The sequence below is a fragment of the Quercus suber genome, unplaced genomic scaffold (assembly GCF_002906115.3).
Source record: "Quercus suber isolate HL8 unplaced genomic scaffold, Cork oak 2.0 scaffold_272, whole genome shotgun sequence".
Taxonomy (NCBI): domain Eukaryota; kingdom Viridiplantae; phylum Streptophyta; class Magnoliopsida; order Fagales; family Fagaceae; genus Quercus; species Quercus suber.
The window spans coordinates 281,744-353,832 of NW_027069728.1; the positions used below are offsets into that span (position 1 = coordinate 281,744).

Genomic DNA, 72,089 nt, shown 5'->3' on the forward strand with positions numbered 1-72,089 from the left:
TGCGACCAACATTAAAATTGTCTTTTTCAATTCTATGGAAAAGTAATAGTTAATCATTCACACTTATTGAGACCCAAAAAAAATTATAAAATAATTTATGCCATAATTGCATCCACAACAGTCTTATAATTATTATAACTTTTGAGGAAGATCATGTTGGTATCTGAGTGTGACAAAGTCAAGGAGTTTGGTGATAGAATATAAGTATATAATCATATAGGCAGGGTCTGGAAAGTTGCGCACTGTCTTGTCATTACGCCTTTAAAAGCAAATTCATGCCGGCTTGTCTTTAATGTTTGAATGCGACTAGAATCGATCGGTTGCACGTGCTAGCAAGGTACGTGTGGAAAGAGACAATTTTTTTAGTACATTATAATAATAAAAATAAAGTAAAATACTTTATAATATGTTCCACAGAGAACACATGCATTTTTTAGGCTTAGCTTGTCCACAAACTTAATGATGGGTACCCCCACACATATTCTTTATTTCTTCTAACTTTTAAGAGCCAAATTATTTTAAAACATCGGACAAACAAAGGTTGAGTTTGGATATAAAGATTTAAAATCAAGTGATTTAAAAGAATAATTGATACTATACATTGGTTGATATAAATTTAACAACACAAGATTATTTATTAAGTTGATTCAAAATTTTGTTCAAACAAAAAAAAAAAACTTGTAAAGTTACAAATTTAACATTTTACTTTTATAATTATTTCAAATAAAATTTCATCAACAGAAAAAATTTTACCCTCGCATTTAAATTAAAAAGTGAAATTCAAACCCTTCCTTTTTAATACTCTATCCGTAAGAACCATATGAGATTTCACACATTAATCATTCAGAAATTATTCATTGTTCAACAATTTTTTTATAAATATTTTTTAAATGGGAAATGGGAGATTCAAAATAAAGGTATCTGTTGATAACACTAAGAAAATAAAATTGACCTAAAAATCATTGAAACTTCCTTGTTTAAAAATTAAAAGAATAAAACATAAAAAGGGCAATAGAATTAATCGTAACAAACTTTTTGAAACTTTATACCACGCACAATTTTAAAAAATGCATAGGAGCTATTAACCAAAATAACATTCCTCAAAATATGCGCTAAGCATATCAATTAGCTTAGCCAAACCTTGAATGATTTCTTTCTTTTGAATCATCCCACTAAAATCATCTTACTCATCATATAATTTTCCTTTCTAAGTCATCCAATTTGTAACTAAACATTACTTTTTTGTATTAATGTTACACCACTCAATAACTTCTATTGAATTAATTTTAAAAATTCTACGGTTGATTTACAAGTTCTCGTTCTTCTTAGCACACAACACCAAATTTCATATGAATCAAATTTCACTTACAATTTGAGCCATAAACTCATGTTTTGTGTATAGTGTTGAAATACAAAAAAAGGTGAAATTTAAATTAATCTCTAATTAACTTGAAAATTTGCAAGCATATAGAGTGAAAATGAAATCCACTAGTGGATATGTCAAAATATACATCCAATAGAAAATTATTGAATAGTGTAAACATTTCTAAAAGTTATATTAGGTATAACTTAAACCAATCCATATATATATATAGATGCACACACACGTATGGGTTTCTAAACAAACATTACTTTTTTTTTTTTTTTTGAAACTAAATATTCATTTCATTCAAAAATAGTCAATACAACCAATACAAAGCGAAGGAAAATATAGAAACCTACAAGGAAGAGTAACAAGACAAACCACAAACAAAACAGACCACAAACTAATTCCCTCAGCTGAAACTATCTATACCAAGAAGATTAGCTACAATCTCTAGTGTTGTACCAGTCTAGCTCTTTAATTCCCCAACCCTCTTGGCCTATTGAGCAAGTTCATGGGCTATCTTTTTGCCATTCCTATTTATGTGTCTAGCCTCTGCCATCCTGAATTTGGACATTCCATGGATTATTTCTTAAGGTATTAAGAAATAATGATTTTGTGTATTGATCGTTGTTGCTAGTTTGTTAGTACTATATGGATACCTATATGGATTTTTTTTTTCTTCTTATACTTCGGCTTCCTAGCTTGAAATCCTAAGTCCGCCCCTATTTTGGGTAGGTGAAAAGTGAAAACTCATGCCCCTGAGGGTGAGGGGATTTGAAATTTCAAACACGTCCATCATTTCATACTAACGAGTTACATGTGTGAAGGTGCCACTTCACCCAAAGTTCATTGGCATAATTTCTATTTGGTTAATGTAGTTGTAATAATTAATTAAAATTGATGTTGTCATGAAATTTAAGAGACAAATAGAAACCTATATGCTTGAAGTATTATAATTACTTAATTAGTAGTTTGTCCACACACAACAACAACAACAACAAAAACAAAAAAAAAAAAAAAACAAAAAAAAAAAAAAAAACTTAGTCAGTAAATAAATTTTAATTCAGAGACAAATGATGAATTAGGTTTTTTTGATGATGTTTGCAAGAAGAAAGAAAGTAAGTAAAACAAGTTTGAAACATCTCTTCAACATTTTTTTTTTTTTTTTTTTTGAGAATGAAACATTTCTTCAACATGGTTTAAGATCTTGTGAGTTCTGAAGATGTAGAAAATCAGTATGCTAGCTTCACATAATCATATAAGAGAAAAACATAATAGCAAATTAGTATCTTTTGATCACTATTTCTTCGTCTCTACTCATTTTGTATGCTTCGCATAATCATATAAGACATAATCAGAATTTTTTTTTTTTTTTTTTTGGGTAGATTTTATCATTTGTAGATTTTTTTTTTTTTTTACATTTTATCTTTCAAATTTTATTATTCGCGCAAATGGTGTCTAAGAATCAATGGCAGAGTGAAGAACTTGTCTGAAGAAACTAAATAAAAATTATGTAATTAATATTTAAAATCTTAAAAATTTTCACTTAAATTTATTGTTTTAGGCCTCAAATTATACTGACTCAACCATAACTACAATATGAATATGTAAATCTAGATATAATCTTGTAGGGACTGGGTTTGAACACTTCTACTGTTGAGTGAGTGGACTCAAGCCCAGCTAGCCCATTACAATGAATTTATAGAGAGCGGGTTTAAGAACTAGGCCCTAACAAGCGGACAACGTCCAACGCCATGTTTTCCACCATCTAACGCTGGTAAACTGAAATCATCCTCAAAAGCTTGTCCTCAACCCGGTCCGAGGAGCTTGGTAATAGCCCTTCTCCCATGGGAATGGTCCCCCCCTTCTTCATCTGTTTCTTCCCGTTATATAGTCCTTTTCTAACGATCCCTTCCCTCCACTTGTTGATAATCCATGCCCCTTCCTGACAACCCGTCTTATCAGCCACTTTACTAAACCTCATGTGAGTCACAGTAACCGAGGAAGCGCTGTTCAGGGGTCATTTCCTCATTAATGCAGCCAAAACGTTGGTTGTGTGCATTTAATGTGGAGGTGATGGTTCATCCTGGTCTTGCTCCTTGGCCTGGTCTCGGTTGGTTGAGAACAGGGTCGTCCTCGGCGTGGTTCTTGGGCAATTTGGGCTTCCACATTTCGTCCTCGGGTGTTTCTTCCTCCTCAGCATGGGCCTTGGGCTTGGTATGCAGTGAGCTAGGGTTACCCAATTTCCTGACCCCACAAATCTCATGTTAAATTAGTATAATGATTTGAAATAAGAAAAATTCCAAACTTTTATACCATTTTACAAACAAAAAGAAAATAAATTTTTATACTTTCCAAAGCTTTGAAGTGATTAAATTTTTCAATTTTTTTTTTTTTTTTATGGATATAAAATTTCAATCTTGTCTCAAACAAAGTTGGATCTGCAAGAAATCTGAGAAAGATGGATTTTCTTTTTCCTTTCAACACTAATAAATTTTGGCTCTTTAATCTTTAGAGAGACTCTCCAGTTTCAGCATGCTGCTGCTTTTTTCGTATTGAAAATAATAATAATAATAATATAAAGAAAAGACGCAATAGTGGACCTGTTACTCAGATTCTAGACAAATATTTTGTCCAAAATCACATCCAACTTTGTGGGCCACAAGACAATTGGGGAGGAAAAGTTGTATTTCCAAAAGTCAATAACTTTTCTCTCTAATGAATGAAAAATTGGAAGAATCTTTTAAAACTTTTGTTTTTAGTGAATGAAGTCACTTCAGGAGTGATTGAATTTGACACGTTTTTTTACTTTGTAAAGTAGAGGGCCATCTTAACTAATCTTTAATTTTTTATTTCAAATATTTGGATTTCATGGCCTCTGACCCATGTGGCTCTACCAATCCTTAAAATATTCTGATCCCATTGGGATAGTGGCATCCTTTTATTTTTTTTAATCAGATAGAAATCAACATAAAGATGTTTCCAAAAAAAAAAAAAAATCAACATAAAGACGCACTAAAAAAACCTACTCTAATTTCTTTCATGGTCTATAAACACTTAAGAAGAGATAAAAGAGATTAGGTGTGTAAATATATTTTATAACTAGTATCACTGAATGATAAAAAGTAATTATTATGAAGCGAATATTATAAGTTAAAATTTTGTCTTATTAATAAATAAAAAGGAATAAAAAAAACCTCACCATAGACAATTAGACAAATTTGGCATACCATCCAAGACAGCAAGATAAGAACATTCAAATGTCCTTTATAATAGTATATAATCCTCTTAATAGTCCAGATTGTCCAGTCAATCTTATCTAGTTATTTATGTGATAAAGAACTTTAGATAGTGACACTTTTTTTTAATAGGTCACGTACCATGATGGTTGGTAGCATATGTTATTGTCATTAAATGTCAAACTTTTTTCTTTTTGTTATTTGTTATTTTTTAATGATCTTAGAACACTCACAGTAAATGAGGTATAGTTATTTTGATGTTGGATGTTTTGTAAAGTAAGTTATTAAAAAAAGTAAAATTGCTTTTTAAGTGGCTAAAAGTTATAATTTTTAGCTCCCTCACTGAATACTCTTACAAGAAAAACCTTTATTTGTATGATTTTTTTATGGTAGCCTATGATCTTACAAGGAACACTTCTATTTGCTTGGGATGTAGGCATTCATGATGCCATGTTTGAATGTGACTCAAAAATTGTAGTTGATTTGGTCTTGGGTTCTCACAGCCCACCAGTGAATATTAATAAAGTTATAGAGGGGATTCATCTCAAACTGCAGGACTTTAGATCAGCTCAAATATCTCTTGTGAAGCGACAAAGTAACCGTTCAGCACATATCTTGGCACAATTTGTCAAAAGTATTAATAATTATGTAACTTGGATAGAGGAGAATCTTTATATTATTGAGTCTATTTTAGTTCAAAATGTATTGTTTTTATCTTCTTCTCAATGAAATTAAGTTGCTATCTTCTTATTAAAAATAAGTAAAAAAAAAAAAATACTAATGGAAAGCAATGACACAAAGAACACGATATTACAAGGAAGGACCATGTTTATTGTTGCAAATACACACTTGACACTGTCTAGAAACGTGACTTTAACTTACGATTTCCAACTTAAAATTGTGACTTAAATTCAAATTTTCAGTTGTTTTAAGTAGTTGTGTGAAACAAGTTTTCACAACAAAGAAAACCTCAGATAATTACTAGGATTTGAAATAGAGAGAACTCTACTTCTAGTCATTATATTTCGTTTTTTCTTTTTCTTTTTTTAAATAAAGCCATTATATTACCTGAAGGAATTGCTAAGAAGCAATAAAATTATTGTGTGCACAGTGAGCTTTGAGAGTGGGTTTGTGAGGGGTATTTCGGCAGAAAAAAGGAAAAAGAAAAAAAAAGCTTTGCTTTATTTAATTTTTTGCCCCGACTCCCCTTCTATTTATTCTATCTTATCTTTTCTTTCTTTCTTTTTTTTCTTTCTCTCCAAGTAAATAACTACCAGTCTTTGGTTTTATATTTTTTTTCTTTTGTTCTTTTCTTCTTTATCTCCAAGTAAATAACTACCGATCTTTTTCTTTCTCTTCACATTAGTAACTACCGGTCTTCTCAATTTAATAGATAAGAAGAAGAAATAATTTTTAATTACTTATCAATACTCAATAGCTTTTTATTGTATTTATGCACACTAATACAAGTGCATCACCATGATAAGTAGAAGATAAGGAGAATTAAATTAGAGCATGAGCAATTAGCCATCTTTTAATTTTAGTTATTTTCTATTGTCCCAATTTATTGTTACCTCCTATCAATATATATATTATATATATATATATATATAATGTTACCTAAACAATACAATGCCTACTCAAGTAACTTAAAAAATCATCACCCATTTTCCTTTTTGTTTTACTGTAAAATTTTGGAGAACATCAAAAAATTAAAATTTTTAATGAAATAGTATGATTGTCCAAGCTTTACACATGAACAATACTGACAAGTGTGACTAAATTATTAGGTATTTAAGAAGTAAAATGATATTGTACTCATTTCTTTCATTAAATGATAAATTCCTTCAATAAATTTAATTACAATGATCTATTATCACGTGAGAGAAGAGAGCACCACGTCATTATTATTGAGATGTAGTGAATGGAAGTTAGTGTACTTTATTTAATATGACTAATTTATTTAGTTTGGATACACATATAGATTGATAACTTTTAGAAAAAATTATTAGGTATTTTTAGATTTTAATGACATGGTATTCCATCATTTCACATGAATTATAGATTTCATTTTAGTTTAATTAGTAAGATCAAATACCATATGAAAGGATCCCCTCTAAAAGAAAATATCATATGAAAGGAGCGGGTATTATATTATTGTATTTTGATAGTAATAATTCAATTTTTATGATTGGATCTATCATTCAGACTAAATTAAGGGGAAAAAAAAGTACCATATCACTAGCTTTTGGGCGTACATAAATAGTAGTGTAACTTTTTAAACTAGAGATGATTCTTTTTCAAGATATACAGCGACTATGGAACCAAACATCCAATCTTTGTGGTTCAATTGGATCTAAAAAAGAAGCCTGCAGTAGGTGGGACTTGAACATAATGGATTAGAGGCGCACCAGAGATTGTAAAACGCTATAAAATAAGAGTAATGCTATCATAATAACATTTTAACTGCAAATTTTATATACATGATAACAGTGACGGAGCTATACTTGGACATGGGGGACAGTGCCCAATAAGATCTCCTCGTTTAGCTGTTTGATGCCATTTGCAACTCCTGTCATGAATATTTTTGCTTGAACATTTTGTAAAACAAGTATAAGGAAAGTGATATTCAGGGAGAAAAAAAAACTAAGAAAGTAAAAACGTAGTAGAAATTGCAAAGAAAATGGAAAGAAAGACTTAATAAGGAGAGAGACAAAGAGACATAAGAAATATTTAATGAGGGGAGAGAATGATGAGACTATTAATTTGGTAAGTATTAAATGTTATAATAGATAATGGTGCTTTGTTTTTATCTGTTGAATTTCTCATAAATCTACAGCTTAAAAAATGTGTAACTCTTGTAGATACCAGGTGTAACTTGAACCCATCTATATATATATATATATGTATGTATGTATGTATGTATGTTTAGCAATTTGTTTCAATAAATTTGCACTTTTCCCCTCTCATTCTCAAAAAATAAAAAATAAAAATATTATTGATTTTTTTTTAAAGGCTATACAAATTTTTATTGATTTAAAATCTGCAATGAATTTAACAAACTCAACAACAAAATTTACCAATACCAAACTTAAACCCAAACAACACCCCAAAACAAACCAACACAAGACATAAACAAAAAATAAAATAAAATAAAAAAAACTTCTAAGCCAATTCTAACTAGTCTAAGTGAACATCTACACACATCTGACAATACACACACACACACACACACACACACACAAAACTAACTAAATTTCTTAATAAGTGAACATCCACACACACACACACACACAAACTAACTAAATTTCTTAATAAATGCTTATTTGGAGTTTCAAAAAAATATTTTTGCCCTCCCTAACTCCAAGCCCAATTCCGTTTTTGTGTGATAAGTTGTTATTAATATTTTTGTCTAAGCCTAATAGCATTATTATTATTATTATTATTATTTTTTACTAATAATAATCAATTACTTAAAATTTGTTGTTTCTCAAAAAAAAAAAATTACTTAAAATTTGTTATAAAATTATTATAATGGTAGATAAAATAACTCTTTTGATTTTTCTGCTTTTCAGATTTCTTCGTCACATGGTCTCCATCATAGGTTCAATCAACCACGTTTAAGCGGCCATCCCTAATTTTAGGATTTATCTTTTTGGACCGGTAGCGTAGGTACCAGTTTAGACCCCAAAATGGCAATAAAGTCAGACTATTTTTTCTTTTCTTTTTTTGAGAAACAAGTCAGACTATCTTTTTTGGGGGAAAAACTTGAATAGTCCCGGAGCAGTGCTCCGGGCTCTCACAAAGTAGGTGGGCCCCATGGTGGGACACACGTGTGGGGCCCACCTACTTTGTGAGAGCCCGGAGCACTGCTCCGGGACTACCTAAGTATAACCCAATGGAAGAATAATAGTCAGTTTGACACTGACAACTACTTTTCTTTTAATAGTCATTAAAATACTTCACTTGAATCACTTCCATTCTTACTTTATTGATGAAGAGGTTTTAATCTCCATCATTAAAATTAAAATACTACAGTAGAAGTCTAGAACCACTACTTTGTCACCATCATTCTTTCAAAACTTTGCGTCATCTTTTACTTTTATCAGTGTCTAGTGTGAAACGAAGTTTGAATGTGTATGCATATGTGTTACATGATTCTCATTATAAATAAACCTGAGGCTCCCTCATAACTCTTCATCAACCATTACTTAAGCCTCTTTGATTCAATATGGCTACAGCTCTTTCTCCAAAAATGCTTCTCCTAGCCACAGTTACGCTTTTTCTTATTAACATGCCTGCTTCGTATGAAGCTAGGAGGATCCCCCAAGGAGAAGAGCCAAATCTGATGAAGAAAAACCAGTTGTTAGGGTCATCGTTGGTGCAAGGCCAAGTGCCTCCAATATCTGTGTTCATGTCCAGTCCTCCCACCACCACTGGCTACACCCCTCCTTCATGGATCAGCCATAAGGCCTTTGCCAATGATCATTTGCTACGCCGACAGCTTCGTAAGGGTCCTGTCATGCCATCGGTTCCAAATCCGGGCACCTATAACCCATCTTCAACAAGCACCTTGGAGAGTGACAACGCTGCACCAATGCTAGGCTCACTGCAGAAGCGCCCTCCTCCTCCCCTTATGCCCTACGAAGGCACCTCCATCCCCTAGTGCCCAGATGAATTTTATTGCGTATGGATTATGTATGTGTGTTTGGGTTTATCTTTGATTCTCTGAAGATGGATATATATGTACGTGCTTTTGAGACTCTTTATGCATGTATGTTTGAGTTTATCTTTGATAATGTGATGATGGATATATATATATATATATATATGTATGTATGTATGTATGTATGTATGTGCTTTGACACTATGTTGTATGTGTGTATGTATGGTTAGCTGCATATATAACCTATCACAATTACAGTGAAAGAAACACCAGCACACGAACGGTATTTTCTTAGGCAAACTTTCTTTGGTGGTCTTTAATTTTTACTTTCCAGGGGGTTCGAGAATCTTATGTCTCTAATGGCCAAGCTGATGAATAGCACATAGTACCAAAAATTCAACCCACCAAAACCCAACGGCCGAGCCTCACACTTAACATTAAATCCCAAACCATTCAAGCACCGTCCCACAGTAGAATAAACACTACAAAACTATCAAACCCATTACCACATTAAAGTTTCATGATAAAATCCATCTGCAAATCAAAATCCAATATCAACACCAACCAAAAAATACAATAATAAATAAATTTAATTAAGTACAACAAGTGCTTGGGTTTACAAAACTCCTATCATTCCTAAAGCTCAATATTAATATTTTTTTTTTTTACCTATAACTAACAATTTGCCACATTAATATTTGTTCAAAATAATTGTATTTTTCAATTCTATAAAAAAGTTTAGAACCATAAAATTTTTCACAACTTCTTATCACAATTGTGACGTAACATAGCATAATTGATAAATAAAAAAATAATAAAAAATAAATAAAAAATAAAAAATAAAAAAATCTATGTAAAGATAATGATTAATCATCATACACATTTGTTACAACCAAAAAGAGTTATGGTCTTACAAGTAGCCCTATTCTATCCGTCATAATTATTACTACTTTTGAGGAAGATCCGTGTTGGCATCTGTGTTGCCAAAGTCAAGGAATTTGGTGATAGAATATAAGTACATAACCTTATATGGCAGGGTCAGGAAAGTTACGCACGGCTTGTCATTATGCCTGTAAAAGCAAATTCTTGCCGGCTTGTCTTTAATGTTTGAATGCGACTAGAATTGATCGGTTGCACGTGCTAGCAAGGTACGTGTGGAAAGAGACAACTTCTTTTAATACATTAAAATATTTTATTTCCTTGCCTTTTGTTTTTGTTTTTTTTTTTTTTTTTCCTTTTTTCTTTTCTTGCCTAATGGGTGTTTATTAAAAATTAATTAAGCTAAAGATTGCAACTAAACTCATGTAGAATGATAAAGAAGAAAGTATGTATGACAAATTTTTTATTATGTATAGTTGAAGGTATTTAATGAAAAGTTTCAATTATAACATATAATATCATTTATTTCGAAAATTTAAATATTGTGACTCTAAAACTCAATTGATTATTATTAGAAGATGCTGATATTCATCATCATTCTTACAAATTTTTAATGAGTTGATATTGTCTTTAGCAAATAGATATCAAAATTCTTAAATAATTTCATACTTCTTCAAATAAAAATTCTATCTTAATTTTTTCACTCAAGAGATAGCATGCGCCAACCACACTAGTTATAATAAAATAAAGCAAAACACATTATAATATGTTCCATAGAGAACACATGCATCTTTTAGGCTTAGCATGTCCCACAAACACAAACTTGATGATGGGTACCCCACGCACATCCTTTATTTCTTCTAACTTAAACAACAAAATGATTTTAAAAACATCGGACAAACAAAAGTTGAGTTTTATAAGGATTTAAAATTAAGGGATTAAAATAATAATTGACAATATATGTTGGTTGATATGAATTTAACAACACAAAATAATTTAAGCTTTCAAAATTCTGTTCAAACAAAAACACTTGTAATGTTACAAATTTAACATTTTACAGTTATAATAATCATTTCAAATAAAATTTCACCCATAGAAAAAAATTTTACCCTCTTATTTAAATTAAAAAGTGAAATCCAAATCCCTCCGTTTTAGTACTCTATCCAAAAGGGTTATACTAGATTTCACATATTAACCATTCAGAAATTATTTATTGTTGACCGATTTATATATATATATATATATATTATGTGGGGAAGTGGAGATTTGAAATAAAAAGTACATTGAAAACACTTAAGAGCATTCACAAGTCACAACAAGTTTGCTTAAAAATATAGCTTTTAGCAACTTAAAACACTACTTTATCTATTTTAACACCTTATTTTATAATATACTCAATATCAAAAGTTTTATTTTAGCATTCAACAAATTAAAATAATATAAACAACACAATTAAAATAATATAAACAACATAATAAACAACAATCACAACCATCAATACATTAGGATAATATTTTTTATAACTTAGGAGCTACAGTAAAGTGTCAAACACTTTATTGTAGCTTTAGTTGCCAATATTTTTAACAATATCACTCTTGTTGTAGCATGTGTTTTTGGAATGAGTTGCTAAAAAATAACTTTTTTAGCTTTTAACATTCTTATTGTGAATGAGCATTTGGCACACCGAACGCTAAAAAAGCTCCCACATCACGTTTGAAATTTTAAAAATTTTAGCTTGGGTGAACAATACCATTTGGAACGGTAGTGTTCACAAATTATAAAGTTTTATAGTTTTTTTATTATACTCTCTCCTCTCCCTGACCTACTCACAAATAGTAAAATTTTTATTATTTTGTATTGGGATGAGTTTTTACTAAATATTATTTTAATATATGGAATTGAAGAATAGAACATGTGATGTATGTGTATTGTAAAATGATGTACTAAAATAATAAAGTAAACTTTTGATGTGTTAAAATGACATACTTTTGCAAGAGCTGATGTTGATGCTCTAAGAAATGCAAATTGATCCAAAATTCATTGACACTTCCTTGTTTAACAATTAAATGAATAAAGCATAAAAAGGGGCAATAGAATTAATCATAACAAAGTTTTTGAAACTTTATTCCACGCACAATTCTAAAAAATTCATAGGAGAATGAAAATTATAATCCATATTACAAGCATCATACAAACAAGTTTTAGAAATTGTGGAGAGAAGGTTTGCAGGATGGAAGAAGCTGTAAATGACCAAAAGAGCGAGGGTCACTTTGACAAGAAAATACTTTGTCTTCTACTCCTATTTATTTTATGTCATCGTTTATGATGCATACTCATGTAACCAAGAAACTGGAGATACTTCAAAAGCACTTTCTATGGGGAGGAATTGGGGACACCAAAAAATTACACTTGGTGGATTAGAGAGTGGTTTGCTCTCCACTGTAAAAGGGTGAATTGGGTGGTTGGAAGTTTAGGTTTTTTTCAATCAAGTCCACTTAGGGATGTGACTTTGGAGATCTTTCCCCTTCTCTAATAGTGAAAATCAAGTTTTGTGGAGACCAACAAAGAGTGGGGCATTTGAGGGTCGTTCATGTTAAAATGCCCTCAAGAGCTCTACAAGCCACATTTTCCCATGGAAAAAGCATATAGGGTGCTAGGACCCCACAAATAGTTACTTTTTTTGCATGGACAACAATGAGTTCATGTTAAAATGCCCTCAAGAGCTCTACAAGCCACATTTTCCCTTGGAAAAAGCATATAGGGTGCTAGGACCCCACAAATAGTTACTTTTTTTGCATGGACAACAATGAAAAAAAATACTGACAATTGATAATTTCTGTAAGAGAGATTCATTGATAGTTGATAAGTGTTGAATGTACAAGAGGATCAGAAAATTAAATGAAGTAGAATGACCAAATACGGTAGTAAAAGTACAAGTTTAGCTTTTCATTGAATCAAGTGACTCAACATAGGAGAAATTATATAAAATACCAACATTACCATAGTACTAACAAGTATTACAATATAATAAAATTTCTATTCCACAGTTTCGTTTCAATTGAAAAGTGAGAAAAATTATCACATAATTGGACTTCTTTTGTGAAAATTCACTGATTTTTTAATACTCTTTTTTTATTTTTTTATTATTGAATATGAAAACTTTATTTCACAGAAGAGGAACATAGTCCATCTCCATCCAAAACTCCAAATGCAGGGAGAGGAACGGAAGAGATGGGAGGTGTTCCTCTAACATTACAATCACATGCCCAGAAAGTAGGAACATTTGGAAGATCACTTACAAGTTCAGAGATATACTTAATTTGTACTAACGTCTCTGCTATAGAGGCAGTAACTGAAAAATTGGGAGTGTAAAACTGCAATGAACAGCGATACAGGAAAATAAATTTTAGGAGTACATAATATGCAAATTTAGTATGTAATAAGTAACTTTAAGAAAATTAAATGAAAGCTACAGTGAATCATTACCAACAAAGAAGAAAGTGATATCTCTCAAGAATCTTGAACAAAACACCAACCAACCCTACAGCAACAATGAAAATAATCAATAACAATAAGCAAAAACCAAAAAAAAAAAAGTGTTGTCCTTTTAGAAACATTTTCTAAGAAATGACATTTGTGAACCATTTGTTTCAGGGCAAGCATTTTCCATTGACAAAATCCCTGTGCAAAAGATACATATTTATATATTAAACAATGTTACTACCAGGATTACTGAAATAATTGGGTTGAGGAGAAACCAGTCCTACCATGTCTAGCATGCTTCATCCTGACGTTCTTGTCAGCAAGCTTCTAGCCATAGACTGATTCTCCACTACTTCCATAGCTACGGGGAAAAATACTTCCCTGGATCATGATGTAGGGAATAATCCTGTGGAATGTGCTACCATTGTAATGAAGAGGTTTTCCACTCTTTCCAACAACTTTCTTCCCTGGAACAATTAAAAAGAACCTATAAGATGAACTTCTAAGACCATTTGTTGTGATAAGGCCACGGTCAAGATATTATTCAATCCAGAAAAGTCAGCACATTCCTTAAAAGTCTACAATTCCTTTACAATTTGTTGAGGAAAGAAGGGTGGCAATGGGGCATATATAGATAGTTATATCTAGAGCATCTGTTAGGTACAAGAGGGTTATTGTTAAGATCAAACTTGTGGTTTAGGTGTTTCATTGTTTAGAGACTAGAGAAATAAACTTGATGAAAAAACTAGTAGGGTTTAGTTGTGAGATAATGGGAGAATGAGATAGAATAAGGAATTGTTGAAGAAGTGAAAGATAGAGATAGATAGAGAGATAATTGAATTGAGAGGAATTTAGGGAGAGAATTCTACAAGAGAAAGATCCAAGCAAATGCATCACAATTCACTAAAGAGATTATAGTTACAGATTGAGTATTTATAGAAGGACTTGCTCCAATCCTAGTGGTTGTTCATTTTCTAAATATGAAGATGTTATAAATGGCTATTTCCATATTTAACATGTGTTAAATGAGCTCTAAATTGAAGAAGCTAGACTAGGAAGTAATTGCTATTCAGACAATTTAACGTGTTAAATGGGCAGTAGTAAAAGCAGTGTGCCAAATTATTCTCATGCTTCAAGAGAGCAATTGCAATTCAGACTTCGTGCATATCATGGCTCCTTTATGAATCTTCTGTCTTTTCATCCCTACCTTGTGTTTGACTAATTTGGAAGCACTAGGTGTATGGATTGCTTCATCTTTCTTGCTAGTGTTAGTCAGCTCCATCTTGCTCTGGTCATGACTTGTCATAATTTTGTTGTAATTCTTAGTGCTCCTTTTGTCTTTCCTTCTACTGACTCTTCAGTGATTTTGCATTATTAGAGCGCTTAGCACTTTAAACTGCTCCTAAACCACCAACAATACCAGATGACAAGTGATGCTCATTTGAGCTAGGGATAAGGGCGTTGATTTTCTTCTCTCTCTTTCTTTTCCTTTGTTCTACTGAACCATTCTTCTCAGTTATAAAACCCATTGCTTTGTGTTTCCTCTTCTCCGGCCTAAAAACAATAAAGCAAAATAAGCAAGTCCATCGGTAATGAGATGGAGATCTAAAGAAAGGATAGAGCGAGATCTAAAGAAAGAACAGATCAGCATATAAAATTAAAATGTGATCAGTCGTACATGGATCCAGAAGCCTTTGTAAATGAATCTGCAAGCGTCATTTCTGTATCACCAGCACCAGATTCTTTGGACTTGTTTTCCCATGGTAGTTCTGCAGTAAGATATACAAAGACAGTATAATCTTCCATCATATATTTAATATGATTCTTCATCAAACACACTTCAAATGAACCCCTACCAAAAGAAAACCACCACAGGAGGGACATCAGTTTCCCATTTTTAAACTAATAATGCTCATTCATTAAGGGGGGAAAGAAAGTCATTATATGTCTTCAACTAGAGGACTTCATCTAATAAATGGGTGAGGACACACTATGAGACCAAATTGATAGTAGAGAACAGAGGAAAAGGGTAAAATAAAAGAAGAATGCAAGGATAACAATCAAATAACATAATAACAGCCTATCGCTGATCTATGTCAAATTTCAATAACAAAATCAAAATATCTTAACAACCCCCCTCCTCAACCCGCCCCCAAAAAAAATATTTTTCAGCATCAGGGATGAATTCTGGTTTATGACACTTCTTACAAAAACACAAGGAATTCCAGGCAACACAAGTGCAAGACCATACAAAGGCTCAAAGCCAGACTCCGAGCTTCGAACACTAGCTTGGGTTCAGTTCATGCACAATGTCTCTGGCATGATTTAACCTCCTCTAGACTTCTAATCCCCCTTAACTATCCCCCACCTCCATCTTCGTTGTCCACCTAGTCGAGTTCACAGGACGCACTTCTGCCATGTTAATTGTGCATGACACACACAACAAATCTTCTGAAGGCTATCTTAAGACATACTGCAACATTACATTGCTAATGTTTTTTCTCAAGATTATAAAATATTTGGAAAGTAGAATAAGCATGTGGGTTATTAATGCCATCTGTCAATAATTTACCATTTAAAATGCTGCCTCTATGGCAAGGAACCTATGATCTAGCTATATTTGCATCACCAACAATTTTCAGAAGAGATTACATAGTTCAAAAATATTTTATTCTGGTCAATAAATTTCAAACTTGGGAGCATAGAGAGAGCTCAAAGGAGTTCTCAACCAATTAATTGATCAAGTCCCTCTCTAAAATTAAAATAAATTATATTTAACAAAGAGCATAAACAGGAAATGAAAGAATCACCTCCAAAATGGAGTAACTGACTTGACTACTGCAGAACCTCACTTCCATATCAAAATCTCCATTATTACAACGACCTGTAAATAAAGATGTACTTGCATGTGATGAAAATTTCCAACACCAACACCAATACATTTTCATTATTATGTATATAAGGCAAATAAGTGCTTAATGTCAAATTTGCATGTGCCTTTGATCTAAAATGATGTCTGGGGACAATGACCATGGTAGAACTTCAGACACGACATCAGACAAAAGACCGTGCAGATATTTGTCTTGTAAGCATGACACTAGTACTTTCAAAAGGCCCAAAACAGTCATTAAATATGCAATCAACTAGCGTCAAAAGCAAAATTGTACCAACACTCTGAATCAAGAGCAATTAAGAGAACACTCACTTTTATCACCTCCACCACTTTGGTATGCAACAAAGACAAAAGTGAGGGGACAAGATCAGGCATTGACAGACAGATATCTACATCCTGATAAACCAATATTGACAAAGCAGACACTGTTCCACTCCTTAACTGAGGAGATGAGCCAGAAAGATAGCCCATTATTTGATTATTGTAAAATCATTAGATATTAATGATGAAAGGAAAGCGGCTGTGGAACTAGTGATACATCAAAGGATCAAGTAATTAAAGGTACCATTAGTATCAAATCAGATGTTGAAGTAAAATCATTTAAATACTTACCATGCTAAATCAGTTTGTGATAAGGTGCATCAGAAATAGCTGATGAATCTTTCAAGCTGGCACTTATCTTAAGAAGTATATCATAGGAAGCTTTCCTGAATTCTTCAATCCCCTACATATAAAAAAACACATTACTAATGCAGCAATCTCTCTTATCATGGAATTAGTACTTTTTTTGATAGGTAGATAGAGGGGGAGGAGGTGGGGCTCAAACCACAAAAATGGGTCACCACAAAGGATGCCATTAGCACTAGGTTATCACTTGAACCCTGATTTTTTTTTTTATAAGTAATAAAAATGTTATTCGAACATTAGAAAAGATAGTCACCCAAGTATACACGACATATACAATTGGGAACCAATACAATCAAGAACATAAATTACAAGCATTCAACAAATCATAAATCGAAGAGAGAATGGCTTTCTACAATAGACGTCCAATCTAATAGAGTTTTTTTTTTTTTTTTTTTTTTTTTTTTTTTTTTTTTTTTAAATTAGATTGATTACTGTCCTTTCAAAATCCTTAAAACACCGGTTGTTTCATTCTAGTTTAATATCAAATAAAAATTATAAAAAGCATGTGGTTACAATTTAACTTAAGTAATACTGACACAAGAAGCTTCAGATGACCCAAGTACTAAGCTTACTTCAAAAGGTTGACAACGGAAATGCAAAGTAATACATCAAGAAGAAAGACAGAGTTGGAACACAGCCCCCACCACAACATACACAAAAGAAAATCATGAAAGCATAAAAAGGGAGGAAATATTGGCATACATAAACTACCAAATCATATAATCTAGTTTCCCATGTTGCAAGATAGTAAAGCTCTTAAGGACCTCACAATATTTTCAGATGATTTGCTTACTATACATACTGTCATGTATCCTCATTATTTAGGGAAAATATTATTTGAGTGCATTGACTTCCTAACTGGGGATCATTATTGACTTCAGATGAATATTCAATTTAGAGGAAGAAGACTTCACGTGGATAGATAAATCTACTTCAAATGCTAGTTTAGTGGTAGCTGGTTTCCACTATCAGTATCAAGCCCTTTTGGGCCAAATCACAATCCACCAATAGTAGGGTAATGGCAGTGAACAGCCATTATCTGATTAAGAGTTTTAAGCTCCAACGTTTTAGGCAAAAAAAAAAAAAAAAAAAAAAAAAAAAATTAAAGGATAGAACTAAGTGACATGTATGGGATAAAGATCTCATTATTCACATTTACACAAGATCAGGCGTAAAATTCAGGCAGAGCTTCAAAGATGTACTCTTAATAAACTAATAGGTTTGAGAGAGAATCAACAGACCAAGCAAAAGTTGTATAGGACAGTTACAACATCATACTTCTACAAATAATAGCTCTTACTTCCTTTAATGTGAGTATTATTCTCATTGAGTTTGAGTATAAGAAAGGCCTTTGTATTCTCCTCCTCCAAGCCCATCTGCAAAAGCATAAAATGGTTTAACAAAAATTCAGCTAAAGAAATTTAACAGCCTTTTTAAATACTGTACAGAGAAGGCTGTCGCTTCACATATAGGGCTGAAAGCATAAATGTTTGTCGGGATCTAACTAACTACAATTAACATGCCAAATGAGCTGAAAGCAAGTACTTATGAATGTACCAGAAAAGCATAGGTCCATGAGATGTGTTTGCAATATCTACAATGTAAAATGCCAAAAGCAACCCATCCAAATATGTATTAACTATAAAGTATAAACCAAACTTCTCACCCAAAAGAATACCTATTCAAATGTGATAAGAAACAACTAATTGTGCCAGATAACCTCTGGCTGTAATTCAAGTAAGCAGATAATCTTCATTATGAAAAGAAGTGAAACAATGGAACCGTGAGAATGTAGTATGGCCTTATTCTGCATAAAACATTTGTGGAAGATCCTTTGAAACGAGAATACAAGCACAGGTGCCAAGCTCTGAATTGCAAGTTGAATAGCATGAAAAATGAAAAAATCTCACATAACACAGATGCAAAACAACGAGTTCAGGTGCCAATATTGATGAAGTGAAATATGCATGCACTACTTGTGACTAACTTTGACTAATTGACCTTGATACATGAATTAACCCAAATCTGAGTTTCCCATTTGAGTTATCCCAACAAGTGCATTTAATTATCAAGAAGCTGTTGTATGATGATGGAAGTAAGAGGAGAAGGCAGGATAAAATTGGCATTGAAAGCCTTAAAGTGCCATTCGGCAGTTGACCTTCCATACCAAAATGTCGAGTTCAAAACCTCCCAGTTTTGCCAAATTTTGAGTTCCTCTGTTTCTCAATGTGGCAACAATGTGGGTTCCGGTTGAAGTGTTTTTTCAGTTTCCCTCCCTATTGTGGCTTTTGAAAGTATGTCAAATGTTTAAATGACAAAAATGATTCATTGATCAGAAACAGCAGGGTATTCACTTCAATCTGGATCCAGTGAAGTGGTTACCTCGTGATGCAAGTTGTTTTAAGATAAATGTTGCTGGTTTGAGCTTCAAAGATGGGGCTGGAGGTGTGGGAGCGGTAATTCGTGATAGAGCAGGTGAGGTGTTTGCCGCATTGTTTGAGAGAGTTTGTGATTCATTGTTTATTAAAAGAACATGGATTACTCCTCTCTCACATATAGTGCAATGGAGTCATGTCACAGAATTAAGTAGAGTGATTGTGGAATGTGAAGATGCTGGGATGATAATGCACTTACAAATGTAGCATGCTATTTTGTTGAATAGGGACAATTGCTAAATGATATTAGGCCAAACACGTTATGCTTAGAATGTGTATCTTTCCAATTTGTGCAGTAACTACGCAACTCGAGAGAGCTAGCAAAGTTTTCTCACCCAAAGGAAGAGCCTCAGGTGTGGCTTGAGGATTGTCGTTTCTTCTTGCTCCCAATTGTACATAAAGATATTTCTAAATAATAATAATTATAGCTATAGCCTTTATTCAAGACAAATGAAAGGGTGTTTTGGATTAATTCAAGGAAACCCAGCCTCCTTAAACACTTCAATTTGTAATAAAAGTTTAATATCTTTATCAGATTTTTACAAATTAAAGAATATGAGCTAACACATACAATCAAACCCTCATTGAAACCTTATTTATACATTCAATAAGGATCTAACTTAACAATACTAAAGACAACCCTAAATTAAACAAGCATATACATTTACGTTATATGTTTTCTTATATCTTAATCTACCACCCAAAAAAAAAAACCAAAATATTATAAATTTTAGATTTTGATGCACAATCAAAAAAATATCATAGCAACCAACAAGAAATGCTTAAAATAAAATTAAATGGGCAATACATAGGGTTTGATAAAAAAAATCGCAAATATAAAACTACTTTTTGTCTCTTCTCAATTTTCTAGGCAACCAAACAGAAAGATAAGATGAAAGATTAAAATTACCTGAAACGTTTCTTAAGGTTATTCTGCAATCGAAGAAAAAGAACACAGAAGAGAGAGCTTTTTAGGGACTTCCAAATTCCAATTAGGGGTGAAATAAAAAAGATGGATAGGCGCAAGACTTAAGGGGCCCCCTACCCAAAAAAATTTCAGGTCCTCCGTTATATAAACAAAAGCTCCAAAATTTGTACAAAAAAGTGTCCTAAAAATTGTAGAGTGGTAATTGGATTTTTAAAAAGAGAAAAAATATATATATAGAATGGTTTTGTTTTTCATTCTTTCTCCCACCTCCAAGAAGCAAGAAGGCTCTCAAAAAATGAAAATATTGAGCAAATAGAAATCCAACTTTATTGAAATCCTAAATGTTAAAAAAAAAAAAAAAAAATTGTTATCAATGTGTCAAGTAAGAACCATTATATCACAAGAGAATTAAGTGGATTAATTCATTATTATTCATTCGTAAAAAAAATTAATTATTATTAACCGTAAAATATTCGGAATTAGACCTATTTAATTAATAATTTACTGTGAGGCCAGAAAATCAGGCAGCCTCGGCCCATCTCAAACCAGGCCCAGAGGCCCGCGCCGAGGATGCATGTGGGGTCCGAGAATGAAAGCGCGGTGTCCAGCCTCCAAGGAACATATCCGAGGACGATCTCGTCCTCGGACATCCGAGACCTCAGAAGTACACGAGCGCCGCTCCACCAAAGAGGGGTCTTCTTGAATATCCGAGGAGGAGAGGGGCTAGTGCCATGCGTCGGCGACGGGGGCACGGCGAAGGAGCAAGTCTTAGGCGAGCTGTCACCTCCACATTGAATGCCCTCAACTAACGTCCTGGCTGCATTAATGAGGATAGGACTCCTGAACAGTGCTGTCTTGGGTGCTGCAACCCACTGGGGGAATGGGGATGCGGCTGATGGGATAGACTCTCAAGTGGTGGCTTGGCTGATTAACAAATGGAGGGTTATGATCAATTTAGAGAGGTATATAACGTAAGGAGTCTCTCTTGAAAAGGGAACGGAAGATCTGCATTAAGAAGTATTGTAGCGACTTGTGTTCTCTCGACCTTTGTAATCAATCTTAAAAGAAATAATAAGAATGCCAAGCTTTGGAAGACAAGTCCGAGGAGCATCATTGTGCACCCCATTTCATGTTTAAGTTGATAAACCCACATGCAACCATGCAGGGCAGTTGCATCCCTTACTAGAGCCTAGTTCTTGAGCCCACTCTCTATAAATTCAATGAAGGGCAAGCTGGGTTTGGGCCCACTCTCTCAACTTGAAGAAGTGCCTAAATCTGGTCCCTGCATTTACATACCACCACACATTCTTAATTTATAGTCACTCCATAAGTATAAATGCTTAGAGGGGGTAAAGGTTGAGATTCAAATCTCTAAGGGTGAGCTTCACACACATATATACTTAGATTAGACTACAGTAGAATTTTATCTTGTATCAAAAAATAATTAATAATTTACATCACAAAAAAAGAAAAAAAAATAGTTCTTAAACAAACAAAAATATATAAAAGGCTAAATTTTCTATTGTCATGCTTAGGTGTAGGCTAATATCAACTAGGTTTAAAATATTTAAAATAAGTCAATTTGATCCATAAAACCAACTTAGTTTTTAGACACTATTAAGCCCATTAGTCTTTTTTTTTTTCGGTTGTCTTACTTAGGGGATAAAGTTAGTTTTAAGAACCAAATTGATCAATTTTGAATTGTCTTAAACTTAGTTAGCATTAGTCCAAAGCTCAGAATATATTAGTGAAATTTACTCGACAAAAAAAGTTAAATAAATAATATTTAAATAGTAATAAAAAAAATCTCTTAATTTCGTCTGTCTTAGACTTCATAATATATTGAATGGGACCATGGGGATAAAAGATACTCAATGCATTTGCATTTCAAGAGGTAGCCAAAACTTCCAGCCTTTGCCTTTTGGGCTCAACATTAGCCTCTCTACAGTCTACATGCAATTTGACAAATTTGGCATTCCATAGGAAACACTAAAATAGGAAAGTTCTACTATCATTGATAATTTTCTCTATAATCCAGTTAATCTGATATGATAAGAAAATTAGAGAGTGATTACTTTACCAATTTCTATGTACCAACGTACCAAGATGCCAGGATATTTTGGTGAGATATAGATTGAGGTAACGGGTGCAGTGCATTGTCCCTTTCAAGGAAGGAGAGTCTTTTGTCTCTCTTAAGTAACAAGTTTACTTTGGAGCTAGTGGTGTTTTTTTGGGGTTTTTGGGAAACACAATTAGTAATCCACTACAGCAGCTAAGACAATGGAGGATTTGGCTGAAAAATGGAATTCTCTGTCTCTCTCAGAGAAGGAGAAAACAAATTTCGTCTTACAAAGGGACCAACAAACCGTGGAATTCATGCTGGTTGTGCAGTTCTTGACTCCTCGTTTTCTTAACATGGAAATCATGGCTCGAACTTTCAAACAGTTGTGGAGATCTACCAATGGTTTTAAAATCTGTAATCAGAAGGATCATCGTGTTTTGTTTGTCTTTGACAATCTGGGAGATGTGGATCGGATTCTAAAGAACCAACCTTGGAGCTTCGACAAATATTTAGTTATGCTGCAAAGGTGTAACTCGGAGATTCCGGTGCGGGACCTTGTGTTCAAGACAACCTTATTTTGGGTTCAAGTTCATGACATACCGGTGCGTTTTATGAAAAGGTCTGTGGCTGAAGAAATATGCGACAAGATTGGGGAAGTCCAAAAGTCAATGGGGGCAGTTGATGAGGAAGGTGGAAACTTCATTAGGGTCCGAGTCCTTGTTGACATATCTTTACCATTGTGCAGAGGCAGACTTATTACATTGGTGGGTGGAAGGAAAATATGGATAAGTTTCAAGTATGAACGTTTGCCTAACTTTTGCTTCTGGTGTGGACGTCTTAACCATAGTGATAAAGAGTGCGAATTATGGATGGAGAGCAAGGGAACTCTTAAGCCGGAGTAACAACAGTTTAACTCATCTCTGAAGGCCGCTCCATACACTGCAGTAGGGAAGGAAGTTATCTATGTTTTTCCAGGATTTTATGAGCAAAGGTAGCCTAAAGCTCGTGCATCATCTCAGGTTCTGCATGCACAAGCAAGTCCATCGGAGAGGAGATCAGAAAGTGGAGTTCCGGTTGAGGAGCTGTCCTCAGAGAAGGGGGTAGAATTTAATGCAGAGGGGATTAATGACATTTATGGGGGTGAAACGTTGAACCCATTTAATGTGGAAGGAGTAGATGCGTTACTATCTGATCACGCTACCTAGCCAAATCCGAACTTAATCACAACCAAATCACCTCCAATAATTGCTCCTAATTATGTGGAGGTGAATACGGAATCCGGAAATTCAATACCAATTTTCGTTATTATGCTAGAATTAATTGATATCCGAGTCAGGGAGGTTAATGAGGCTTTAATGACTAACGGGCAGAATCCTAATGGGAGTGAGATACCTACGGCAACAGCTATTAGGGTTTTTAACTCGCCAACTCAGCATGCCACCTCAAGAAAAAATCAAAGCACACGTCAGGTAAGGATTAAGGCAACACAGGGAAAAAAAAAAACACAACCTATGGAAGGAGAAAACTGAATCGGGTTGGCAGGGAGAAGGCTGTAACCGAAGTGCAAGTGGAAGGAAAACTTGGTGGAAAGAGAAGGGGAGAAGCCCAACCAGAGTTACCAAGCAAATATAGGAGGGTTTCTGAGGATGAAGATGTATCCTATTTCTCAATGGTGGAGGCTGGTGCTCAGCCCCACCAATCACCATGAGTTGTTTAATCTGGAACTATCATGGGCTTGGGAACCCATGTACAGTGAACGAGCTTGAAGGATTGGTGTAGGCAAAAGATCCCTTTGTCATGTTCTTAGTCGAAACATAGGCAGATGAAGCTAGGTTAAAAAAGGTGATGAGGAAAATTCAGTATGAAAACTTGTTTGCTTATCCAATAATTTTGAGAGGAGGTGGATCAATGTTCTTTTGGAAATTGACGATTAATGTAACTATGGAGGTTTCAGGCACAAATTAAATCGATGCATTGTTTCAAGGAGACGATAGGGTTGGGATTAGATTGATCATTCGAGATTGCCAAGGAAGGGCTTGGCACAGGGTCGAAATCATCCATCTCCCCTTTTCTGTCGTGGAGGTTGAAACTTTGGCTACATCGATTGCTCTACAGTTAGTTGATGATTTGAATTTAATTGTGGCCATCCCAGAAGGATATTCTAACTCGTTCTCTTTGATTTCTTTTAGTTTATTAGTCTTAAGGTCATATGTTTTGCAAATTTATCTCATTGGTTTAGGTTTCCATATGTTCGTAAAGAAAGGAATAGTGTAGCTCACAAACTAGTTCGACATGCACAACATGTCACTGGTTTTCATGTGTGGATGGAAGATGTCCCATTGCACACCATTCCTAATTTTTTGGCAATTTCGCTTACTATTCAATAAAGTTCAAAGTTTTGATTCTCAAAAAAAAAAAAAAAAAGTCTACTAGTTAAAATTAAAAAGTTTAGATTTTTTTTTTCTCAATCATTGGATGGTATTGCGCATTTGAACCCAGTGTAGGATCTCAATTAAGTGGAATTTTGTTGTGTCATGAAGAAGGTTAAACATGATAGAGAGAGTTCATCCAAAAAAAAAAAACATGTGAGAGAGAGTGTCTTTTTTTTTTTTTTTTTTTAAATTTTGTGCATTCTTGGTTGAAGTTATTATTAATATGAGAGTGTCCTTAATAATATGCATTGACATTTTTCTCAAAATAATAATAATAATAATAATGAGAGTGAAAATTACACATTAATTTATGACCATTCAATCAATTCCTTGTTATTTTTGTTGTTACAAAAAAAAAAAAAAAAAAAAAAAAAAAAAAAAAAAAAAAAAACAACAACAACAACAACAACAACAACAACAACGATGAGCGCAGAAGGAGAGAGTGTGGTGTTTACTATAACTATGGGCTTTCCCACATGTGGCCCTGGGCCAGACATAATAGTATTTTAAACTTTGAATTTAGGCCTACCTGCCCCATTTATTAATGAGACTCCTCAAGCATTTATGATGAAGAATCCAAGCTCATACCACCCTACTATGGGCTTTCAATGGTTCGTTTAAAATTATCTGCACATGCAATTGTGAGGATCCTTTTATGTTGTGTTTGTAACCAATTCTAGCAAATTGCGTTCTAGTGCATAATACTCCAACAAAATTATTTTTTTTAGAATGCATAATGGTACAATTTAAGATATTACTTTATTAAAAATTAATTGGTGTCTTGGTCTGATAATAAGGAGCGACTACTGTATTTTAAAACTCTTATATATATATATATATAAGTTAAAGTACACACGGTTTTGATCATAAAACATATAATTTGATTGAGAAACAATTAGCTAAATGAATTATTATTGCACAATTTCAAAATCTCATCCAGTTTCATATTTCTACATTCTTAATTCTATATATTTGTAATTAAAAATATTGCTTTAATCCATAAGGAGCATTTTAAACTACATGAATACATGAAATGGAAATCTATTTTATGCACTTTCATACCCATGTAAATTCATATTCAAAAACCATTTTGAAATAGATAAACACAAAGCTCAAATAGTATTTCAAAATATAAAATATACAAACATGGATAAAGTTTAAACAATCAATTAGTATAAGGAACTAATTGAAAAAAAAAAACAATTAGTAAAGGAATCAATTACTAAAGGGATTATTTCTAGTGAGAGTCCAAATGAAAAAAAAAAAAAATCAAAACACTCACAAATTAAATACATAAAATAACCAAAATCCAAAATTAAATTACACAGAAAAGATTTCAAAATTTGAGAATTAAAAAAAAAAAAATCATAAACTTACCTAAAGTAGAACTAAGAACTTAAATGGGTGTCCTTGTTTTTCTTTTTTATAATAAATTTCCTTTGATGTAAGACCCACGCATGCAAATTCTTAAAAAAATAACAAAAAGTAAGATTAATTTATTAGATCAAAGCTATAATATACATATACATATTAGATCAAAAATATCATATACAAATATATATTCAGTTTTAATTACACAATTTCAAATTCTAATAATCATATTGTAGCTCCAAATTTATATATATTAAAAAATAATTAAAATAGAAAATAGAAAACGCCCCCACATACAAACCCGCGTGAAAAAGCCCTAGATTGAATATAATAAAAGCAATCCATAATACAATTTAAAACATAGTTAAGTAAAATCTTCAGGTGAAAATAATAAATAATTCAAATATCTTGACAATAAAAAAAATAATAATGTTTCTCAAAAAAAAAAAAAAATAATAATAAAAAAAAAAAGTTGTTGAGTTAAACAAAGCTAATATTAAAATTATTTTTCAGCATTAAATTCCATAATAACCTGAACAGTCCCTTTTTTTTTTCTTTTTTTTTTGAGAATCAGAACAGCCCCTTTTGAGGCAATGAACATGAACATAATGTAATTCTTGTTGTGATGAGCTAAGAAAGAGATTTGCTTCCTTGCCTACCACTGAAGGTGTGTAACAATTTTCAGTTGCTGAAAAATGCCTCTCAATATTATGATTAATCTGAGAACATCAAAAATATAAAAAAGAGCAGTTTGAGAACCATTCTAAAAAAGAGAGCATATGGAAAGAGGAAACATATTTTTTAATGGCTGCCGATAAAATTTATACATAATATTAATAATGAAAAGAATCTAAATCACAAAATAGGGAGAGAGCCATAGTATTAAAGAATGTGTATATAATGTTATGGTTAATCGTAGTTTTTAGGTGGAAGGATTAACATTGACAATCTATTGTGATAGAAATTGCCATGTAATAGATATCAATATATTAAAGGAAGCTAACATGATACCATCATATACTATATAATAAAAGTTTGGCTTAAATGGTATAGTTGCACCAATTGGCTTCATTATATTGCAGAAAATTTTTTTAAATTTAAAAAAAAAAATATATATATATATATATATAATTTTTCTTCACCTAATATATATATATATATATATATATAAATGTTTTAAAAAAAAATTTATTAAAAAAAAAAGTCTTATGCATTTTAAATTGCAGCAATGTAGTGTAATATAATTCTTTTTTTCTTTTTTTTTTTTAATTACTATACTACAGGTATTTTTCTACAAGATGTAATCATACAAATTTGCCCACTCACACCACGAAAACAATGCAAGAGTATCTGTGCACAAGAGGAATCATGGATAGACTCACAATTCTTTAAAAACATTAGGTGTGGAGAGTTGGAGGCCTTCTTTCAATCAAACTTCTATATGATGTATCTAATACCTATATAATATAGGTGTGGCCTTGGCCCTTGAATGATATAATAAACTTCAATCACGATGCTAGGTGAGTAATTAAAGCTTCAACAATGTTAACGGATGTGTGATTTTTTATTTTCTTTTCAAGTTAGATTTTTTTTTAAGTGCTTTTCATTTTATAATGAGACATATTTTTATATAAACTTTCTTCCTACTTTCAATCTGAACTTTGCTTCATTTTACATAGGGTATACAAATTATTTTTTTATTGATTTTACTCATTATACAAATTATTGTTCACAAGAATAGCCCAAGAAGGATGCACTTTCGGCATGCAAGACCTTGCCAAAGGTATTACTTCTCAATTCTCATCATATTTTAATGTTAATGGAGGTATTTTCAATTATCCTTAAAAACTTATTGCCAAAGTCATAACTCTTGATAACGTGGTTGCAGTTATGAGTGATTCAATTTTTGGCAATAATCTTCAAATTTTAGGTAACAAACATACTACAAATATTGCAACCCTTCTCTATTTTTTTTTTTCCTTATATGATTAGTGTTAGTTCTATATAGATATAGAAGTGGGGCACTATGATGCTTTGGGTTAGAATACTTGGTGCATTTATCAATGGTTTTGCTTAAAAGATTTGGATGCTTCTTTTTTGTAGTTTGCTTCTTCATTTTAGTATTGGATGTGCCAATTTAATCAATTAACCTTGATCTCCATCTTTAATTTTCATTATACAAAAATCACTTTGTTTTGGTTTCTAATATTTAGATTAATTTGCATGTCTAAGTGCATTGTCATTTTTTTTAGAAAATTAGAAAATTTAGGTAGATTTATGCCAAACATAAAGGTATGGTATTTCATAATAACTCCTAATAGAATTAAAATTCTAATCAATAACAACCAGAATTATTTATGATTCCCCCTCTTTTTATCCATGTGCCATGTTGATTAGGTTTTGTGCATATAATAGATTTCATGTAGTTCGAAATACTCTCTATGGCTTAACTTTAAAATTTGCAAAAAGGTTTTGCGCATATAATAGATTATATATATATATATATATATGATTTAGTTCCAGATCTTCTTTTTTTTTTTTTCTTTTTTTCTTTTTTTCATTTTGCTCGTCATTTATTTTATTGATACTTGTAAATATTTAATTTTGCAAAAAGATTCGTAAAGTGTTCTATGAAGCCAAACATATGTGGAGAAATTTGTCATTATGAAATCTCTTCACCACCAATTTAACTCCGAACAATCAGATCTAAAACTCGCCACACTCCACCATCCTCAATAGCCGGGTGTAGAACTTTGTTTGTTGGCTGGTTGGGAATCCATTTATCTGAATGAATCTTAATGGATTGACCATCTTCTACTCTCCAACAGCAACCTTTTTGTAGAATAGGCTTTGCAGCCATGATACTTCTCCACACATAGGAACTATTTGGTGACTCCACAGCATCTAGAAAATGGCATCGTGAAAAATATCTAGCTCTAAAGCATTGGAATAACAATGAGTCTCCATCCCGTATAAATCTCCACCCTTACTTAGCTAACATAGCTAGATTAAAGGTTCTTAAGTCCCGAAAGCCCATTCCTCCCTCTTTCTTTAGCCTCAAAAGTTTATTCCAGCTTTTCAGTGAATTTTTCTCTCATTCCTAATTTACCCCACCAAAATTTTGCACATATTGCATTGAGCTCATCACACAGCTTCATAGGCAGTTGGCTCCCATCGTATAACTTTGTTTGTTTGTTGTTTGGTTGGGAATCCATTTATCCGAATGAATCTTAATGGATTGACCATCTCCTACTCTCCAACAGCAACCTTTTTGTAGAATAGGCTTTGCAGCCATGATACTTCTCCACACATAGGAACTATTTGATGTCCACAGCATCTAGAAAATGACATCACGGAAAATATCTTGCTTTGAAGCATTGGGATAACAATGAGTCTTCATCTTATATAAATCTCCATGCTTGCTTAGACAACATGGCTAGATTAAAGGTTCTCAAGTCCTGAAAGCCCATTCCTCCCTCTTTCTTTCCTCCAGCTTTTCCAGTGAATTTTCCTCTCATTCCCAGTTTGCCCCCACCAAAATTTTGCACATATTACATTGAGCTCATCACACAGCTTCATAGGCAATTGGAATTCTCCCATCGTATAAGTTGGGATAGATTGAGCCACTGCCTTTATAAGCACTTCCTTCCCGGCCCTAGAAAGCAACAAGCCTTTGCACCCCCTACAACTTTTTCCAGACTCTATCCTTCAAGTATGAGAATGTGTGGTACTTTGCATGCCTAACCAAGGTAGGCAAAGCTAAGTATGATTCAAACCGAACCACCTCCTTTACTCCTAGAATCGATATGATCCCATCTTTTTCTCTACATGGGGTATTACTGCTGAAGTAGACTATGAGTTGATTAGTTTAAAGTATGTCTCATACTTTAACCTAATTTATATAAGAAATGGGAAAAGGTTGCAATCGGTGTTGGGGTTTCTTTAGTTGCAAATGTTCTTGAGCATTTGGAGTGGGCAACCACTAATAAAGAGGTTGAACATGACCCAAATACTCCAGGTGAGTGCCTAATTGTTCTTTCCATATTCTTGATATAATTTATAGACCAAAGGGATTCTGATAATTTTGTCAAAGTTTTGCCACCTTTAGTCCTTTACCTACCTTTTTTGAAAAAAAAAAAATTCTGTTAAGAAAAATGTACTCGCTTCTATGAAGTTCAAGCTCCAATTCTTCCAACTACTAATGACACTTGGAGAGCCTGAGCATTCAACGAAGAAAAAGAAAACTTATTAAGTGTAGTATGAGGTTGTAGCTGTAAAATAGCGTCCAATTCATAATGGTAAGTTTACTGATTTTCATCTGTTCATCTTTTCCCAGAAGACCTCTAATGGACAGTGTTACGGTAGCTTATTGGTTAGTGTTACAGTCTTACAGATTATATGAAATTCTAGGAAGACCTCTGGCGGACAGTGAGCATATGTGGAATAGGTGAGGCCCTATCACTGTTGGTGGGGCATCACACCATCACTATATATATATATATATATAAAGGGCATTTCGTAAATTTAGTTATAATTGTTTTAATACTTTGAACCAGATTCTCATATTGTAGTTGCTTTATGGTTAGAATTATTAGATACATATATTTTATCGTTAGATACTCCTCTTTTTTTTTTTTTTTGGTAAACAATTTCCACACCATGTTGTTGTTGATTAGTCATAAATTTAATTAAGCTATTTGTATCTTAGTGAGAAGAACATATATTTTCATGTTCTATGGTTCCATTGGACGCTTTGTACTTTGGATGATATATTTGCATATGAAAGAAAGCATTACTTCACAATTCTACCAAATTACTCTCATTCTAAGGGCTTTAATCATTCAATATAATGTTGTGAAATAGATGTCTTTATTCTTTAAATTTAAGGTAGTTGTGAATTTTCAATTCGTTCATCATGATAATATTCAATATCATTTTCATTGTCCTCTCAAGTAAACTTTATATCAATGATATGTTCTCCATGACCAAGTTTGGTTATATATATAGCTTTTCAATTAGCACATGCGTCGCACAAGTTAGTGACTAGTGTGTGTGTGTATATATACATATATTGACTATATTACAAACTATACACTTAAAGTTTGGGAGTGTTTAGATTTTATACCTTAACATTTTAGAATTTGAATTTTACCCCCTGAAATTTTATTTTGTTTGCATTAGCGGCCCCTCCATTTATATTTTCCGTTAGGTGCCACATAAACTTATCACACATATTTAGTTCATCCAATAAAATAATGTCATGTCATTTTTATTATATCATGCCATTTTTAATTAATATTTTTTTAGGCTATAAAAATGAGATGACATCATTTTATTAGATAAACTAAGTATGAATGGCAAGTTTATGTGGCGCTTAACAAAAAATATGAATGAATTGACTAATAAAGCAAATGGAATAGAACTTTAGGGAGTAACATCTAAAATCTAAAACTTCGGGGTGTATAATCCAAACAACCCCCAAACTTTAAAAGGTAAAATTCAAATTTTGAAATGTCAGGGTATAAAATCCAAACACCCACAAATTTTAAGGGATAAAATCCAAATTCTAAAACTTTAAGTTGTAAAATCAAAACACTCCAAAACTTAGTTTGCAATTTAACCTATATTTTTTTATACATGTATGTATATTTGTATTTATTTATTTATGTAAGTATGAATTTATTAAATTTTATGTTTATCACCATAAAATTTAAAATTCATATATTTTATAAGCCTAAATATTACTCTAAATATATTTACCTAATATATTAGCTTAAATAGCATGTTTTTTAACATATTTATTTCATTTTTTATTGTATCGGTTGAAACACCTAAAATATTTCCAATACAACCAATAGAATTCAGTATTTTATCCAATACATTTTAAATAAATATCAAATCCAGTTTAATAGCTTATACGATATATTTTATCGATACAACCAGTACTGATACAATATTTACCTCCCACTTGGTTGTGGTAGGTAAAAAGTATCTAATATGTTCTATTAAGTTAATTTTATAAACACTTCTTACTATAGATCTTTTGATTTATAAAATACTATTTGCATCTTTAGCTTTTTTTTTTTTTTTTTTCTTTTCTTTTTTTTGGGGGAAGAAATGCATCTAGCTATGTTCATAACTAAAGAGGTGGGTATCTTCAATTTTGTTCTATAAAATAAATAAAGAGGTGGGTATTGATCAATGATGATATATGGGATTAACGAGATAGGTAGTGGTTAAATCTTTCATTCGGAACATCAAAAGTTTAGATCTCATGATGAGAATGCACCGATGTACGCCCTCTTCTCTCTGCTTTTCTTTTTATTTTATTGAAAGTTCAGTGATGATGTATTCACTCCTCCGCGATGCTCGGTAGTCGCATCAGGCTTATAGGGAATAAGCCTGGACCCGTGCGGTAGTGAATGCTTTTACTAAATATTATCCCCACGCAATATCTGTACGAAAAATAGGAAACAATATTTTCAAGTTCAACAACGAGGGAACCCCAATGAAAAACAAAAAAGCAAAAGGTGAAAGAGAAAAGAAGAAGAAGACTGCCGCCAGGAAATGTCTTGCGATCCAATACTTAACCAATGCAACTTCCTTTTATCACCCTATCTGTGACCAACCAAAATTTACACTCACCATTAAATTTATTTATTTGCTGAATAAAAAATAAAAATAAAAAGATTCCGTGTGGACTCGATGAGTCCACGTCATGTGACGGTAATATGTGGCAAAGGGTATTGCTAAATGTATTACCGAGCCGTTGATATATGGGGTTATATATATATATATATATATATATATATATATATATATATATATATTATCATGAACATAATATATTTATTGAAATACCACTAGTGAAACCACTCAACCTTTGCAAATGATTATTTGAAACAATATGAGAACTCTTACCATCAAATTACACCCGTACTCATCATTCAATTAAGCAGGGCTGGCCCAAGGCCTAAGCAACTTAAGCCTAGGCCTAAGGCCCCTACCACAAAAAATATTTGCCATTTACAAAAAAGGCCCCCATCCCATTGTAAAAGGTCCAAAATTTTATAAAAAAATATGAATTTTTTCATACTGTTGTGCACTTTTTATTATTAGTGATGTTAGGGATATTATAATTTTTACTATAGATTTACAAACTGACATGCTACCAATAAAAAAAAAAGTATTTTAAATATTTATTAATTACATTATTGAAGTTCATCAATAATTGTTATTATCACATTATATTGTGAATATTTTGTAATACCTTAAACATTTTACTTTTTTATTTATAACAAGGCTTTAAAAAAATTTTGCAAATGTGTTAGATTATCAATGATGATTAATCTCTCCTAATAGTTTGAAACTTTTTTTTTTTTGGGAGAAACTAATAGTTTGAAACTTTAATATTTGTAAACTAATCTACTACAAAGCCACACATCAATTAATACCATAGATTATAAATGTAATTAATTATGTATCGTTATATATCCAAGATAACTTAATTTTCTTTAATATATATATATATATTTTTTTTTTTTTGTTAAATTAATTTTTCAACAATGATATTCAATTCTTTATATGAAATTAACCTTAGTTTTAGTTAGTATTATTCATTAAATTATGTATTTAATACATCAAATTAACCTCAATTTGATTAATATTAAATTATTTTATTTAATTAATATTTATATATAAAAGACCTCACATAAATCCTTCGCTTTAGGCTCCAAATTATGTTAGGCCGGCTCTGCAACTAAGTGCAGAGCACAGAGACCATCCATATGGAACACAGTAGACTTTAACGAGGCTCTAATCAAGTAATCACTAATTAATTTGTCCATAAGCACCGTGAGATGCTACGTGCAAGTGCATAAATGGAAGGAACCACCCTTTCTCTAGGGAGGCGGTCCTAATCCTTTATTACGATTTACGAGAGCAAAAAAAGATTACAGGGTGCCTTAGTGACACCAAAACAAAAACAATTAATCAGTGCATATTCCATATGCACTGTGAGACCAGCAAAAAGTCTACAGAGGACCTTAGTGACATACTGACCCATAGTTCATTGGTGTGATTGATATTTGGTTGTAGGTTCCAATTAGTTCAACTAGTAAAACTTCTAATAGTTGAATAAGAGATTTGAAGTTCAATTTCTGCCTACACCAAAATCAATTGGTGTCTTGATCTGATGATAAAGAGCTATTATTTGAAGCGGATACTATAGGTTGAAACTCTCTTAAAAAAATTGATATTTGGTTAATGTAGTTGTAATTAAATAAAATATTCTACTAATATATCCTAAGATTTGGGTTAATGCCAATCAGGTCTAAGACTTTTTAAACCAGCCAATTTGGTCTTAAAACCAAATTAGTCCCTAAATAGTATGGATATCATAAAAATTAAGAGATAAAAAATAATTAATTTTGGATAATGTAGTTGTATTAATTAATTAATGTGGACTTAGAATTATTCTTATATTTGTTGAATCAAAAGTTTTGTGGTTCTCAAATCAGAGTGTTCAATCTTTTTTTTTTTTTTAATGATGGTCAAAATATTTTAGTTTTTTATTATTTTTTCAAGTATTTATACTTTTTTTTTATATAAAATACTATTTTGTACCTTAAACCTTACCAAAAGTTTTTTTTTTTATTCCTAAATTATAAAAAGTTCATTTTTCATCCTTAAACGTTATAAAAAGATTTCTTAATAGTTTAGAGATAAAAAATAGAGATGAAAAAATAGATTTTCCGATAGTTTATGGATATTTTTTTAAGTTCAAGGACAGAAAGCAAAATTTTTTTTATAACATATAAACAAAAGACAAAATTTTCAATGGTTTAGGGAAAAAAACCACTGAAAATTAAAGCTTTGTTAGTTTATCTCCAAGGAAGAAATGAATGTAAAAGAAGATGTAACATCTTATTGTTTCCATGCTTTAATTTTGATCGTATGTCGAGAGAGTGGGAGCAGTGGGTCATGTCTCATGTGACAGCACCCAGTAAAAGAGAAAAAGAGAGATTTCGTTTCGCCTAAAGATCAGTCTCTAGCCGGATCCGAACGTTTTACTGGATTAAGATAGTGATGTGATTCGTGGAAATTTGAATACATAGTAATAGTACTGTCTCTAAAACAGATGCTAAAGTAGGAAAGTTAGGCAAAGAATGAATGAGAGAATCTGTCAAATCATCTAGTAGCATAAAGTGAATCAATCGATCAGATTAAAAAGTTAAAAATTAATTTTTAATATTTTTTTTAAGTCTCCATCATAAAAATTAATAATAATAATAATAATAATAATAATAATAATAATAAACTTTTCAAACTTTTATATCGCACAATACTTACAAGATGTAAATTTAATAAGATCATTCTCATCAGCTCTCTCATAAAAAATGTTATTTTGACACACTAAAAATTAACTTTATCATTTTAGCACGTTATTTTACAAAATATATGCGTGTGTATGCACCCTATTTGGTATATATATGTGTGTATGTTTTTTTTTTTCAAGGTTTAACTAACTTGCAAGATTTTCTCTCTTCCTCAATGGAATTAAAGAGGTGGGTATAGCACCATAGATATGAGTCAGAATATATATGTATATAGGTTGTAGTTCCGTGATCTATGTTCATTCCCTTCATTGTTTCTTTAAAAAAGAATGTTCAATCCCTCCGTGATACTTGCAGCTGAATTATAGGGCACTCATAAACTGTATCAATTATTAAATATCGGTGTGTAATCCCGTGTATATGCACGGATACATTTAAAAATAATCACAATTATATATATTTATGTGGGGTCAGAGAATTTGGCAACCCCGGCCCACTTTGTAATAAGCCCAAGGCCCACGCAGAGGAGGAAAGAATGTCCGAGGACAAAGGTAGAAAGCCCAAATTGCAATGGGGCATCGCCGAGGACAGTTCTGTTCTTGGCCAACCAAGACCATAGCAGGAAGGAGCAACACACCATCAAAGGCAACCTCCTAGAACATCCCAAGAGAAAGGACAAGTACAATGTATCAGCCATAGAAGCATGGTGGATGAGCAATTCCAGGATAAGCTATCACCTCCACATTAAATACCCACAACTAACATTCTAGCCGCATTAATGAAGAAATGATCCCTGAATAATGTTGCCTTGGTTGCTGCAACCCACAAAAATAATGGGATGGTGGCTGATGGGACAAGCACTTAAGTGGTGACCTACATAATCAACAAATGGAGGGTCAAGATCAACTACAAGGGGGTATATAATGTAAGAAGTCCTCTAGAAAAAGGATGGGCAATTAGAAACAGGAAACACCATAGCAACTCGTGTAGTCCTGTAAACCTTGGTAACCAAGCACTGAAAAAGTAATAAAAACTTCCAGCTCCTAAATTGAGGGTCAACGAAGAGAATTCCACACTTTGATCCACATTCTTGTTATTCAATTCACTCGCACCCATGACTAGTTGTTGTAATCCTCACTAATGCCTAGTTCTTAAACTCATTCTCTACAAATTCATTGTATTGGGCTAGTTGGGCCTGAGTTTCTTCATTCACCAAAAGAAGCGCTTAAACCCAGTCCCTACAATTGGCACCGTTTGTGGGGAGAACTTGTGTGTTAGTAAGGGCAACAATCAAGCATGGTAGGATCAGGCCCTCATCAAGCAGGCTCTCATCAGCCTGAACCGGCTAGATCCCAACAACGGGGTAACTTTCCCAACCCTGAACATGACCGAAACGAAGAGAATGGAAGGTTTTGAAAGGGAGGTGTGCACACCATACAAACCAACGAAAGCCACACTCATGGGAGCAGCCACGTGCTCTGATGCTCCGGAGACAAAATAACAGCCAGGCCATGCAATCAGAAGAAGTTAGGAGTTATGTCTCCCAGAGGCAGGATGATAAGCTGGCCATGCAGTGAGAGATAGACGACTTGAAGAGAAAGCTGCGCCATGCACAACAAAGGCGGTCTCATCCTAGCCCTGACATGCCCTCTGATGATGAAAGCGATGAGGACTATAGGCAAAGATCGAGAACTCCTCCAAATGAGACATTCTCTCATGAAGAAGAGTACTACCGGAGGCGTAGGTGTAAAAGCCCCTCTCCTAAGGGCTGGGAAGCAATGCCATGAGTAGGGCACTGGATCAACTCTCCAAGTCACCATTCACATGCCACATAGAAGAGGCTATACTTCCTTGGCGATTCCAGCAGCCAACCTTCACCATTTATAACGGCAAAACAGACCCTGTGGAGCATGTGAGCCAATTTAACCAAAGAATGACTGTCCATTCTAAAAACGAGGCGCTGATGTGCAAAGTTTTCCCTTCTAGCTTGGGACCAGTGGCGATGAGATGGTTCAATGGCTTAAAGATGAATTCCATAGGCTCATACAAGCAGCTAACCCAAGCCTTTGGCTCCCATTTTATTACGAACAGCAGAGCTCCTCGGCCCTTGAGCGCGTTGCTATCTTTATCTATGCATGATGGGGAAACTAACTACTTCAAGAAAAGTTTAAATGTTAGACAGAACCAAGGTCTTGCATGGTCCTTGGACTCAAACTTATGGGGAAACTAACTACTTCAAGAAAAATCTAAGTGTTAGATAGAACCAAGGTCTTGCATGGTCCTCGGACTCAAACCTATGGAGAAACTAACTATTTCAAGAAAAGTCTAAGTGTTAGACAAAACCAAGGTCTTGCATGGTCCTCAGACTCAAACCTATGGGAAAACTAACTACTTCAAAAAAAATCTAAGTGCTAGACAGAACCAAGGTCTTGCATGGTCCTCGAACTCAAACCTATGGGGAAACTAACTACTTCAAGAAAAGTCTAAGTGTTAGACAGAACCAAGGTCTTGCATGGTCCTCGGACTTAAACCTATGGGGAAACTAACTACTTCAAGAAAAGTCTAAGTGTTAGATAGAACCAAGGTCTTGCATGGTCCTCGGACTCAAACCTATAAGGAAACTAACTACTTCAAGAAAAATCTAAGTGTTAGACAGAACCAAGATCTTGCATGGTCCTCGGACTCAAACCTATGGGGAAACTAATTACCTCAAGAAAAATCTAAGTGTTAGATAGAACCAAGGTCTTATATGGTCCTCAGACTCAAGCCTATGGGGAAACTAACTACTTCCAACAAAGATGTGAACAAACACAAGCCCATGAGCATCACTTGAGGCATTCTAAGGTACATTGAATTTAACTCCCCAGCCTAATCAGCAGCTAACTGTTTTCTTAAGGCCAGTAAATTTTTAGAACATACCTATAAGTACCTTTGTGCATTGTGTTGTGGCATTTGATTTTAGGATTTAGAGGCTTATCTCCATGAATACCGCGTGTTAAGCATTTTTTACCATTTATGATAACCAATTCATTAAGTATAGGATTAATATCATAAAGTTATTCCCTTTGTATTCCATTCAGCAAAAGCAAGCCATACTAATAAGGTGGCTCAATTACTAATTAGAGTTTAAGTAGAAATCACCATTATGGACTTCACATTTTTTGGCTGCTATTTCAAAAATAGAAAACGAGTTGAACTATTGAGATCGTTTAGCTAATAATCAAAGTACAAATTGTATAAATGGCAGAGCCCATCATAACAACAACAAACAAATAATGTAAAAAAGAAATTTCATACGTTAATTCCAAAAGTCACGTTACAATGTTTAAAAAAATAAAAAAACATAAGGCAAAAGTACAATAGGAACTATCCTAGATGGCCTATTTCTTCAACTTCATTTTAATTCCTTCCTTAGGGAGCTGAGCAGAAACGGTCTCCGGATCCTTAGGGCCCTCACTTGGGGGAGCAATTTGGAGGGGATCAACCAGAAGAGGTGTCTCCTCAACATCAGGGGCCTGGGCATCTGCTGAGGACCTTGAGGCATCCTGGGGTACATCCTAGTTAGGGCCTTTATCTGTTTCATTCACCCCAGGATGCTCGGCTTCCTTGGCTGGCTCGTCAAGGGCAGTTGTAACCAGAGTAGCTTCTGGTTGGGCAGTCTCAGCCTCCTCAAGAACAGCCTCAGCCTCAAAGCCAGAGGGAGCAATTTCACGGATGGCAGGGGGCTAATACACCCTCTCAGCCCTCTTAAGTTTGGATGAAGCCTCAACCCCATCTTCGTTAAGGGCCTTAATACAAACTTGGGAGCAATAGAGTCTGCATACCCCAGGCACTTGAGCCTTGAAAGCAGCTTGGGTCTCAGCCACTCCCAAGGCAAAAGCTTCCTCCTCGGCTGCCTCTTTAGAAGTCTGAGCCTCTATCCTGCCAAACTCTGCCTCTTCCTTGGCCCTTAGGGCTTCATCTCTAGCCCATTTTGCGACCTTCTTGGTCCCCTCAGCCTCGGCCAACTTCTGCTTTAGATCAGCAATTTGCTCTTTGGCAACCTTCAGCTAACCCTCAGCTTCAAGCAAGTACCTCGTCTGGTCTTGGGCCTGTTTTTAAGCACTGGCCAAGCCTGCTTCGGTGCTATCTCTGGCCCTGGTCATCTCCTTAAGATCCTCCCTAGCCTTCACGAGGTCGGCTTTAGAGATCTTAAGGGTCCGAGCAGCGTTCAAGCTCTTGTCACGCTCAAGATCCAGGACCCTGCTCTAGTTGTTAGTCACTTCCTCCAACTTAAAAGTAGCCTGGACAGCCTGCCAATTGAAACAAATGCACGATAAGTAAGAAACCAAAGAACAAGAGGTCAAGGGAGTCACAAGTGTTAGGAGTCTTACCATGCCTAAGTATCGTTTGAGGTTGAGGAAGACCTCCTGCCTCCTCAAACTCTCCAGCTCGGCCATGTCTGTGGGGAGTAGCAGAGACCTCTCTAACGCATCAGCCACGTAAGTGCCTTCCCCTCCTTGAAAGTCCCTAAGGGAGGCGTTGTCCATCAGAGGCTCCCCGTGGAGCATTGGGACGGGGAGCCAGGCCTGGGGCTCGGACTGTATGGCAACTTTTTCCTCTCCTTCTAGTCTTCCTCCCTCGGCCTCTGCAGCTTGAGGGGACGAAGAAGGGCCTGCTGAAGGAATGCCTTCCAGGATAGGGGATCCTTCAAGAATCAAGAACTCGTGCTCTACTACGGTGATTTTGTGAAGCCGAGGGTCTTTGGCTCTGACCACGTATTTCGGAGCGAAGAACGATTTCTAAATTGGATCGTATCCAAGGATCTTGTAAGCAGCTCTAACCTGGTTTCGTTTCGTTCACAAAGACCTCCGCCCTAAGGATGGTCTACAAGTCTCCCTTGTTGACCAAATGAAAGTGTCGTTCAAAGGCGTGCGGATCTACAAAAAAGAAAGCACATTTGTACCAGCAACCAAGCACTGCAAACTTTGATATCACAAAAGGTCAACCCTCTTCTATCCTAAAGCACCCTACAATTATTATTATTATTATTATTAGGTAATATCTATATATAATAAATATGAAATTTTTTTTAACACTACCAAATATGAAGTTGTGTGCATAACAAGTAACAATTCTTTTTTCTTTTTTCTTTTTGATGAGAAATACAAGGGCTTTTAAAACGAATAAAGCATCCTGAAATACGAAAGATTCAATACATGGTAGAGTTTCCTCAATCCAAGTAACAAAATTATCAATTCCTTTGGCGTGATGTGCCAAAGTGTGTGCTGGCCTGTTTCCAAGTCGCTTAACATGCCATATCTGTGTCCTTCGAAAACCTTGCAAGCTATGATGAGTGCCTTGTATGGCGTTGTTGATGCTGGCTGGTGCTGTGGACATATCAATGAGAGCACCCAAGATAGTGGTTGAGTCTCTCTTGAAGATGACGTCTTGTAGTCCATTATCTTTGGCAAAGGAGACTGCTTCGTTCATGGCTTTGGCTTCAGCTTCTAGAGGTCCTAGGGACAGTGGCATGCACTTGCTCAGAGCTGGCAAAACCAAGCCCTCATGGTCACGTATCACAATGCCAATTCCCACGGACTTGGAGACGGTGAAAACAGCGACATCGGTGTTGATCTTGTACCACGGGTAGTCCAGCGAAATCCACCGTGTGTCAGCGGGTTCCTTATGTTGAGGTTTCCACAGGTGGGCAAGCTGGTAACTCTCAAGTATGCTTTGGGCTTTAAGGATTATCTCTTGGCTGGATTGTCGTATGGCCCTATGACGTGTTCTATTTCTTGTGTACCACATTCACCAAGCAATGGTGACAACGAGCTCAAGCAGTTCTTTTCCCACATGTTGTATGAAGATGAGATGCCAAATGAAGTCCATGAATTCTCTGCAGTGCATGCCATGAGTGTTTATTCGTAGTCCAGCTACAATCTAGGTCTCACGAGCTTTTGTGCAGTCCTAAAAGAGGTGTCCACCAGTCTCCTCGTCTAATCTGCAAGCTTCACAGAAGGCATTCTCTTGGACCCCACGATGACAGAGGTTCACCTTTGTGGGTAGTGCATTGCGGCTAGCTTTCCAAGCAAAATTTTTTTTATTTTGATTGGAATGTTAAGGGCCCAAATAGTGTGCCAGAAGTGGGTGTGATCAGGTCCATTGGATGTTGTACACGAGTTTGCATGGGGAGACAAGGATAAAGCCACCTTATATGCACTGTTAACTGTGAATATACCTCTTGGAGTGTAAGCCCAAATTATGCGGTCTCTGGTATGATTTCGGCTCCTTGGAATGCCTAGAATTGCATTGGCATCAACTGGCAAGAAATGTTGCCGAATCATGTCTGTTTTCCACTCACTAGTGTCATCATCTATGAGGGTGCAAACCTGTGAATCCGTAGATAGTATACCCGATGGAGAGGTGACTCAAAAAGTGGAATGTGTAGGTAACCACTTGTCAAGCCAAATCTGAATCGAGGAGCCATCACCCACTTGCCATCTATTGCTCGCTTTAACCACATCTTGTGCAGCCATGATGCTTTGCCAAGTAAAGGAAGGTTTTGAGCCCAACTCTGCATGTAAGAAGTCACTGTGTGGGAAGTAGCGAGCCTTGAGGACACGATGGACTAAGGAATGGGTGTTGGTTTGTAGTCTCCATCCTTGCTTGGCAAGAAGTGTCAAGTTAAAAGCTTTTAGATTTCAAAAACCCAAACTACCATCTTTTTTTGGAACACAGACTTTATCCCATGATAACCAAGCCATTTTATTTCTTCCATTTGTTTGACCCCACCAAAAGGAGCATGCCATGCTAGTCATCTCATCACAAAATGTGTCTGGGAGTTTGAAAACACTCATTGTATAGGCTGGGATTGCTTAGGCCATTGCTTTAATGAATATCTCCTTTCCTGTTTGTGAGAGCATCTTCTCTTTCCAGCCTGAGAGTTTATTGTATAATCTTTCCTTCAAAGCACGAAATGTGTTCTTTTTAGATCTACCCACAAGTGAAGGCAAGCCAAGGTATGTTTCATGCTATTGTATAACCTCAACACCAAAGTGTTGCTTGATCTCTTCCTGCAGGTCCTGTGTGGTGTTTCGACTAAAGAAGAGAGAGGTTTTCTCCTGATTTAGTTTTTGCCCTAATGCATACTCATATGTCTCAAGGATTTGTTCTAGGTGGCTACAATCTTCCCAAGTAGCTTGGCAGAAAATAATACTATCATTTGCAAAAAAGAGATGTGAAATCTTTGGGCCGAGTGGGCAAGTTGCTACCCCTTCAAGTGAACCAGTTGTTGTGGCCTGTTTGAGAAGAGATGAGAGTCCTTTTGCACAAAACAAGAAAAGGAAAGGAGAGATTGGGTCCCCTTGCCTTAAACTTCGAGAGGGGATGATGAGGCCACGAGGTTTACCATTTAACCTGATAGAATATGTAACTAGAGTAACACATTGCATCATAAGGTTTACCCATTTAGTATCAAAATCCATCTTATGCATGATATCACAAAGGCAACCCCATTCCACTCTATCAAAAGCTTTACTCATGTCAAGTTTTAAGACTATTTACCCTATTTTACCATTTCTTTTCTGGTTTAGGTAGTGCATCGTTTCAAAAGTGACCATGACATTATCAATAATAAGGTGATCAGCCATGAAAGCACTTTGGTGTTCACTTATTATTTTTGGTAGGAACCGCTAAGTCTGTTTGCAATAACTTTTGAGGCTAGCCTAAAGATGAAATTGTTCAAGCTTATGGGCCTATATTATGTTATTTTTGTAGGGTTCTTGACTTTTAGAATGAGAATAACATGAGTTTCATTAAACTTGGGGGGAATAATGCTCAAATTTAAATAGTCAAGTACAACTTTAGTAACACAATCACCATATAGGGACCAAAAGTGTTGGTAAAATAAAGGAGGTATACCATCAGGACTTAGTGACTTCTTTAGGTGCATCTGCTTTAATGCTCGGTGGACCTCATTTGCTTGGAAAGGTTGGCACAAGCAACAGTTCATGGAGTCAGTAACAACTGGTTTGATTGCTACAACAATTGCCGAGGTATCAGTGGGACCATTGGAGTGGAAAATATTAGAGAAATAGTCTAATATAATCCTTTCCATTGAGTGATCATCAGTTTGCCATATTCCATGTTCATCAGTCAAACCTTCAATGAAGTTTCTTTGCTTGCGGTTGGAGGCTTTTTGGTGGAAAAAAGATGTGCTTCGATCGCCATCTATGATCCACATTTGTTTGGCCCGTTGGTGCCACATGGTATTTTCTACGTCCAACTAACAATCAAGAGCTTTACGAACCTCCTGAATTCAGTCAGGGTGTTTTTGTGGGTGGTGATCAAGCGCTTGGCAACTTCCAGTTCCAACCGTGCTATTTGGCGGCTGACATGGCCAAATTCCAGTTTGTTCCATGATGTTAAGCAGGCTTGGCAACTATTAAGGCAGTTTGTGATTGGTGTACCCTCTGTTTTATATAGCCCTTCCATCCATGCTTCTTGGACGACTTCAGCACAGTGAGGGTCCCTTAACCACATTGCTTCAAAGCGGAATGGGTGTTGTGGTTTAGGTTGTCGACGCCGTATTGAAGGAAGATTGACGATAAGCATTGAGTGATCCGAGGCGAATGTGGGCACATGTTGTACGACGGTGTTTTGGAAGAGTGATTTCCATGTCATTGTGGCAAGTACTCGGTCTAAGTGGATGTAGGTTCGACTGTCAACAGGATGATTTCGAGACCAAGTAAATGGAGAGCCAATATAGCCCAAGTCTGTGAAGCCACAATGGATCACTTTGCAAAATTGGTCCATTTGTTGAGTTGGCCACAAACTCCCTCCACTCTTCTCTGTTTGGCTAATGATCTCTTTATAGTCATCGAGACACAGCCATGGGAGATCATTTGAGTGTTTTGGAGACTCAAGTAAGGTCCAAGTTTCCTCCCTTCTGCTCGTATTAGGTTGTTCATAAAACCCAGTTAGCCTCCATTTCAAACCTGTGTCATTACAAAAGATATGGGCATTAATAAACCATCATAAGAAATTTTGGACATGTACCTGTGTATTGATAGAAGAGCCAGGCCACCACTGAGGCCATTGCTGGAAACTACAAGTCCTTGGTTATAATCCTAGTTCTGTTTCATGCCATTCAGTTGTTCAATGGTGAGTTTTGTCTCCATTAAGAAGACATAGATGGGAGCTTTTTTCTTCAGTGCTCTCTTAAGAGCGTTAACTGGTCGTGGGTTCCCAAGTTCCCGATAGTTCCAACTTATAACACTCATTGTGTCTGGCGGTGCTGCTTAGTAGCCACCGCCAATCCCAAGTTGTCTGCCATAAGTTTACCCAAAACCTTTGTTTCATTGTCCAGTCGCTTTTACTTCTTGTCTGTAAGAATGGCAATATGTGGTTCAGTGTCTTCATATTTACATTTTCGGCCTAGCACTTGTTCAATTGTTTTAGAGGAGTCCATTGCATAGGCTGGTGGCCCAAGTCTACGCCATCTACCAATTTTCGAGCCCACTAAAGACTCAGTGTTACGGCTTGGGTGAATGTTGGCAATGTGATGTGACTTTGAGATGTGTGGTTCTAGTGTAATGGAGGTAAGGTTTTGCGTCCCCACTGAGGTAGTTGTGTCCTTTTGTGGATTAGTTGACTTGGAGGTCTCAGATATGGAAGTGTTTTCAAGGGCACGTGTGTGGGATTCTATAAGTTGCATGGGGTTTGTATTTTGAAAGTAATTTAAGTCTTGGTCAATTTCTGTGATATGCGCACGGAAAAGATCGTGGTTTGATAGTATTTCCTTATTTGTGGGAGTAGGTTTAGGAAGTGTTGCTGAAGTCATGCTAGAGTAAGGACCAACATTATGTAGTGCACCAATAAAATTTAATAAATATTATTTTTTTGGGCTAATTACAAATTATCCACTAGTGGTTTGTCTCGAATTTAAGTTGTCTAACTGTAGTTTAAAGTTGACACTTTCCCCACTTGAGCTTAGCTCTATTAGGCTTCCGTAAACCACCTCTCCATATTTGTCATTAAAAACACATTTTAATTCAAAAACATAACATAAAATGAATCAAAAGGCTAGGGTTATGAACATTATGAAATTTCAAAGGTATAGAACATTTGAACCCAAAGTACCTATGGTAAAAGAATTCCAATGTTAGATATAGGTTGGAAATTTTTCAAAGAACAAGAATGTTTAACACCAATGAGCCTAGATCCATCTTTTACATATAAAAAGCCCTAAAAATTCCAAGACTTCTAGCAGATAAGGCCCATAAGACCAATTGCATCAGTCTGTACAAAATTTTCTGTCTATTTTAGCATAAGAGCCCACTTTTTCTATTTTACACAGCCACTTATCCAAAACTCTCACATCAGTTTATCTATTATACACCCTCTTTTCTTTAAATAATCATTTTATATTCATTTTTTTTTTATTTCAACAACCTAGTCAAACAACCTACATGATATTAAAAAAAACAACCTAGTTTTATTATTTCCCTCTTTTCTTTTCTGAACACTCCTCTCTCTCTCTCTCTCTCTCTCATCGTGAATTTTCTTTCTTTTTCTTCTTCCTCTCATCTTTCTTCACCGGTCAGGTTTTCTTCTTTCTCCCCTTTCTTCACTGGAAAACCCCAAAAACAAACCGGAAAACTCCATAAACAAACCAAACAGCTTCACTTCAACACAAACCCATGCCAATCTAAGTCCATTTTAAGCATTTTTAGACAAATCTAAGGTCTGACTCTTCACTTTCTCTCTCATGGCAGCAACAAACACTCCACCAGATCCTCCACGGTAGCGCGGGGCGACGACAACATCAGCTTGGGGTTAGGGTTGATTTGGGTTTTTAGAATCAGTTTTTTATTGGGCTTTTTTTTTTTTTTAGTTGATTTTGAGTTGGATCTGGTAGGCATAGCAAGGCAGATGCAGCGGCAGCAGCAAGGTAGAGCGGCGGTAGCAACGGTGGTAGATCCAACTAATTTCCTTTGGGCTTTTCATGTGGGGTTTTCGGTGGGTTTGGCTTGATTTTGAGTTGGATTTTTGATGGTTTGGTTTGGTTTGATGTTGATTTTGGGTCAATTTTGTGGTGGATTATAAACCATTGAAATGGGTTGCAGTGGTGATGGTTGGGTTGTGCCGAGTTGGTGGTTGGATATTTGTCTTCTTCTTCTTTGTTGAGTTGATGTGGCCGTCGAGAAAGAGAGGGAACCCGAATGGTGAGAGAGAGAGAAAAAAAAAAAAAGAATAAATTATTGTTATATAAAGCCATAGTAATTGTGCATATTTACACAGTTAATGTAGCAAATGTGTAAATATGCACATTTTTACACCTACTGATGTGGGTAGTTTTGGAGGAAAATTGTGCAAATTTTGACACTTTTTTTGTATTTTAGAGAGACTAGTGCAGATGCTCTAAGGGTAATATCGAATTAGGCAAAAGAACAAGTGATAGAGAGAGAAACAACAACGGCTTCTTGTGCGTGCTGCGGTACCTATCTCAATGAAAATTGTTCTAAATTCGCTCTAATTGTCTTTGTACTGTCTGTATTGCCGTTGGTGTAATTGGTAATTAAGTACTTAAGTTTGAGTGAGAGTTGAGAAAAGTGGGGAATAATAAAGAGGGCTCCTCATATTGCCTTTAGTAACGTACAAAGAATGAAAAAGAGAGATACATTGGGAGAGGGGTGATGGATTGCTTCGAAGAAAGGCAGAAAGAAAGAAATAAGCTTACTATAAACTTTATCTTTCATTTTATTTACTTCTATTTTTATTATTAAAGTGCTTTTTAATTATTTTACAGAAAAAGGGAAAGAGGGATACTAATTTGGTTTGGGTTTGGAAGAGAGGTGGGATTGGTATGAAATTTCGCAATGTACATAACTCTAGTTTTTTTTATCCATATTTTGTTACGTTTTCAAATTAAAATGTATTCTTTAACCGAAAATAGAGAGGTGGGTTACAGAAGCCTAATGGAGTTAAACTCAAGTGGATAAAGTATCAACTTTTAAACCACAGGTAAGCAATTCATATTAATTCGGGTCAAATCACAGGTGGATAATCTGTAATTTACCCTTAATTTTTTGTTTATTTTATTTTTTGTTGGTATAAATATGAAAATTGATAATTATAGTAGTTATTCATATTTAATAGGTATTTACTATAATTGTATTTGTATATAAACTAGTAAAAAATAAAAATAAAAAAACTAGTTATTCTATCATTTAAAGAAAATCTAATAAGCCAAGAGTATAATGTAAGGTTTAAATATATAGTAGAATTTAAATTTAATTAAAAAATTTTAAAAACTAGCTTATAGCCCTTACATATACATATGTACAATTAAGAACAATTATATATTAAAAATTTTACATTTTTTCTCAAAAAATATTACACATATAAATATGATATTTCTATCTAATAGAAGTATAATAAATTTCATATAAATATAATTGATACAAAATTAGAATATAATTTAAATGACACTTGGTATGAAAAGTGAAGTGCATGCATTTAAAATCTAAAGATAGTTCATACTTGACATCAAATTATATGGAAATTAGAAGGTCATTAGGTACAAAATTATCCCTCTTAGACCTAATATTCCAATATCTCAATCTGCATTTTATTTATTTTATGAAGGAGGGGATGCTGTTTAAAATGAAAAGAAATTTTGTCTCCAAATACTTTAATTCTTAAATATAATAATTTGATTTCTGCATTTTTTTCAGTACCCTCAATACCTTATGTAGATCAAATTGTGAGTATAACCGGCGCTGAGTAGACGAATGGTAGAAAATAGTTAACATTAGAACGTTTTCGATTTTCTATTCTTAGCATAGAAAATGGTTTTCATAAAAATTTATATTGAACCAAACATGACCTATTGATAGACTAGTTTCTCATTTGGTCGGGCTGAATATAACATGCCATAAGAGTTGGCAAAGTCTTGCATAAAATGCTGGTGGACTCAATAGTTCCTCTAGGTAATAATTGGAGTGAATTCCTCTTCTTGTGTTAATTAAACTCTGTGTTAGTTATGTGTAGCTTCTCCATATTTTTTTTTTTAAATTTTTGAGAAACAAGTCACTTAGATCTTTTTAAGTATTTGACTACTCTTTCAAGTGTATGCAGTCTCCTCATCTTACATGCACCATATTTTTATAGGGAGGAATCTCGTGACCCAAGAGGGTGGCTTTAAAATGTTGATGAGAGGTTTTCAACCCAAGATCTCATGAATATCTTAAGTCCTAACTTAGCAGCTTCTAGATACTTGGTTTGATTAAAAAGGTGTCTCTTGTTCATTGTAAATTTGATTTATAGCAGTAAAAATTTCCTTTATAAGCAACCAAATGCTCGTCATATTCTTCATCAAAAATCTTAGAACCATCTTTGCTTCTAAATATGCTACCATCTCTTTTTCTAAAAATGCTTCTCCTCCTAGACATAGCGGTACTTATGAACATGCCTACTGCATATGAGGCTAGCAGGCTTTCAGAGAAAAATAAGTTGCTAGGGCCACTGCAAATGCAAGGCTTCCAAGTAACTCCAACATCTGGGATCATGTCCAATCCTCCCACCACCCCCAGGGACACTCCTCCTTCAAAGACCAGCCGAAAGGCCTTCACCAATGATCACGTTGAACACCAACAACTTTTTAAGGTTCCTATCACGCCATCCGCTCCAAACCCGGGCACCTATATCCCATCTCCAACAAGCAATTTGGCGAGTGAAAAAGCTGCACTGCAGAACAGTCTTCCTCCTACCCCTATGCCTTAAGAAGGAACCTCCATCCCCTAGTCCCGATGAATATATATGTGTGTGTGTGTGTGTCTTCCTTCTTATCTTTATCAATAAGAATTTTGTTGGCTCAACAAATTTGTTGTATGGATTATATATGTATACCTTTGATAATGTGAATTTGAGTTTTTCTCTGATTCTCAGCTGATGGATATGTATATGCTTTGAAATTATATGTTTGTATTGTTGGTTTAGAGAAATGGTTATTCTTTGGAGTTGGTTTAGATGGTTTAGATAAGCTTTTGGAAAAATATATTAATTTTTGGTTGTGTTGCTGCTGCAGTGCACAGTAATTGGAAATGCCGATAAATGATAATTCACCTTGAGAATATTATTCAGTTTTGCTTAATTACACAGGCAGCAATACAAATCACATATTTATAGGCTCCTTTAGACAATTCTAGAGTCATTCTAGATAACTGATCAGACACTTAAACTGCATCTAGACATAGAATAGGCTCTGATTCAACAAAGTTCAAGAAAGTGCATTACATATGTATGGTTAGCCGCATAACCCATCACATGTCAGTGAAATAAACACCCCAGCGGTTCAACAATCTTCTCTCTGTTTCTAAAGAGACAAGCCGTGGCCAACAAGTCAAACCACAAAATGGTGTTCTAACAGACACGTTGCAAATGGTTACACAATTCTCATTATAAATAAACAAGATGCTCTCTCATATTGTTCATTATCAAAATTTCTGAACCCTCTTTTCCAAATATGCTACCATCTATTTCTCTAAAAATGCTTCTCCTATCCACGGGCGCTTTTTCTTATGAGCATATATGCCTAATACATATGAAGGCTAGGAGAATCCTCCATGGAGAAGAACAAAATCTGATGACGAAAAACAAGTTGTTGTTAGGGTCACGGCAAGTGCAAGGCCAAGTCCCTACAGATATCTGTGCCCAATCCTCCAACTGTCGGCAACACCCCTCCTTCAACTTTCAGCCCAAAGGCCTTTACCAGTGATCACATTAACGTCCTTTCTTCACTTGGCAAAGAATCAGCGGAATGCAATATCCTCCTCATGTTCAGGTGCCTCCATCTGCACCCAATCTAGGCATCCATATTCCCAGTTCAACATTGAGAGGAAGGAAGAATCCTTCATATAGCTGCATGGGACTTGTTATGTCCCTCCACCCAATCATCCAGGCACCCATATCCCAGCTTCAACAACTAAAGAGTCACAATAATGCTCTCTTGGGAACATACACAAATTTTCAAACCTGAAATACAAAGGCAATCATATGATACAAGAAATTATGCAACAATTTGCATAATTTTACGGAGTTTAAGTGATTTCATCATTTTTCTTTTTGAAACAACACATCAAACCCTAACCTAAAACATCAATATTTATATTTCACACAACATATTCACGATAGGCTAAAAACGAGTCAAATATATATATATATATATAGATATAAGAATTTTGTTACGTAGTTGAATTAATATGTTGTATGGATTACATATTTACATTTTTGATTATATGAGTTTGCGTTTATCTTGAATTTTTAGCTGTTGGGTCTATGTGCTTTGAAATTGTATGCGGCGCATCACCAATCACAATGTCAGTGAAAGAAACACCAAAAGATCGATCATCTAAGAATTTAAGAAAAAACTAAAAGAAAAGAAATAAAAATGACAGAGAACTTTTGTTTGTCTTTCAACGTGGTAAGTTGTAAATAATGGGAAAAAATTATTCATGTGGGTCTACAATTCCACCACTCACATGTTGTCATGTGAATAAATTGTAACCAAGTTATGAAAATAGTTGGGGTACTAGACTTACTCCTCTCTAGGTGATTTAAGAATCTTCTTTTTCTATTCCTAAAGCGGCGAGCTGTGACACAGGGTCCCAAAAAGTCTGTCAACCAAAATCCTACAAGTAAAAAATATTACATATAATTTGAACTGAAATCATGTCTTCAATTCTTGATTTCAGTTCAAAAAATAGATGTGTAACAATATGTATGTAACCTATAACAAATAATACCCAAATTCAACTACCGAGCCTTAGAGCTTCTATTCTATTCTAACGCCTTGAAAATCTTTCCATCAATAAATCAATTAGTATGAATTAACCAAACTATTGTTCCATCAATAAATCAATCAGTATGAATTAACCAAACAATTTCAATTAAAATAGAAACTGAAAATTTTCATGAATACATATCCACAACAAAACCATAAAACCCATATGCAACTCAGATTTAATTAGATAGAATAAGTACAATTATTAAAAAAGTAATGATATAAATACAAAATATTTTATAATAACTTTAACAACAATTGAGTTGATATATAAGTTTTTACCTAATCTAATTTGCACTCATCGCTGACATCATTCTCTTATTACTAACAATATATGTCATCCGGATATGAAATTTATTATCATTTTTTTTTTTTTATGTACTTTCACCTATTAAAATTTTTAGGATGATCCTTAGGTATCTGACTGTGTCCAAGGACAAGGGATCGGGGATAGAATATATAATCATATATATGTTTATTTACATGGGTACGTAGGGTCGGAGAGAATGGCACGAGCTGCGCCTTTTAAAGCTGATTCCTTTTGGGTTCACGTGCATGGAATCAAAGTCGAGCCCACTTGATTTCAAAGCTCTCCAATGAGCTTGTAAAAGAGAGTCTGATCTTAGCAACAAGCCTCTGGTAAATCCTCCTAGTTCAACTTTGGGAATCGTGTGCCACTAGGAGGAGAATGAGAGTTCGTGCTTCTATGTTTTAAAGTTGTGTTCGTGTTTTATAGAAGAGAGTGAAAAAAGAGTGCTGTCTGGGCACAAAAAGAAAAAGATGGTGTGGAAGAGTGAGCACTGTGAACATGCATAAAAATAAGGTAAAATACGTGTATAACAGTAAAGTCATTGATTTTATGCACACTAGTATCAAAACTGACCAAATCTGTAAACCCACCAAACCTGGAGTTGGGGCGTTAGGTTCGGTTTGGGTTGATTAGTAAATCTAAATAATATTATGTGAATTATAATAATTTACTAAAAGGTTTATTTATTAAAATATAAAACAAAAAATCAATGAAATTTCAATATTTTTGCAACAAACATTTATTTGATGAGAATTAGATCAGACACCGAAAATACAAGGATTATATATATATATATATACACTATTATTTAAAGGGTTTCCTTTGTTTGAATTGGATTTTTTTTGTTCCAAAATATCCTTAAATCCCTAGATTTAGGTAGAGATAAATTTAGAGGAGAACACAGTAAAAATACATGTCTAAAAATTGCCTAAAAACTAGGACCACCCTCCCACTATCAACCATTACTTGATCATTATTCAATCAGCCTGTTAGAGATATATTAGATATATTAGCCCTATATAATAGGTTCAAAGCCAATCCTACTTATACTAGTAGTCTAGGGTTTAATCGTCTATATATATTCATATTAGGGTTCATTGTAATACAGGTTATTGTACTACACTCTTATACAATAAAGATATATCCATTAAAAGATTCTTCTGTGGATATAAGCCGACAAGACTGAACAACGTAACCCTCGTGTTCACAGTGTTCCAATTCTATACTTCATCTTCTGCATCCACTTTAGCATATACAAGATGATATAACATATCACATTGCTAATAATATATTTAACACAGCCCACTACAGTCTACAACGCAGTTAACCAAAATCACAACACTTACCCCTACCTCTATTTTTTTTTTCTCAATGTCTGTAATCAGGATTCAGGACACAACCGAAGAACCTGCTAACAGGAGAGTTTGGGAATAGCGCTTCAGAAATAAACGCTAGCCGTCAATCCACTTCCGGACTGCTTGGATCTAGCAAGTTATTGGACGTTCCTGCAGAAGACGAGTTAGGTCCCTCAGTTAGCCAAGTAGGCTCAGGATCAGGAGGCCCACGTTTCTACCTAGACGCAGAACATCTAGGCTTAAACTACAAATCCGGGGTAAATGTAGTCAAAGTCCCAAGTTCTTCCTCATTTGGGAAAAAGTAGTGAGGGAGACATTACCCCTAGATTACATATATATATATATATATATATATTACGATTGTGGAAAGTACCTTCAATGTTGAAGAGGGGTACTGCACCTCCAAATTACAAATAAAATTGATTTTTACGATTGTAGAAAGCACCTTGAAAGTGTGAAGAGGGGTACTGCGTAGGAGGTATGTATTTTTCAATGAATATAACTAATATTTGAATTTTACATAAATATTTACATGTGCTATGTATTTTTTGTGATAACTATTTCTGGAAAAAGAAACCTTACTTACAAAAACAAAAGATATTTTCTAATTGTTTCTACTCAAACAAAAAAAGCTTTTCTATGTACATAGCTCTTTTCTTTTTTAATAAAGATATAAAGTCTTCTAACACTTTTTTTTAATCACCATAACCAACCATTTGTCTACTGATGAGGATTAGATAATTTGTAGTTAGTTTTTTTTGAATTTGGGTAGGTTACTTTTGTTAATCTTTATTCTAATTATATGGACTTTGAAGTGCATTTCTTTATTTTCATATTTCCTTATCATTATCTTTCTTTTTCTTTTTTTTTTTATGATATGCGTTTGTGGGTTAAATCTTACTCATTACCTTAAAAAAATTGAATACTACGTAGAACTTTGTTATAAAAAATATTCTTTGATTAAAATATTACAGTATGTAAAACTTTGTTTAAAAAAAATAATAATAATAACTGTGCAATTTGGATAAGTATCAAACTGTGTTACTCTACTATTAACCAAAAAAGATGAACTTATTAATTATATTGCAATCTTAATCAATAAAAAAAAAGTATCAAACTTGACAAACTATTCAATTTGGATAAAATTGCAATAAAATTACAAAAAAGATGAATGCATTAATATTGCAATCTTAATCAATAAAAAAAATGGTATTAAACTTGACAAACTATTAAATTTGGATAATATTGCAATAAAATTAATACGTTTATAGATTACTTACAAAAAGTAGTTACATTTAATCCTTACTTTTTTTTTTAGGGTGATATATCAACAATTTTGTTGAATTGCATAGTGGGCACATTGGATGAGTTTGGGTGAGACACTTTACAAAAATTATTGTATGATTCCAAGCTCACATAAAGTGGTAGTTATCTATTAAGTGGTTGTTAATGACTCAATTTTTGTAATTCTATGTTGGATTCAATTTATTGTTTTTTGGAATATTAATGTACTTAGAATTCATCGAAACTCCTACAGTTTAGCTTTATTTTTCTCAATCATATCACTTCCATATGAAAAAAAATTAATTAATTATCCCTAACAATTGTCATGCCTTTCACTACAACTTCTTTTCATTTTTTTCAAGAAAAAACATTTTAAAAATTAAATGATATTATTGCTCACGTGAGAGAATTTACATAATGACAATATTATTAAATTATTTAAATTAAAACTATTTAACTTTTTTTAGGCATTTGAAACTTTTGTTATGGATGTGTACTTCTTCTTTTTTTTTTTTTTTAGGATCTTATGGATGTGTACTTAATGGCTACATTTTAGGACTAAGTGGGTACCTGTTAGGATTTTTTTTTTTTTTAAATACCTGATAAATCTCATTAAAAAAAATTAATTGACAATCACGAACCTTTCCCATACTTTCTTTGGTAGGCAATTGAATTTTTTTTTTTTACCTAGATAGGTGATAAATGTTGGTGGATAACTTAATATTCTTTTAACTATATTGAAAAATCTCATTAAAATTGTGCCAATTTATCTATTAAAAAAAAAAAAAACTTCACAATCTCGAGTCTTTCCCATATGAAAAAAAAAATTAATACTATTTAAGAGTTAAAAACTAACCCATCAAAAAAAAAAAAAAAAGAGTTAAAAAATAATAATCTTATTCAGATCAATAATTTACCTTTCTTCCTGAAGAATTATACTACACAATATTGAATTACAGCATTATCTTCCAATCATTAAAATATTGATCACTACATTATCATAATTGCCAAAAACAGATGATAATTATAGATTACTAGACTCTGAGCACGCGCTCATGCGCGTATTCAAAGGCTCTTCTATTTTTATTTATTTTATTTTTTGTAAAAGTTAATAATTTACATCCATTATAAATTGGGATTACTACATTTTTCAATCACAAAAATACTTAAGAGTGTAATGAGTGTTATGTGTGGAGAAAGGTTAATAATTTTAATATTTGGTACAAATGCATAACACTCATCACACCTATAGGTATTTTTATGATTGAAAAATATAGTAACCCTAATTTATAATTGATGCAAATTATTACTCTTTACAAAAAAAATAGAAGAGCCTTTGAGGGGCTTCCCATGTTTGAACCAGATTTTTTTTCCCCCCCAAAATAGCCCTATTTCTCTAGGTTTAAGTAGAGATAAAATTAAAGGATAATTTGGTAAAAATATATTTCTAACTTGCACTAAAATATTGGCTACAAAATAGGAACACTCTCCCACTAATCCACTTTTATTTTTTTAAAATACCTTCTTATTATTATTATTTTTAAAACACCCCACGTACTAATAGTTAAAAAAAAATTAACACATGTATTGATAAAAAAAAACTAACACACTTAAATGTGGGTGTTTAAACCCATCTATACTTATTGCAAAAAACAAAATCAGTTGTACACTCACATTTTAGTCACACACAAAATACCTATGGGTGTGATGAGTGTTATGTTTTTGTGGTGAAATATTTTTTTCATCACACCCTTAGATATTTTATGATCGGAAAATGTAATAATCCTAAATTATAATGGATTCAAATTATTAACATTTACCCAAATAAAAAAATAAAAAAGCCTCTGAGCACGTGCTCAAAGGCTAGTGTATATATAAGAGAATTCCCCTTTTTCAACTAAACTTTTATGTGGTTCAAAAATACCCTCATTAATGAATGATAACTTCATTTAGAAATAGGGTTATAAATGTTAAATAACAAATTCATTTTGAATTCAAAAAGAAAACTCCCAAAATTTAGGATTTTTTTCTCAACACCTTCAAAAAATAAATTAAAGAAATTACAGTTACTGCTTATCTATAAAGTTTATCTTTTTTATATGTTTAAAAAATAATATATATATATATATATATATTTCTAATTATAATAGATGTAAATAATTAACTTTTACTCAAAAAAAATAGAAGAATCTCTAAGCACACGCGTGAATGTGTGCTCAAAGGCTAATATAATATAATATAATATAAATGAAAGAAAATTTTCAACCATAGCCACAAATTAAAGGCACAAACAAAACTAAAATACTTTCAATAATCACATTATATCATTACGCTGATCAGAATGGAATGTCAAAAATAAATAAAACTAAAAAAAATTGGTATCAAAGAATTGGTACAACTCAAATTCAACAATTCCAACTTTGCTCTATCAGAGAATCAGAACTTTAAAAACAAATTTACAAAATAAAAGAGAGAAATCTTTCACGCTTTGACGAGGGGGACACGAAAGAAAAAAACCTAGAGACCAAGGAGGTGGGACATCGAATCAATGGTTGAAGAGATGAGCAATGATGAATGTGACCATCTTTTTTGGTAGGTTCCGGTCAGTCGATTATTCAGTGTGTATAGGTTTTTTACACATCCTTCAAATTTCAAGTTAGGCATAAAGTTGAGAAGATATAATAATTAATTTTATAATTGTAGATTTATTCGAAGTTTGCTTTATGGTTTTTCTCTTCAAGGAGAAATAGTTTTTCACTTATATCTGTGTGTTCTTGTGTGTGATTAATATCTTGTCTTGGCACTACAAAAAACGCGTGCTATAGCCGCATTAAAAAAAAAACGCAGCTATAGCTGATAGCCGTGTTTTTAAGAAACATGCCTAAAGCCTTAAGCTATAGCCGTGTTTTTCAAAAACGGGGCTATAGCTAACCTATAGCTGTGTTTATAAATGCGGCTATAGGTCTAGGCGAATAATTTTTTTTAATGGGGACCTATAGCTGCGTTTTCTAAAAAACGCAGCTATAACTAATCATTAGCTTCATTTTAAAACGCAGCTAAAGATAAGCTATAGCTGTGTTTTCGAAAAACGCGGCTATAGGTCCAGCCGTGTAACCTGAAGCTGCGTTTTTAAAACATGGCTTAGGTCACCTCTTTAGTGACATGACCTATAGCCGCGTTTTTAAAAACGCCGCTATATGTAACCAAAAAAAAAAAAAAATTCTTCAGTTTCCCACGTGCCCCCCCTTTCCCACCTACCCCACTCTCTTCTTTTCTTATTTCTCCTTCTTTCTTTTTTGTCTCTTCATTCTTCACTTCAGCTCCTCCAGAAGTTTCTTCTTTCTTTCCTTTTTTTCTTCCTTACATCTTTGTAACTCTTTTTTTTTTTTTTTTTTTTCCTTTTTCTTTCTTCCTTCTTCACATCTGGGCTCCTCTTCTTTTTCTTTTTTTTTTTCCTGTTTCTTTCTTCCTTCTTCACATCTGGGTAACACTTTTTTTTTTTTTTCCTTCCTTCTTTACCGGGTAACTTTTTTTTTTTTTTTTACTTTTGTTTCTTTGGAGCTGCTACTTTTTTTTTTTTTCTTTCTTTCATTTTTTCTTCATCTCAAGCACACAGATTTGTCAATAGATCTAGTTTTTTTTTTTTTTTTTTTGGTTATTTTATGTTTAGTTAGTAAGAAAATGGAGGAGATGCTGAAACTTTTGAATGAAGTGGATATTCTAGTAATATTTGATTTTGAATTTTTTGGATCTATGCTTAAATTTGTGCTATTGTGTTGCTGATATTGTAATTATGTTTAAATGGGTTTGTGTTCTTATATTTTGGAGCACGTTGTGTTTGATTTTGAATTTCTGGGTTTATGTTTGATTTTAAATTTTTTGGGTTTGTTTGTATTGTGAATATGTTGTGTTTGATTTTGAATTTTCTAGGTTTGTGTTTGATTTTGAATTTTTGGGTGTGTTTGTATTGTGAGTATGTTGGGTTTGATTTTGAATTGTTTGGTTGTGTTTTATTTTGAATTTTTTGGATCTGTGATTAATTTTGAATTTTCTGGGGGAAAAAAAAAAAAAAAAACCCAGAATTGTTTTTTTTTTTTTTTGAAAAACCTATAGCCGCGTTTTTTAAAAACACAGCTATAGGCCCCAATATATCCTACCAAGTTAAAATCGCGGCTTCAGGTCTGACCTTTAGCCGCGTTTTCTATATGTATTACCTTTAGCCGCGTTTTTCAAAAACGCGGCCATAGGCCTATTGCTGCGCTGTTTAGGCCATGTTTGCAAACGCGGCTCTATCCTATAGCCGCATTTTTGGGGTTTATAACTGCGTTTTTTAAACGCGGCTAAAGACCCTTTTTTTTGTAGTGTGGTAATTTTCACAATAATAATTTTAGGTGATTGATTTTGTTGGCCTTTGATCATGATGCATAAAGTTCTTTTTCAGCAGAAGGAAAAGATCAAGTCCCTAAGCCCGAGAGATCTAAATCCATGAGGCTCTCTTGCAATATTGGGAAAAAAAAAGTATTTTAACACACGGTTTGTTTGATTTGTTAGACTAGACAGGTGGCAAATATTTAAAATGAGAACCTAAAGAGCAGTATCCATAATACTGTATTTAAGTTTTGCCCTATCGTGAATACATAAAGTTACCAAATGGATGGTGTTACTTTCATAAAGAGGTGGAGTTATATTCTTTCATACATGACATTGCATTCATAAAAATTCCATCCATTCAACTTTTAATTATTCTGAAAACATGTAACACTCTCAATTCATTGTTAGTCTCTTCTTAAGAATTGAAACCTCACAATCTAATTTGTTGATTATCATATGGTAATGCATGATTAGAAATTCAGTATATACATAATGAATAGAAAAACAAAAAACAAAATAAGTTTGATTTTGTCGGACCGTGTGCCTTACCAATCCATCCAACCACCAATTGGTGAAGGATGAGGGGGCACAAATCTTTTATAGCATTCGATCGCAGACCAAGCCCATTGGTATTGGAGCGAATTGTGAAACCCCTCACAGATTTTCCAAAAAGTTTTAAGTTTTAGTGAGTTATATTTATTCCATCTTGTGAAATGAGGTCCATAAAAAATATATTGTTAAAGTAATTTATGTAGAAAATCAACCTAGTTGCTCTCAAATATTTTTCTATCTTTTCTTGGTTATTTATCCCTTTGAACGTGGTTTAAGATCTTGTGACATTTAACTCTTTAGTGCCACTGCCAGACTTATGGACCCATATGATATATCTTACAACATCCCCATACCCAACAATGTTCAAAGAGACTAACACAGAAGAAAATTAGTATCTTCTGATCACCAAAAAGGTAGTTCTACATCTCATAAAAAATAAAATAAAATAAAATAAAATAAAAGTTCTATGTCTCCACTCATTTTGACTGCTTTCACCGTGCCATTCACTTTCACATACATTATCAAAGTATAATTGCTTTTAAACTTCGTTTTTTTTAAGGTACAAAATTTTCAAATAGTTAATAATTTTCATTGAAAAAAAACTAAAAAAGTAAAAAGAAAAAAAAATTATACCAAACGGGGACATAATAAGATTTATGGTGAACTTATTATGTTAAAAACCTTTGATAAATGATATAAAAGTAGTGTATCATTTCTAATCAAAATCTTTACAAATTTTATTATTGACGAAAATGATATCTAAGAATATTTTTGAAACCACAGAGATAGTGACATCTTTTTCAAATACTTATAAAGTAAATTTCAATTAACTTAACGGATAAAGTCTCTAATGATTAAATAATATATTTAGGGTTTGATTTCCGCCTAAACCAAAAATCAATTAGTATTTTGACTTGATAATAAAGAGCAAAATCATCAAAACGGATAGGTTGAAGCTCTAAAAATATATATATATATATATATATAAATAGAAATAAACTCTATAAAAAATAAATTAAAAAAGATAAAAATAAACATAAAAGAGCACTAAAAAACCAATTCCTTTCTTTCCTGATCTGGGCCGGCCGGAAACATCATCTGTAGCGGATAGGTTGAAACTCTATAATAATAATAATAATAAAAATAATAGAAATAAACTCTATAAAAATAATAAAAATAAAAGAGCACTAAAAAACCAGTTCATTTCTTTCCTGACCTGGAAACACCTAAGAAGGAATAAGAGATGGAAGTGAGCCTCGGCAAATTATTGGGTAAAATATCTCTATGGAGAATTTGACAAATTTGAAATAGCATTGGAGACGAAGACAACTGGATACAAAAATTATAATATCCTAAATAATAAATAAAAATTAAAAAAAAAAAAAGAAAAAAAAAAAAGGAAGAAGAAGAAGGTTGTCTTTTTGAAATAGCATTGGAGACGAAGACAACTGGATACAAAAATTATAATATCCTAAATAATAAATAAAAATTAAAAAAAAAAAAAGAAAAAAAAAAAAGGAAGAAGAAGAAGGTTGTCTTCCCAGATTGAATTAAATACCAAGCTTTTTGATCAGCCTCCCTTAGGGCTTTATTTAATCAACCCACAGAGCACAAAAGTAGACCTAAAAGCCCAATTCCCAAACTCATCAGCACCGTATTTATCCTGTCCCAGCCCAAGTTATATGAACAATTTTTGTCTATTGCAAATACCAACATGTTTGGGCTAGTCTCTCTGGACATGATAGAGCTTGCTGAATTACTTCTTGCTTAGCCAGCTGAACTGCCCACTTTTTGTATACTAGGTCCCAAAAATTAAATGTATATAAGGGGTTTTTTTTTTTTTGGGCCTTTTGGTTTAACATTTTATGAACTGTTTTTTTTTTTTTTTTAATCGGCACAGATTTTTAGTTGATATGTGTGGAGTATTGACAATGTTCCTCAGACAGTGGTTGTTAAATTGTTTTTTTTTTTTGGGGGTGCTTTTTACTTGTATTTTGGGTAGGTGAAAAGTGAAAACTCATGCCCATCATCTCATACTTACGAGTTACGAGTGTGAAGGTGCCACTTCACCCAAAGTTCATTGGCATAATTTCTGTTTGGTTAATGTAGTTGTAATAATTAATTATAATTGATGTTGTCATGAAATTTAAGAGACAAATAGAAACCTATATGCTTGAAGTATTATAATTACTTAATTAGTAGTTTGTCCACACAAAGAAAAAAAAAATTGCTTACTTAGTAAACAAATTTTAATTTAGAGATCGACAAATGATGAATTAGGTTTTTTTGATGATGTTCGCAAGAAGAAAGTAAGTAAAACAAGTTTGAAACATCTCTTCAACATGGGTTAAGATCTTGTGAGTTGTGAACTTGTAGAAAATCAGTATACTTCACATAATCATATAAGAGAAAAAAGTAATAGAAAATCAGTAACTTTTGATTACTATTTCTTTGTCTCTACTCATTTTGTATGCTTCCCATAATTATATAAGATATAATAAGATTTTATTTTTGTAGAGTTTATCATTTAAAAAACATATGTCAAATGATATAATATATATATATATATATAGTGTTCAAATATCATTTATCTAATCAATATCTTTCAAATTCTATTATTTGCGCAAATGGTGTCTAAGAATCAATGGTAGAGTCAAGAATTTGTCTGAAGAAACTAAATAAAAATTATGTAATTAATATATAAAATCTTAAAAATTTTCACTTAAATTTATTATTTTGGGCCTCAAATTATATTGGCTCAGCCATGACAACAATATGAATATGTAAATCTAGATAGAATCTCATGCTAAATCAGTATAATGATTTGGAATAAGAAAAATTCCAAACTTTTATACCATCAAACAAACAAAAAGATAATAAACTTTTATACTTTCCAAAGCTTTGAAGTTATTAAATTTTTTTAATTTTAATTTTTACAGATATAAAATTTCAATCTTGTCTCAAACAAAGTTGGATCTGAAAAACTCAAAGAAAGATGGATTTTTTTTTTTCCTTTCAACACTAATAAATTTTGGCTCTTTCATCTTTAGAGAGACTCTCCAGTTTTAGCATGCTGCTGCTTTTTTCGTATTGAAAATAATAATTTAAAGAAAAGACGCAGTAGTAGACGAAAAGACCCAACTTTGTGGGTCCCCACAAGACACTTATTAGGGAGGAAAAGTTGTATTTGGAAAAGGCAATAACTTTTCTCTCTAATGAATGAAAAATTGGAAGAATCTTTCAAAACTTTGGCTTTTAGTGAATGAAGTCACTTCAGGAGTGTTTGTATTTGACACGTATTTTTACTTAATTTGTAAAGTAGAGGGCCATTTTATGTGTACCAAAGCAATTTGATATATGTTTTAGATAAAGTTACAACTATGTATTTTGTTGACTTTTATTCCGTGTCAAATTTGATTGTAATTGTTTTCTATCATTTATACCTTGTATTTATTGTGAGATTTGATCGTAAGGGTTGTGTGATATAGAGAGAGTGTGAAGACTCAAGCATTTGAGTGATAGAGAGAGAGTGTGAAGACTCAAGCATTTGAAGACTGAAGATTTCTTGCGGGTATGTCGCGACTTAGCTTCTCGCGAAGTGACACATGTGCCTTGCACATGCTGGAATACGAAGAGTCAGGCCAGGTGGAGACAGCTGTGTCTCGCGAGTATCTCGCGGGTAAGGCCTTCCTGTGAGACACCCGCGAGGCATTCTATTTTGACAGCCTGTCCAGTCTGATTCACACTTTCTGTGCCTACACTATTTATACCCACATTACCCACAAATGTTGAGGAATGCTTCAGAGAGAAAACTCTAGCCAAACACATTGAGAATTAGAGATTGTCATCCCCACATTTCTCTATACGCTTACTTGTGGTATTTCCTCAACTCCTACCTCTCCATTTCCATACCATTTGAGAGATTGATAGCCCAAACACTTACCACATCCTTTGAGAGTGTCAAGTGACGTTTTGGTGCTGTTGAGAAGTATTGGAAAAAATCAAGGATGGCAAATGTAACATGGAGCTTGTTGTGAGATCCGGAGAGTTAGACAAGACACGGTTCTAAGAAGTCTTGTTGGAGTAGGAGTTTGGAAGGCTTAGGTACATCGGGTAGATTAGGCTTGGAGGGTCTCTTGCTAACCCATGTATCCCAACTGATTGTCTAGTGGATTGATTACCGCTTGGAGGGCGGCGGATAGGTTTTTTTACCGAGTTCTTCAGTTTCCTTTTCGATAACACATTAGTGTGTTATCTTGTGTTTGCATCATTCTTCCCTACTCTTTTATATTCCATTATACTGCTGTGTTGCTTAGAATATGGATTAGAGTAGCTTTTTTGTTTATCCGCTCGCATTTACACTATTCCGCACTTAGTATTAAGTTAGTGTAAAATCTATCGAGCCGTAAGTTTAATTTGGGGGTCTAAACAGCTCTTGTATTTTCGACACATTTTCAAACTTTCACTTTATATAGAACTTCCAAGTCTTTCATATTTTTTGGTTTAACTAATCTTTAATTTTTTATTTCAAATATTTGGGTTTCATGGCCTCTGACCCCATGTGGCTCTACCAATCCTTAAAATATTCTGATCCCATTGTGATAGTGGCATCCTTTTTTTTTTTTTTTTTTAATAAGATAGAAATCAACATAAAGTAGCACTAAAAAACCTACTCTAATTTCTTTCATGGTCTATAAGCACTTAAGTAGAGATAAAAAAGATTTGGTGTGTAAATATCTTTTACACAAAAAAATCAATTAGTATCTTAATTTAATGATAAAAAATAATTATTATGAAACGAATATCATAAGTTAAAATTTTGTCTTATTAATAAATAAAAAGGGATAGAAGATATCTCACCATAGACAATTAGACAAATTTGGCATACCATCCAAGACAGCAAGATAAGAACATTCAAAAATCCTTTATAGTAGTATAATACTCTTAGTCCAGATTGTCCAGTTAATCTTATCTAGTTATTCATGTGATAAAAAACTTTAGATAGTGACACTTTTTTTTTATAGGTCGCGTACCATGATGGTTGGTAGCATATGTTATTGTCATTGAATGTCAAACTTTTTTCTTTTTGTTATTTTATTATTTTTTAATGATCTTTACAACGAAAACTTTTATTTGTATGATTTTTTTTTATGGTAGCCTATGATCTTACAAGGAACACTTCTATTTGCTTGGGATGTAGGCATTCGTGATGCCATGTTTGAATGTGACTCAAAAATTGTAGTTGATGCGGTCTTGGGTTCTCACAGCCCACCAGTGAATATTAATAACGTTATAGAGGGGATTCAGCTCAAACTGCAGGACTTTAGATCAGCTCAAATATCTCACGTGAAGCGACAAAGTAACCATTCAGCACATATCTTGGCACAATTTGTCAAGGGTATTAATAATTATGTAACTTGGATAGAGGAAAACATTTATATTATTGAGTCTATCTTGGCTCAAAATGTATTATTTTTTTCTTCTTCTCAATGAAAGTTGTTATCTTCTTATAAAAAAATGTAAAAAAATACTAATGGAAAGCAATGACACAAAGAACACAATATTAAAAGGAAGGACCATGTTTATTGTTGCAAATACACACTTAACACTGTCTAGAAACATGACTTTAACTTACAATTTCCAATTTAAAATTGTGACTTAAATTTACGTTTTCAGTTCTTTTAAGCAGATGTGTGAAACAAGTTTTCACAGCAAAGAAAACCTCAGATAAGTAATATTACTAGGATTTGAAATAGAGAGAACTCTACTTCTAGTCATTATATTTCTTTTTCTTTTTCTTTTTCTTTTTTTAAATAAAGCCATTATATTACCTGAAGGAATTGCTAAGAAGCAATAACATTATTGTGTGCACAGTGAGCTTTGAGAGTGGGTTTGTGAGGGGTATTTCGGCAGGAAAAAAAAAGAAGGAGCTAGCTTTACTTTATTTAATTTTTTGCCCCGATACCCCTTCTATTTATTCTATCTTATCTTATCTCTTTTTTTCTCTCCGAGTAAATAACTACCAGTCTTTGGTTTTATATTTTTCTTTTGTTCTTTTCTTCTTTATCTCCAAGTAAATAACTACCGGTCTTTTTCTTTCTCTTCACGTTAGTAACTACCGGTCTTCTCAATCTAATAAATAAGAAAAAGAAATCATTTTTAATTACTTATCAATACTCAATAGCTTTTTATTGTATTTATGCACGCTAATACAAGTGCATCACCATGATGAGTAGAAGATAAGGAGAATTAAATTAGAGCATGAGCAATCGGCCATCTTTTAATTTTATTTATTTATTTATTTTCTATTATCCCAATTTATTGTTACCTCCTATCAATATATATATATATATATATATATCTTTTAATTTTATTTATTTATTTATTTTCTATTATCCCAATTTATTGTTACCTCCTATCAATATATATATATATATATATATTACCTAAACAATACAATGCCTACTTAAGTAACTTAACAAATCATCACCCATTTTCCTTTTTGTTTTACTATAAAATTTTGGAGAACATCAAAAAATTAAAATATTTAATGAAATAGTATGAGTGTCCAAGCTTGATACATGAACAATACTGACGTGTGTGACTAAATTATTAGGTATTTAAGAAGTAAAATGATATGGTACTCATTTCTTTCATTAAATGAAAAATTCCTTCAATAATTTAATTACAATGATCTATTNCATATTATTAACCAAAAAATTTCATTAGCAAAACTTAGCAGTATATATATTTTATATTAATAAACTCGTATATATATTGTATTTTGGTATTACCGCACAGGAATGGTTAATTATAGTGATACTATCGGTCAATTTCTTTTTTGTCTTTTTGGGTTTATCACAAGGAGGATAGAATTAGATAAAACAATAAAAATATATATTGCATTTTATTATTTAAGTGATGCTATTGGACATTTTTAAAGCAAACTAAATGTAAAACTTAAAGCAATGGGAAACAAACTATTTTCCCTAAGTTAATTTTTTCAATCCTCATAAATATTTAGATTCATGATTTTTTTAAATTTGTACTTTCATCAAGCCACTAAACCGCATGATGAAAAAAGAAACAGGAATAATAATGAAGTCTATATTGTCATCAATCAAATACAATTAGTTCATATTAAACTTCTCCAAAAATTGCTAAATCTATCAACTCCTTTGGCTTTGGAACTGAACAATATAGTCAGTGAACCATCCAAAACCCCATGAACCATAACTACCCTTCCCTTTTTCTTGCCAGCAAACTCAAAGCAGAGTCTCTAGCAAATGCAAAACTCAAATCTCTAGCTATATCTTATGTCCTTCCTGCTAGAACCCCATATATCGTCTGAAAATCAATGTTACCATCAGTAGGAGTACAAAGGGAGTCATCATAAGCATATTCAAAGGGATTTTGAAGTGAAACTTCAATTAAAATATGCTAAACTGATTATCATAATATAATAACATGATATAGAGATTCTATATTAATTTGAAGAAGGCAATAAGACTTATAGCAAAACAATGAATTTTCTATCACTAAGACCCTTTCCCCAAAAGCCTAAATCATATTTAACGTCCTAATTTTAAGAACATAAATACCAGCAACGGGTCCAGTAGTCTAACAGTAGTAGTAAGGTTGAAGACTGTGGGAAGACAATCTCACAATGGCGGTTCCTAACCTTTTGATTTAGTAATCTTCTTGCAAAATACCCACCATCTTATCTGATAAAGATCTTTGTGAATTCATGCTTTGACAAAAGGACAATAAAAACATATTGAAAAATATGTTTATTTGAGGAAGAAGTTTTAATGGCAGTTAGCTTTAGATGAGTGGGTTTAACGTTTGTGTGAGATTTAGCATCTGGCTTTAATTTTTTAGACGTGTTTGTTTCATACGGTATAACCTTTCACTTTTTAACTTAAACATTGTATAGTTTTAAATGGGCTTTTTTTATATATGTCAGAACAGCTATATTGATGAGGCCTTGTGATCATGATGAAGATGCAACAACCAACAGCCTATTATTGATATAGCATGTCAATTAATAAATCAACCAAATAATTAAACATACTAAGGACACATAAGCAAAAAAACAGAACTCTCACTAAAGTGTTTGACTTCCTTAGACAATGTAGCTCAAGTCATAGCAAACCCTGAAATGTAATTGATGGGGAAAAAAAATTCAACCTCAATCCTTAAGCCTACTTGATGTATTTTAAAACAAAATAAAATTTGGTGTATTTTTAATAGAATACAGCATTGGTTCATTAAAAGACACATATTAAGCTATTATTATTTCTGCACATGCATAAACCCGAAAACTTCATAGCATATCCCATTTTAGAGAAGGAAAACACAACAATACACACAAAATTTTCCATGATTAACATATCATAATGCTTAACAATATGCCATGAAGGGAGTTCTAAATAAGAGAACTTAAATAAAAGAATCCACCCATACATAAAGGCATGGAATATTCATTGATAATTGTCAGGTGGAATGTTCATTGTCAATTTCTACTTTGCTATTCATTTCGAAGTTTTATACTAAAATTCAATTTAGTTTCACGGTGCTTGCTCTTAGATTCATAATTAATTCAATCTGATATTAATGGTCATTTATATATGGCAATAGAACTTAAAAAAAAATTAACTATATTAAAATCATCTACCGCTAAAAATTATTGTATACCTGTTTTTTTGTCATATATCCACCAATTTCAAAAGTGGGCAAAGTTGTACATTAAGGAATCAATCCATGAGAATGTGCACATATTTAGACTTTTTGAGGAGAAGCACTAATATTAAAAATTAGATTCACTACTTCTAAGAGGCATCTAAAATATTAATTAATCTTCATGTTGATCATAGCAATATACCATTAAATAAATATATTGAAGAAAATTCAAATAAAATATATGCAAAGAAACATCTAGTAGAAGTCCTATAAACAAATAGATTAGAATAGAATAAATCATATAAGAAATGTCTAAAACAATACGTACCTGTTTCGGTTCAGATTGTTGTAAAGAGAGAAGCAGCATCTAGCAAAGAAGACATGGTTGGCAACATAGTATGCAAATTGTAAAATCAATCACAGAATAGCCTAGAACCATTTTAATCCTAATATTTAAAACAAAAACGAATAGGAAAAAAAAAAATTCAAACCCAAATACCTAAATGAAAAAAAAAAAAAAAAAAGTCTAACCCAAATACCTAAAAATCAAACTAATCCAACCAAATATCCAAACATAAAGTATATATTTAACATTCAATTAAAAAAAAGAAAATTATCGGTGATGGTTCTAATAAAGTAGAAACTATACCTGGTAGTACTGCTTCTACTCAGACTTGGATTGCTTCCAAAGATTTCCCTTTCCACCTACAAACCCTGAAAAAGAAAAACTTAGAAAGAACCCACCTCATCTCTGTAGAGAAAGGAATTGACATTGACAGATATAAATCCAAAATACTTGAAATCAAAAAATACGAATAACCAGAAAATATTAAATATGAATAGTCATAGCTGAAAAGCATTTATCATTGATCCTTAGTAAATTAAACAAAAAAACCCTCATAATTCACCACTATGTACATTAATACCACTCAAATTACAAACGGTTACTGTAAAGTCAAACTCAAAACTTGAAAACTCACCGTATTGGGAGACTTGAAAGACGATGACCCATCAACGACATCGTCGGAGGCACCCAAAGAAAGCGGCGTCTGTATCAGACCAGACTCGCCGGCACTGCGAGACATGAAGAGTTGCTACTGAAGCTTGATGGCAGCAAAACATTATGTTAATATTTATCTGGGGTTCAAGGTACCAAAACATTATGTTAATATTTTCATTTGTCTATAGGTAGTGTATGCATTTTGATTGACACTGCCTCAGTTAACAATTTGAACTAAACTAAATAAAATTCCAAAATAATATTGTAACATTTCTTTTGCCCAAATAATTTTGTTCTTCGAGCCAATAGGCCATAACTCGAAAAAGGAAATCTTATTACAACCCAAAAATTTGTAATTGGAAGATTTCAATTGTATATTTTTTTATCATGAAACAAACACCAAAATGGTTAAATTGAATTAAAAAAAAAAAAAAAGAAGAAGGAACCATCAGAAACCAAAGTTTATCCCCATAAACAAAATGTTGTATGGTCCGCATCATGGTTCGATCTTCTGAAACAGAAGACCGCATCACTTGGTTCCTTCTTTTTTTTTTTTTCTCTTTCATCTTAATTTTCTTCTAAAAATAAATAATAATAGTCATCATCATCAAAAATCTATAGAATATAAAAGACCCAGAAGATTGCCAAGAAAATAAACTAATAAACACAAACTGAAAAAATAAAAGAAAGGAGCTCAGAAATAATAATAATAATAATAATATAATAATAACAATAAAGCTCTCTTCTAAAGAGAGAGGGAGAGAAGTGAACAAACAAGAAGAAGAGAGGGATGTGGATCTGAACGATGTTTGCCCCAATTTATATACTGGGAGGATTAGTCTGAGTCTCTTTGTGAGAGATAAAAGGTAAAGCTGAAGCGAGATAGTGTTCGTGTTTGCCCCAAGAACATGAAGGCTTCAAGAAGTCATTGTGGGTGTTGTTGGGGTTGAAGTGTGAGTTCTGGAGGTGTTGAATCTGAGAGTTTTGGATCTGTGGGAAGCTGTATTTCTAATTTGCGTTTGATTATTGTTGAACGGGAGGTGAACCAGGCGTGTCTGATATCAAAAGGTTTTATTTAGCCTAAAAAAAAATAGCACAATATTTAATGTAAAACACAGATTTTTAGAAGGGGGAGGTGAACCTAGTATTATTCAGGAAAAAAGGAGAGGAGGACAGTGTTCCATAAGAGATAGAGTAAAATTGGACTCCAATTTCAGATTTGAATTGAATAATTAGAAGGATAAATCTAGACACGTGGCACATAATTAGAGATCTAATTATGAATTCTAATTTGAGTTTCTCTCTGCTTCACCTATTATTATATATATAGATATGACTAATTTGTTTAGTTTGGGTACACATATAAATTGATAACTTTTAGAAAAAAATATTAGGTATTTTTAGAGTTGAATAACGTGCGTGGTGTTCCATCATTTCACATGAATTATAGATTTCATCTTAGTTTAATTAGTAAGATCAAATATCATATGATTATTGTATTTTGATAGTAGTGGGTATTATATTATTGTATTTTGATAGTAATAACTCAATTTCTATGATTGGATCTATCATTCAGACTATAATAAGGGGAAAAAAGCACCATATCACTATCTTTTGGGAGTACATAAATAGCAGTGTAATTTTTTAAACTAGTGATGATTCTTTTTCAAGATATACAGCGACTATGGAACCAAACATCCAATCTTTGTGGTTCAATTGGATCTAAAAAAGAAGCCTTCAGTAGTTGGGACTTGAACATAATGAATTAGAGGCGCACCAGAGATTGTAAAATGTTATAAAATAAGAGTAATGGTACCGTAATAACAGTTTTACTGCAAATTTATATATACATGAGACAGTGAGGGAACTATACTTGGACGTAGGGGACAGTGCCACCACCCCTAAACTTTTTCAAAAAAATTTTTAGTGTGCGTATATATGTATATATATTAAATATTTTAGCAAATTTTTTCAATAAATTTGCACTTTGCCCCTCTCAACAATATTATTGATTTTTTTAAAGGCTATAAAAAATTTTATTGATCTAAAATCTGAAAACTCAACAACAACATTTACCAATAGCAAACTTAAGCTCACACAACACCCCAAAACAAACCCACACAAGACACAAACAAAAAATAAAATAAAATAAAAAATTCTTAAGCCAATTCTAATTAGTCTAAGTGAACATCCACACACATCTGACAATACGCAAGACACCAAAAAAATAAAAAAAAAAAACTAAATTTCTAAAAGAATGCTTATTTGAAGTTTAAAAAAATACTTTTACTTTCCTTAACTCTAAGTTCTAACTCTGTCCCAGCGTACTAAGTTGTTATTAGTTTTTGTCTGGGCTTAATAACATTATTTTTTTTACTAATAATAATCAACTACTTAATATTTATTATAAAATTATTGTGATGGTAAATAAAATAACTCTTTGATTTTTCTGCTTTTCGGATTTCTCCGGCACATGGTCTCCATCATGGGTTCAATCAACCACGTTTAAGCGGCCATATTAGGATTTATCTTTTTGGACCGGTAGCGTAGCTAGGTACCAATTTAGACCCCCAAAATGGCAATAAAGCCAGACTATCTTTTATGAAGAATAATAGCCAGTTTGATACTTAAAGCTATCTACAAGCAATGAATTAATTATTCCAATTATTTCTAATCAAGTTGCAAGACTCCGTACTTGCAATTTCATGTTTTGGTGGGGACTGCCGTCACTGCCCACTAAAGATAAGGAAAATGTTGTGATGGACATGGAAATAGTACAGAACTATGCGCCATCATAATTAAATTATGAGGACCAAACGCTGTCTAGTTTTTACTTTAAAGCAGCGTTTGGATATTTGCTGTGTTTTGGCATTTACGTTTTCAGCTTTTTATTTATTTATTTATTGGGAAGCGCTCCATAACGTCTGTCAATG

General features: G+C 33.2%; 1 protein-coding gene and 1 long non-coding RNA gene across 6 annotated transcripts; one reads left to right on the plus strand and one right to left on the minus strand.

Annotated features, from left to right (window-relative positions):
* Window positions 1-12,967: 12,967 nt before the first annotated feature.
* LOC112009288 (uncharacterized) lies at window positions 12,968-20,852 on the minus strand. 5 transcript variants are annotated; one of them, XR_010632208.1, is made up of 10 exons: window positions 20,559-20,852; window positions 18,514-18,589; window positions 17,139-17,250; window positions 16,839-16,967; window positions 16,444-16,517; window positions 15,312-15,402; window positions 14,841-15,187; window positions 13,918-14,100; window positions 13,637-13,691; window positions 12,968-13,524 (listed from the first exon to the last, which is right to left on the minus strand). It is a non-coding gene; the product is annotated as an uncharacterized LOC112009288 (long non-coding RNA). The 5 variants fall into 5 exon arrangements; XR_002882657.2 differs by lacking the exon at window positions 16,839-16,967 and adding an exon at window positions 13,793-13,831 and having other exon boundaries at window positions 20,559-20,849; XR_010632207.1 differs by lacking the exon at window positions 16,839-16,967 and having other exon boundaries at window positions 15,312-15,485; window positions 20,559-20,850.
* Window positions 20,853-22,856: 2,004 nt separating this feature from the next.
* On the plus strand, window positions 22,857-23,540 carry LOC112009281 (uncharacterized protein At4g02000-like). The gene has a single exon (XM_024041616.1). It carries the CDS (start codon window positions 22,857-22,859, stop codon window positions 23,538-23,540), a length of 684 nt encoding a protein of 227 aa, XP_023897384.1.
* Window positions 23,541-72,089: the final 48,549 nt, after the last annotated feature.

Coding starts and splice junctions, on each gene's coding strand:
- LOC112009281 (XM_024041616.1), top strand. CDS start 22,857: ATGGAGGATTTGGCTGAAAAATGGAATTCTCTGTCTCTCTCAGAGAAG.